This window comes from Cryptomeria japonica, chromosome 3 (assembly GCF_030272615.1).
Source record: "Cryptomeria japonica chromosome 3, Sugi_1.0, whole genome shotgun sequence".
Classification (NCBI taxonomy): domain Eukaryota; kingdom Viridiplantae; phylum Streptophyta; class Pinopsida; order Cupressales; family Cupressaceae; genus Cryptomeria; species Cryptomeria japonica.
In genome coordinates, this window is record NC_081407.1 from 279829271 (window position 1) to 279901359 (window position 72089).

General features: G+C 35.8%; 1 protein-coding gene across 5 annotated transcripts; it reads right to left on the reverse strand.

Annotated features, from left to right (window-relative positions):
* Window positions 1-18318: 18318 nt before the first annotated feature.
* LOC131029601 (uncharacterized) lies at window positions 18319-32156 on the reverse strand. Of its 5 annotated transcripts, none has more exons than XM_057960140.2 (11): window positions 31620-32156; window positions 27867-27911; window positions 26164-26278; window positions 25904-26014; window positions 25491-25663; window positions 24928-25263; window positions 24628-24750; window positions 22699-23458; window positions 20559-20795; window positions 20421-20453; window positions 18319-18523 (listed from the first exon to the last, which is right to left on the reverse strand). In XM_057960140.2, the coding sequence occupies exons 1-11, from the start codon at window positions 31803-31805 to the stop codon at window positions 18516-18518; spliced, it is 2127 nt and encodes a 708-aa protein (XP_057816123.2). In that variant the 5' UTR covers window positions 31806-32156; the 3' UTR covers window positions 18319-18515. The 5 variants fall into 5 exon arrangements, with proteins under 5 accessions (XP_057816123.2, XP_057816124.2, XP_057816122.2 ...); XM_057960141.2 differs by lacking the exon at window positions 18319-18523 and adding an exon at window positions 19701-20209; XM_057960139.2 differs by lacking the exon at window positions 18319-18523 and having other exon boundaries at window positions 20223-20453.
* Between the last annotated feature and the right edge of the window lie 39933 nt (window positions 32157-72089).

The following is a 72089-nucleotide window of genomic DNA, read 5'->3' on the forward strand; positions in this document are numbered from 1 at the left end:
TTATCAGTTTATGGTGTCTGGTGTCTTATAGTGTTTGTCCAGTATTGCCATGGTTAAGTTCAGTAATGGTTATAACCAGTTGGTATTGCTTTAGCTAGATAAGTTGTTGAGAGTTTTTATCTGTACTAATTCACCCCCCCCCCCTGTCAGTACCTATTAGGGTATATGTCGTTCATCATTATTCATCAATTGGTATCAGAGCGCCTCCAGGTCCTCGGTGATATAAGCCTAACAGCTTGAGGTAAAAGATCCTACTGTAATGATGAAAAGCGAAGGTCCTAAGTTCAATAGAGATAACTTCAAAACATGGAAGGACGGAATGAAGATTTACATCAAGAGTATGGGTGCTCAACACTGGAACTATATTGAGAATGCTTTTGTGACTCCCACTAGCACTCTGACTGATGATCAGAAGAGAGAAATCTAGGAAAATGGGCAAGTTATGGAAGCTCTTATCAGCAGCCTGTCAGATATTGAGTTTATTGATGTTCAAGACAAAGACACTCCTAAGGAGGTATGGGAAGCACTGGAAACCATTTATGGTGGTGATGAGCATGTAAAGCAAGCTAAGGAAGAAAGCCTTAGAGGAAAATTTGAAGACGTGAGGATGGTTGAGGGTGAGACCATTCAACAGTATGGTATTAGGATTAAGACAATAGTTGGTGATATCAAAAGCGCTGGTGGAACGATTGAAGATGCCACTGTTCTTAGTAAAATTCTTAGATCATTGCTACCAATCTATGCAATTAGAGTAGCAACTATCCAGGAGCTAAGGTCTGTTGATAAAACCAAGGTATCCTTAGACTCTATCATTGCAAAGTTAACTGCATATAAGTTGAATAGCTATGATGGTAGTGTTTAGAAGAATGAGTCGTCCTGTAAAGCATCTACTGTACCATCCAGAAAAGGAAAAGAAACTAGTACCAGCTATGAATCCAGACAATGCAAAGATATGGATGATGAAGAGATTCTAATGGAGTTCAAATCCCTTCTTGCTAAAAGACTTATGAAGGGAACTAGAAAATATAAAGGTAAACTTCTTTTGAAATGTTTTTCCTACAATAAGATAGGACATATAGTTGTTAATTGTCCTAACAATGGCAATAAGGACAAACCAAAGAGGTTTAGAAAATCTAAAGGAGGAAACAGAAGAAATTGCCTAGTTGTTGTGGATGAAGGTGTCATTGATGAAGAATCAGAGGATGAAGAAAATGAAGACATAGTGTTTGTAGTAGTAAAGGAAGAACTATCCAACAAGAAAGCTCGTCTCTCGCATTGACAGCTCCAATGAGTGGATAATTGATAGTGGTTGTTCTCATCATATGACTGGTGACCGAAGAAAGTTTCTATCTCTGGAAGAATATGATGGAGGTGTTGTCAGATTTGGCAATGATGCACCGTGCTTGGTAAAAGGTAAAGGATTCATCTCACTGAATGGAAAGAGTAGTGTAGATGATATCTACTGGGTAGAAGGTCTTAAGCATAACCTATTGAGTGTTGCTCAGTTGAATGACAAATGACTAATTCTAGAATTCAAAGGCGGAGTCTGCAGTATAAGTGGGAAGAATGGTGAACTTATTGCCACTGGCAAGCAGACCAGAGGAAACCTATTTCAGTTGAATGCCAAGATAAGTCGGTGTCTAATGGATAAGTTTGATGACAGTTGGATATGGCATAGGAGACTCTATCATATGAACTTTGACAACATTGTTAAAGCTAGTAAGATCAAGGCGGTAATAGGATTAGCATTGCTGAACAAACCTAATAATTCTTTGTGTAGAGAATGTCAACTTGGGAAGATGTCTTCCTCAACTTTTAAAGGTAAGTCTTTCTCAGCAAAAAATTTACTCGATCTTGTGCATACTAATTTGTGTGGTCCTATGAAAACTAGAAGTATTCAGGGAGATAGGTATTTTATGATTCTTACTGATGACTACTCAAGAATGATGTGGGTCACATTCTTGAAAGACAAGTCTAAAGAATTTGGAAAATTCAAAGCTTTCAGAGCATTAGTAGAGAAAGAAAGTGGTAAAAAGATAAAGTGCCTGAGAACTAATCAAGGAGGAGAATTCACTTCTGATGAATTTAATATGTATTGTGAAGACAATAGTATTAAGAGGCAGCTATCTGCCCCAAGGACACCTCAACAGAAGGGCATAGCAGAAAGAAATAACAGGAGTGTAGTTGAAGCGACTAGAACAATGTTGATTCAAGGAAAGGTTGCTCACACTTTTTGGAGAGAAGCGGTGAGCACTGCAGTCTATACTATGAACCGGGTACTCATCAAGAAAGGTAAAGATAAAACCCCTTATGAGTATTGGACAGGAAAAACTCTCACTGTGAGTTACTTTAAAGTGTTTGGTAGCAAGTGTTATATCAAGAGAGGTGAGCATTTGAGCAAATTTGATGCAAAATGTGATGAAGGAATATTTCAGGGATATTCCACTAAGAGCAAAGCTCTCAAGTGCTACAACAATAGAACACAAAAGATTGTTGAAAGTATCAATGTCAGGGTTGATGAATCCCCTGAGGAACCTGAGGAAACATGCAATGAAGAAGTGGAAGATGAACCGGGTATAGCCTTTTGGAAACCTGTTAAGAAAGAAACTTGTAAAGATCTCAATGTTCCTGCACCAATAGAAGCTGTAGAAGAAGAAGAAATTAGTGAAGAAGAAAAGCTAGCAGATCAGGCTAGAATCATTCCTAGATATGTGAAGCTACATCATGATCCAAAGCAAATCATAGGAAATAAAGATGCAGGTATACTCACTAGAAGAAAACTGAAGGAGAACTCTTGCATGATTTTTTAATTAGAACCCGAGGCTTCAAGAGAAGCTCTTACAGATGAAGACTGGATTAAAGCAATGGAAGAGGAGCTAGACCAGATAAAAAAGAATGCAACATGGTCTTTGGTGCCCAGACCAGAACATAAAAATGTCATAGGTACCAAATGGGTCTTCAGAAATAAGTTGAATGAAGAAGGCACAGTTATCAGAAATAAGGTCAGGCTTGTATGCAAGGAATACGCTGAGGAGGAAGGAGATGACTATGGAGAAACTTTTACTCATTTGGCTAGATTAGAAGGTGTTCGAATGCTACTTGCATTTGCAGCATTTAAGAGATTTAAGGTTTATCAGATGGATGTGAAGTCTGTTTTTCTAAATGGAATCCTAGAAGAAGAAGTGTATATAGAGCAACCAGAAGGGTTTGCCTTATCAGAAAATAGTGACATGGTGTGTAAATTACACAAAGCCCTGTATGGACTGAAACAAGCACCTAGGGCATGGTATGAAAGACTACACTCTCATCTTGTGAAGATTGGATTTCAAAGAACAAGTGAAGATAGCAACATCTACTTGAAATCAGAAGGTGATTAGATTCTGATTTGTGAAGTGTTTGTGGATAACATAATCTTTGGAGGAGATGATAGAATGAGTCATGTGTTTGCAGACGAAATGAAGAAAGAGTTTGAGATGTCTCTGATAGGAGAAATAAAGTTCTTCATTGGGTTACAGATTCAGCAAATGAAAGAGGGTATCTTTATTACCCAGTCCAAGTATGTCAAAGAGGTATTGAAGACTTTTGGCATGGAGGAAAGCAAACCGGTTGGTACACCAATGGTGACTGGCTGTAAATTGACTAAGGAAGATGATTCAGCACTGGTGAATGAAAAGGAGTATCGGTCAATGATCGGTAAGTTGCACTATGTGGTGCATAGCAGACCGGATATTGCTCATGCAGTGAACATAGTTGCTCGTTTTCAGAAATGTCCAAGAGAATCCCACTTGGTAGTTGTCAAAAGGATTCTTAGATATTTGAAAGGAACAATTGATTATGGATTATGGTATCCATATAATGGTGACTATACTCTCAAGGTCTATACTGATGTCGATTGGAGAAGCAATGTCGATGACCAGAAGAGCACAACCGGTGGAGCGTTCTTTCTCGGTGGAAGACTAGTATCATGGACAAGTAAGAAGCAGAGTTGTACTTCTCAATCTACAGCTGAAGCAGAGTTGTACTTCTCAATCTACAGCTGAAGCAGAATATGTAGCAGCATTTATGAACGGCACTCAAGCAATTTGGATGAAGCATGTATTGGAAGGTTTTAAGGTACCTATATCTGAACCGATGAACATATTTTGTGACAACACAAGTGCAATACATATTTCCAAGAATCTAGTATTGCATGCTAGAACTAAGCACATTGAGCTTAAATATCATTTCTTGAGAGAGAAAGTTCAGAATAAGGAGGTTGTATTACAACATGTTTCCAATAAGGAGCAGCTAGCAGATATATTCACTAAGCCCTTACCGAAGACTACATTTACCTATTTGAGAGGTGAATTAGGGGTTCTGCCCCTTCATGAAGTCAACTAAAAGATATGTGCTCTGCATCAGTCAAGTACTACAAATGACAAATCCTTCAAGATTGATGTGTTGAAGAATGCTACTTCTTAGGGGGAGCAGCATAGTAGATTTTGGAACCTTATGCCTCCACTTTGGCATTGTTGTCAAAGGGGGAGAAGATATGGAAGATATAGATATGATAGATGTATGCGGAGAAGATATCTGATGATAAAGACACATTGGTCTGTGATGTTTCTAATTGCAATTTTACACTGAGTATTGCCATCAATGCCAAAGGGGGAGATTGTTGGATATCATTGGCATATGATGAACCGGTATGTTGATATGATGATAATGTATGTTGTCATTGATGTCAATAAGTTCAAGTGAACTGATATGAAGAGGTATGAGGAGATTCAGTGAACCGGTGTCAGGGCTTCACTAAGTGTGATTACCGGTTGGTAGTCTCAGCTCTATGGTTATTGGCTTGTCAATCTAGCTTGTGTGATGAACTGATGATACTCTGTGATCAAGGTGCCACATCAGCTTTGAGTGCATAAAGAAGTGAGGCATGAGAAGATCAACTATGTTTGAAGTCTACCTCGGGAATAATTATTCTTCTTAGTGGCATAAGAAGAAAACGTGATGGGTTACTGATTCCCATGAGCAGTGATGAATGAACTATGCAGATTGACTTGTGATTTGTTTGAAATTGTAAATGCTCTATGCAATATGTTTGGATGGTCAAGATGAGACCGCCTGTGTTGTAAGCCTAATATGTTTAGGGTTTAGGGTTTAGGGTTTATGCCACCAACCTTCTGTTACCTATAAGGTCGATGATGTTTGTATTGAAAAGTTGTTGGCAAATGTTGTGTGTGTATCCGAGTGAAGAGATACTTGATACTTGCCAGACCAGTAAAGAGGGAAACTGCAGAGTGTGATTGCAAAGTAGAGGATACGAAAAGGATCTACCTTGGCATGTAGTGTTGTTATCAGATCATAGTTTTACCTGTTGTCTTTTAACCATTGCAACAATTAGAAAATCCCTTTACCGGGTAGCTTTAACAAGCTTATTATAAAACCTGTAACCAGGTGACTCAAGATCATTGAGTTTTTTAAATCCTCTAGGGAGGTAACCTTTAATAGGGTATATAGCCATCCCTTAACTAAGTGATCTCTAACATGATCTGTTCTTAACAAAACCTTATTGTAAAGTCTTTAACCGAACCAGGCTCCTAACAGGGCGAGCTTCAAAAGAGTTCAAAACAAGCTTGTGGATATTCATTCCCACCGTGGTTTTTCCCATTTGGGTTTCCACATGAAAAATTTGTGTGTCATGTGTTATGCATTTTTCATGTGATGTTTATGAAGTATTTGGTTGAAAGATCATGCATGCAGAGTTAATAGGTTATGGTATTACTAGTGTACCATATGCATATGTTTATGGGTGAAAGTTGATGTTGTACATTGATCGTATTTGAAGTATTCAGACTTATCAGTTTATGGTGTCTGGTGTCTTACTGTGTTTGACCGATATTGCCATGGTTAAGTTCAGTAATGGTGATAACTAGTTGGTATTGCTTTAGCTAGATAAGTTGTTGAGAGTTTTTATCTGTACTGATTCACCCCCCCCTCTCAGTACCTATTGGGGTATCTGTTGTTCATCATTATTCATCATTAACTAGGGTCTCTATAGATCAACTTTCCACATTGGACAATCAATTTGATATCTTTCAACAATGAATGTCCCAAGAATACCATAATAGTGAAGCTCTTCCATTAATTGAAGACCTTAAACACATGCTTCAAAGTGATAAGAATGGAATTGATATATTGTGTGGCATTGCACATATTGTTGATTCTAATGTCATGCCTATCAAGAGTTGTGTTAAAACCCTAGGTTACTCACAACCTTCAACACAAGTCAATCATTCAATTCCTTTTACTACTCCTATGACTAGTATTCCTACTTTCACATCCAACATCATAGCTACTTCAACTCAAAATGTCATCCCTACAACAATTGGTCATGGGGGCAATCCCTCTTCTTCATTTAATCCTCCATCGTTACTTATGTCTTCCATGAAAATTCCTATTATTCCTCAACCAATCAGTGTGATACAAGGGGGCAATTCCTTCAACAACTTTGTTCCTCCTTTAAGTGTCCATTTTCCTACCCAATCATCACCCATACCTACTTATCATAATGTCCCACCACCTTATTCTCAATCCATGTCTTCTTTCAATAACATTACACCACCTTCCCAATCACCTATGTCTAACATCAATTCTTCTACCGAAATGACAATTAACAATCTTGCTCAAACCGTGTCTTCCTTACAACAACAAATTGTTTCTATGAGTCAATCCAAGTTTACTGTGCCCACATTTGATGTTGTGAGCCCACTTTCTCTTGATATTGTTAAATTTGTGCCACCTAAACATGTTGAGAACCCTCAATTGGAACTCTATTATGGAAAAGTTGATCCTCTTACGCATGTCAAAACATTTCAAACCTTGTGTACTGATTTTGTTTATAATCAACGATTGCTTGCAAAATTGTTTATAAGAACACTAAGAGATAAGGCTTTACAACGGTATTGCTCTTTGCCTTCTTATTCCATTTCTTTTGAACAACTAGCAAATGCTTTCATCCAACAATTTCAAAACAACATTGGTCCTAAAATCACTTTGAGTGGTTTAATGCATTGTAAACAAGGTGTTAAAGAAAAAGTGATTGATTTCATTGGTAGATATAAGCATTTGTGTGCTCAAATTTCTTTCCATGTCCCTGATAATGATATTTAAAGAATTTTCATATCTAATTTACAAAAAGATATCAGGGAAAAGCTTCTTTTGTCTGGGTTTACTTCCTTTCCGCAGTTATGTGCAACACTCCATAATTGTCAACTGGTTGTGATTCAAATGGAGCAATCCACTCCTATGGCTCCGAGTGATAAGGGGGAGGGTATTCAACAACCATTTGCAAAGTTCAAACCAACAAAAAACTTCATCAAGTTTAATGATCCAATCAACAACCACCATGTGAATGCTACAACAGGTGTGCATTCTATTTCTAAATCTTTCCAAAGAGAAAGACAATTTACTCTTTTGAATGAATCTTTACATAGTACTATGTCTCAGTTGTTGCACAAAAATATTATCAAACTTCCTCCTATAAAACAAATTGATCCTTCTAAACTTGCATCCCCTTATTTTGATAACAATTTTTTTTGCCAATTTCATAGTCAACCTGGTCATGATACTAAGAAATGTTTTGCATTGAAGAATAAGATTCAAGACTTGATTGATAATAATACTATATATGTGGCAGGTGTGAATGATAAAGGGAATAAATCAGTAGCTCCTCCTAATCAAAATATTGAGAATTTCATTGATCCCTTGCCATCTCATACCTCTAACGTTATTGAGATTGTGCCCAATTCTCTCTCTTATGAAGAATTCACCTTTATGGCTCCAAACTTGGTTAATATGGTAGAAACACAGGATATGCCTACGAATCCTTGTATTACATTTGACCCTAGCGAGACCATTAGAGTACCCGATGGCTCTTTATACATAGTTGCAAAGGTTGAGGATATCCCTTGTCGTGGTGCCTTAATCGATCCCTCTTGCATGGTTAATGTCATAACTGAAGAGTATCTTTTCACTTTACGATTGCATAAACCAATATATGATGCCTCTAATGTGGGTGTGAAGTTATTTGATGGCTTCTCTTGTCCTACCATTGGCTCTATCACTCTTCATATTGAAGTTCATACTAAATCCATGGATGTTGACTTTGTTATCATACCTTCTTCTGAGCAATTATGTGTAAAGTTGGGCTATCCTTGGCTATCTTCCATGAAGGCTATTACTTCTCCAATTCACGTGTTTGAAATTTTCTCACAATTGAGAAATTATAACCGTGAACAATAGCTTATTTCGTGCATCCAAAAGAAGCCCTAGTATTCCTATTGATTTCTTTTGGCCTAAATAATTTCAATCTCTTCCATTAAGAAGCGATGCTCTTTTTCAATCTTATTAAAAATGGAAAAACGATATGATATTATCCTTAAGTTAACCTAGATCTCCAACACTTGAATTCCTATTATTCTTCAAAATTAGATTTTTTCCCTCTCGGGTAGAACTAATCTCCCTCCTAAGGAAGATCGTCCACCTATACCTATGGATGTGACTTTACCTTCTCTTAAGGAGAACACCAATATTCTTCCTAAGGTTAGACCTTTACCTCCTCCTCATGATGGACCTGGTCTCCTTCCTACATCTAATATTCCTCAATTCTATGGTGCAGTTCCACCTCCTTCCTCTTATCGAGAGAATAGGCCTTCTTCTCCTCTTGTTCAACCAAAAACACCTCAACCTAAACCATCCACTATCAACGAGAGAAAGATTCCTATGTTTTCAAGTGTTCCTCCTCCTTCTCAGCCTTCCACTAAGACTCGACGGAATCGTTGTGTGAGAGAACGCTGACGAAGACGTCATGTTCGAGCTCATGAAGATATCCCTCAAAATACAAAATCTCCTCATACTCTGACAGTTGACATGATTCCCTTTTCTCCTAAGCAAGATGTTCGACCAACATCTCCAAATAATAAGTTGCATAAAACATGTGATGGTTTTACTCCTATTCGTGTTCTTGATCCTCTTTCTCTAAACTTTGATGAAGAAATGGGTGAAAGTGTTATTCATAATGGCAATACAACTCCTAATGATTCTAATAGTGAGTATGAATATGTTGATGTGGATAAACATTTATCGGATGAGTTTTCACAAACCCTAATCATAGCTCCTAGAATCAAACAAAGTGACTTACAACATGAGCATAGTCCTTGTTTGGATCTTGTGATAGCTCCATCTGTTGTGCTTGATGTCACTCCTCTGGCATGTTGCTCGCCTTCCCGAAATAGTGATCAGCAAGATCGGGAAGCAGATGTCGTGTTAGATTAGTAATATTTGCACTGCAGATATTTCTCTCTCTCCATTCTTTCTCTTTTGTGACCTTTCTTCTGTGTATTCATGTTCTTCTATTATTCCATTAATGTCTACTTGGGGACGATGCAAAGCATTGAGATCTTTTATTGGTCTCTTTCATGTTGACTCGAAAGACATCCTCTCTTCCCTTTGGGGAATGAAAATTATTATATGCATATACATACATGATATACATGAGTTATCATACAAAATGCTGACCTCGAGGAAAGTGACACTACCTCGTGTTTTGTATTTCATCATCCTTGGATTTATTCTTCAATTGGGGGCTAAATCCTTGCAATAATGTGCTCCTTCCTTCTCTCTCTTGGGTGTATCCTACCTTAAAGCAATCGCTCTCGATAAGGCGCATGCGGTTGCTTTAATGTTGGGACCTACACTCTGTTCATACTTTCCTTCTTGTGATACTTAGAATTACTTAGTGAACTTTGTTTTGCTTTGTAATCTTTTATATCCTTGCTTTCATGACTCATAGTGAAGGGAACTTTTCTACTTATAGTCATGGTTCTCCCCTTCTCGATCTACCATTTTACTTTGTCAATCGAAGTCATAAGATCCTAAATCCACTAGGGGCTTGGCGCATCTTGCCTCCTTGATGTGGTAAAAGTCTTTCAATCTTGTTTCCTTGTACTTTACTGGCAGTATTAGCGTACGTTTATACTCCAACTAAAGTGGGGGCTAAATGTAATGTCATTAAATTGCGACCCTAGCAATTGTTGACTGCATTAGGGTCCTCACACACGCGAGTTCAAATCCTCTAGCCTGATCGGAGATCGAAGACTTATCAGAAAGTCCAAATGTAAAGGTGGATGAAAACCTTGGAAAAGATATCAAAGCATGTGGATATGGTGATGGTCAACATGTTGTTATAATGCCTATTCAGACTAAAGAACTGAAGCAGACTGATCTGGTAGAGAGACTTAACCCGAATGTTGTTGTTGTCAATGAAGAAGTGCAGGAACCTAAGAATCATAACAATCAGAAGACCCCGAATTATGTAAGATTGAATCATTCAAAAAGTCAAATTATTGGTGATAAAAATAAATGTGTGATGACTAGAAGAAGGTTAGCTACTGAAGAAGTATGTTTGATTTCTAAAGTTGAACCTAAAGATGTTGTTGAGGCTTGTAAAGATGAAAATTCGATGAAAGCTATGGAAGAAGAATTAAATCAGATTGAAAAGAATAACACGTGGGAGTTTGTGCCTAGACCTAAAGACAAAAATGTAATTGGCACTAAATGGGTATTCGGGAATAAATTGAATGAAGCCAATGAAGTTGTCGAGAATAAAGCTAGACTAATTTGTAAAGGATATTCACAGAAAGAAGGAATTGATTATGAGAAGACTTTTTCTCTGATGGCCAAACTTGAAATTTTTAAATTGTTGCTTGCATATGTTGCTTATAAAGATTTCAAAGTATATTAGATGGATGTCAAATCTGCCTTTTTGAATGGTAATCTTGAAAAAGAAGTATACATTGAGCAACCTGATGGATTTTCATTATCAGATGATGGAGACATGGTATGTAAACTGAAGAAAGCACTTGATGGATTGAAACAAGCCCTTAGAGCTTGGTATGCTAGATTGGATAAGTATTTGCTGAAATTGGGATTTAATAAAAGTGTTGTTGATAGTAATCTTTACTTTAAGATTGAGAATGATAACATCTTGATTGTTGAAGTCTTTGTTGATGATATTATCTTTCGTGGAGATGATGACTTCAATATGAAGTTTGTCGGTGATATGCAGAAAGAATTTGAGATGTTTATGATAGGAGAGATGAAATTTTTCTTATGTTTGCAGATTTCATAGACTGGGAAAAGTATTTTTATATCTCAAACTAAATATGTGAAGGAATTGTTAAAAAAGTTTGGGTTAGATGACTTCAAATCGATAGGGACTCCTATGGTGACTGGTTGCAAATCATCCAAGAATGATGAATCTTCAAAAGCTAATCAAAGATTGTACAGATCTATGGTTGGTGGATTGTTATATCTTACTTAGACTAGATCGGACATTATGCATGTTTTGTGCTTGGCTGCTAGATATCAAGCTGATCTGAAAGAGAGTCATGTCACTGTTGTTAAGAGGATATTCAGATACTTGAAGGGAACTGTGGATTATGGTTTGTGGTATCCGAGGAATGATGATTTCATGTTATGTGCTTCCACTGGTGTTGATTGGGTTGGTGATGTAGATGACCGAAAGAGCACTATCGATGGAGCATTCTTTTTGGGTAAGAAATTGGTTTCATGGGCTAGAAAGAAACAAGATTTAGTATTTGTATCTACTATTGAAGTTGAGTACATTGTTGCATCTAGTAATTGCACTCAGGTAGTTTGGATGAAGCAAATGTTGAAGAATATCAAAGTTATCTATGATGCGCCTATTGTCATATACTATGATAATTCAAGTGTTATTAAAATGTCAAAGAATTTGGTGCAACATTCAAAAACTAAACATGTGTCAATCAAATATCATTACTTGAGAAAGCAAGTCAATGAAAAGAAAGTGAAGCTGAAATATGTATCCACAAAGGAACAAATAGTTGATCTTTTCACTAAGTCTTTGCCTACAAATACATTTGTTTATTTGAGAGACAAGTTAGGGGTATCTATCCCTCCGGATAAGAACTAGATGCGTTGAGTTGCATCAATCTGGTGGACTTCACAGTCTTATTCCTTTGTCTGAATTGATGAGCTAGTGTTGCTCCTCTGGTGGAGTAATTTGTGTTTTAGGGGGAGAGATTCCTGAGATACTGATGCAGCCAAAACCGGTGAATCCTCAAAAGAGAACTGATTGGCTTATGTAACAAGAGTAACACAATGAAAGCAACAATAAAACATAGAAAGATTACAAAAATAGATCATATTATTCTCTTAGAACCTATGGCAACCAACCAATTATCATCATACAGTCATCATAGAACATCTGGTAGTCAACCGGTTACATGCAGGCTACAAGCCAAATACAATCCATCTGGAACTCTCGGAGTCAACCGAATCTTTAATTATGAATCCTTATTTTGATCTCTATTTCATGTCCTTCTACAAATAATTGCATAATACCCTATATATACCCTCTAAAACATATCTAGGTTGGCCACAAAAGATTACATTTGCCAATGCAAGAAAAATGAAACGTGTAACTAGGTCAGCCCTAAGAATGAAAGAGATTCCTCCAATCTAAATCCTTATTTTGATCTATATTTCATGTCCTTCTACAAATAATTACATAATACCCTATATATACCCTCTAAAACATATCTAGGTTGGCCACAAAAGATTACATTTGCCAATGCAAGAAAAATGAAACGTGTAACTAGGTCAGCTCTAAGAATGAAAGAGATTCCTCCAAAAAATAACAACCAAGAAGTGTGGATCAACAGGAAGGTCGGCCACACGCCAAAGAATATCGGACAAGACCCCAAATAGATCCACACGCCAAGAAACCGCTCCAGAAATAAAGGAAAACCAACCCGTAAGCTCAAGAACTATCCCGAAACCCAAAAAAAGTCAAACCAGGAGCGATAACTAGCCGAAAAAGAATCCAAGTGGACTGAAAAAGTGGAATTAAGCACATGAACCAGCCTGGAAACCGAAAATAGGATTTGCAATGAAAAGCAAGCAACTACCAGCACCTACCGGCAAAAAAACAAGAAACTGCACACTGAACTGAACAAGAACCAAATTGAAAGGAAATATTTTTGGTTGATGCGAGATTGCTCATAGACCGGGGATGCTCCTACATCAAATACATGTTTTTATTTTGAGGAGAGAGAGTTTAGTTTTCTGTTTTGAGAATCTTTGGTATTGTTGTCAAAGGGGGAGAGAGATCATGTGAAAAACTGCTTTATATGTCCTGATCTTAGGAGGAGTTTGCTAGAGATATCTTCTTTCTTTGCATTGATTGTTTTTCACATTCATATGTTGCCATCAATGCCAAAGGGGGAGATTGTTGGACATTGTTACTGCTAGGATATATTGTTGTCATTGATGTCAACATATTCCTATGAATTGCTCCAGTGATTGCAGATTGGGCAAATTTTATGATCCGGTTTTGCAATTTTGTTTTATTGTGTTGGTGCTTTGCAAAGTTCAGTATTTCCTCCGATATATTCCGGTGTGATCAGATCTTGAGCTGAGTTTTTGGGATATTGTTCGGAATTGTCTTGTGTATCTTCATTTCAGATGATTCGTGATTTGGTGCTCTACAAGTTATCTTTCTTCATGATAGTTGTTGATTGGGTATGTTCTTGAATTTCAAATGTTGATCGATGATGATTTAATAAGTGGTGTTGGTGCAGCTATTGCGGATGGTTCTAATGTGTTTGTTGGTGTTTCATGATTGTGTCCTATTTGTTTTGGTGGTCTGCATTGATCTTCGTGCGCATTCTTGGTGATTTTACTGATGCGGTGATATTCTTTGTGTTATGCAGTATTCTTAGTTGTGTAGCGTGTTGCGGTTGATCTTGGCGAGATTTCCGGTGGTGATGTGTGTTTGGAGATTTGATTTAGATCCATGCTATGTCATAGATGTCATTATATTGGTCCGATGGTTCACATATGTATCATGTGATGTAATTTTGTAATTGTGAGTTGAGGGTTTAGTCGACCTTGTTGTCAAGGTTAATGATTTGTATATATAAGTGTCATATTCATGTAATTTTGATATAAAAGTTGTGTCTGCATTATCAGAAGGTGGTGTATGTGCGAACAAGGTTTCATCTTTCGGTGTTGTGTATTGAGCAGAGTTTGGTGTTATAGAGCAGACATTTGTGCTTAACCGAAACTGTCATTAGGCATTTTGGAGATGTTATTCTTTCAGTTCATTCCTTTCGAATTGTAGTCTGAATCTTGTTGCAACTCAGTGAGATTTCCTTGAGGGTTTGTATCCTTCCAGGTCATTATCTTTTGAGTTGTGAGCTCTAGGTAGTGTGCCTGAATGCATGTGCATTCCCCATTGTAATATTTTCACATACTACTGCAGAGTACATCTTATTGTGGGTAGGATCCCACCGTGGTTTTTCCCTTAACCGCATTTTCCACATCAAAATCTTGGTATTGTGTGGTGTGATTTCAATTTGCTTATCTCCGTTATTGCTACAATTTATCAAATCTGTTTTTGTGGTTAAATTTGTCGATCCGATAATAACTGATTCACCCCCCGCCCCTCCTAGTTTTCCTTCATTGATATTGCCAACACACCTTACACTACTCACACACTTGCAATTTGAGTATACATGTGTTGCACATTTGGAGGGGTAATCAGTCATTTAATCCTATTGTCTCTCCTCAATATATATGCAAGGCACCCATTGTATAGTTTTTACTCTCAATTTGTATATGATAGATATCCTATTGCTCTCATTTCATTTCACTGGTATAAGGTTATTTTGTGCTTTCAAATCTTAGCTTCTCCAACAAATAACACAAAACCTATTTGATTTATGGATATAATATCTTTCAATTTTTAACCAAAAATCTATGCAAACTCAAAACTTCCCAAACCAAACCTCTCAAAAGGAGCCCATGGTGATCAACCCACAAAATCCTTTGTCCAATACTGCAAGATTTTTTCTGTAAAAGCATCAAAGGCCCACTTTAAGCCTACTAACCTCTTGGGACACCTATCACATGCACGCTTTACACTACTCACACACTTGCAATTAGAGTATACATGTGTTGCACATTTGGAGGGGTGGTCAGTCATTTTATCCTACTGCATGCCTCCTCTACCTTGCCTATATATGCAAGGCTCTCATTGTACATTTTTCACTCTCAATTTGTATATGATAGATATCCTATTGTGCTAATTTCATTTCTCTAGTATAAGGTTATTTTGTGCTTTCAAATCTTAACTTCTGCAACAAATAACAGAAAACCTATCTAATTTATGGATATAATATCTTTCAATTTTTAATCAAAAATCTTTGCAAACTCAAAACTTCCCAAACCTATCCTTGGAACCAAACCTTTCTCAAAAGGAGCCCATGGTGATCAACCCACAAAATCCTTTGCCACCACCAGAAGATTTTGTCCTAAAAAGCATCAAAGGCACACTTTAAGCCTACTCTATTATTTTCCTAGATATAGTGGTGGATTGATGCCTTCACCATTTCCTTGCTTTGATAAAATTAAGTAGGTTAGAGACAAACCTCAAAGAAATATCAAAATTTACCCTTCATATTTGATTAATTCAAGGAAGTTTGACTCAAAAACCTCTCATATTGCCACCTCAATTCCACCATTGCATAATAAAAATCTTCCCAATCTCATGCCTTTGCCTTCCCCACAAAATATAACCTCTCAATTCTATCCAAACAAGGGTCCCTCGATGTGTGTTTTGTGTCATACTAGTGAAGAGAGTGTCTCTCATCTCTTCTTTCATTGTTTCTTCTTTAGGGAGATCTGGCACTTCTAGTGGGGTGTTTGGAATCAAGCTTGTTGGCATGTATCCTCTTTGATTGAGTTTTTTGCTCACTAGGGCAAGGCCCTAGTTAAGACTTTTTTTCTTCAAGTTGTTTGGGCTCTTGGACCTACCTTTATTATCTGGCATATTTGGTTGTAGAGGAATCAAAGGATTTATTAAGATGTCAAGATGGTTGTCCAACATTTGTGGTGGAAAATTTTTCACTCTTGGTGAAACTATCTCGACAAAGTGTGATTTGGTTGAACATGTGTATCCAGGAGATGTTTTTTGCAATTACCTCAATCTTCCTCTTCAAGGAAATGTTCTGAAGGTTGTGGAACAAGTCATGTGGGAAGGAACACAAATGGGCCACTGAGAGGGGGGGTGAATCAGTGGTAATCAAAAACTTAAACTCTTCTAAATAAATCTAGGCTTTATTAACAAAAATCAAGAATTCATAAGAAGAGATATTTAACTCATTTGCATACACACACAAGGCAAACACATAACACAAGATATACGAGGAGAACCCACAGTGGGGAAAAACCTCAGTGAGAAAATGCTGGTAGAGTCTACTGCTCTAATCCAACCTCACAATGAAAATGTTTTGATTACAAGTTTATGGGCACCAAAACAAAGGAGCACCAACCCCTGAATTTTACTGGCACCTACCCCTAATTTGAGCACCCACCTAGATGATTACAATAAAAATTAAAATTACAATTACATGTTGAATACCTTGTTACAAATGAAGTTTTGTAACTCGTAGTGTTTTCAGTTCTTGAGATTGATTTGTCTCTTCTTTGCTCACATATTTTGTCCTCTGCTATATGATCTTTTGTTCTCTACTACCAATCTCTTATCTCTATCTTTTGTTCTCTAATACCAATCTCTAATCTTTGTCTTCTATTCTCTTTCTCCCTCTATTCACCAATCTCTCATTTCTTCTCTGTATATATATCCTTGCTCTACCCCACACTGAGTGTATTCCTTTCTAAGTTCTCCACACACTCTATTCACTGCTTTTTGTTTTGTGGTGTGTATCTATTCTTTCCTTTCTAAGTTCTCCACACACTCTATTCACTGCTTTTTGTTTTGTGTTGTTTTGTTTTGACTGCAAAACTACGATAACCTTTACCTTTATCGCTATGCCGTAAGCATCTTAGTAGAGGTAGGGCCCAAAAACAACAAAATAGTGATAACCTTTTTATTGCAATTACCAACTTCCTTTTTCGCGAAATCGCAATCCAAGCGACAATAAATGTTACACCCGTGAAACTACAAAGGCCTTAATGGTCACCTCCTTTTCATGACACGAAAAAGGTTGCCTTCCTTCACAAAGTGATAAACACACCAAACAAGACACCATATTGGCAAGACCCTCACATACTTATCGACTCTACATCTGAACATGTTGACATCAATGACAACTCAATGCCAACAATGCAAAATAAATGCCAACATCCTCTTCGAAAGATAAACAGGGAGGGACATTGGTGCCCTCCTCGAGGAATTCTGAAAATCAACACTGATGGTTCATCTCGTGAAAATCATGGTCATGTTGGTATTGGTGGAATTGGGCAAGACAACTTCGATATTGTTCAATTTATCTCTTCCATCTACAAGGGCATGCATTCTAACAATTTGATGGAGGCTCTTGCCATTTTATATGTTGTGGAGCATAGTTGCTATCTTGGGTGGAGAAAGATCATTTGTGAATCCAATTCTCAAGTGGTGGTGACTTTGTTGAACAGGCAAAGGTTAGATGATGTTTGCTGGCATCTAGCTTTGGTTATTAAACGGATTCTTCATTTGTGTTTCCTTGGAATTTATGACTTTCTGACTCTGTCATATCTTGAGAGAATGGAATGGAGTTGCAGATTGTTTGGCCAAATGGGCCTTTGATAAAATGTACAATTGGAATATTGTGGATAAGGGACAATTACCCCCAAAATTGTCTCAAAAGTTGGACCACCTAGTTGAGATTGACAAGGTTGTTTAATGCACGTGCTTTGTTTTTCTTGTGTTTGAATAAATTTTTACCCCTTTTAAGTGTAACAAACATAATTTTGACTCCATAGCATTTGAAGTAGATTTCATGAAAATGAACATAACAATCTCATTTTAGTCACAAAACTCTACTCTCAAAGATTTGTCCAATAATCATTTAGGTAACACGTGGATAAAAATTGCAATCAAACAACAAACCCTAACCAAAACATACAATAATCATTACATTTAAAGGAAGGGGAAATCACTTGTCCCATACAAGATCCAATCCCTACCAAAAGCCTAATGAATCGCCTATGATAAGGTCTTTATTAGCATCTATACCTCAATTAGATAGGATATCAACTACACTATTTGCATGTCTAAATCAACGCTAAAAGAATTGCACTTTGAAAGAAAGCTTCTCCAAGAACATCATATGGCTTTCAATTCAACAATTTGTCTTCTAAGAGTATCAAAGATTACTAATCTCCTATAATTAAATCAAAGCCATACAAATTAATAATCTAAAGACCTAGAACCAAGGTTGAAGCTTCACCACCATTATTAATTCCATCTTTTAATTTTGTAGAGGTTGCCTTGACAAGATTCCTACAAGAATCTTTTTATCACAACCAACCTAAAGTACTCTCAAATTGTCCCTCAAAGCACCATCAAAATCAAGTTTCATAAAAGCCAAGAGAAGTGAGAATTCATTTCACCTTATTCTTCCTAGAAGATGCCTTGGTCCTTAACACCCTATAAACAAAAATTATTTTATTAAAAAAATTATAAAATATTACAAATATATTCATTCAAAAGATGCCAAGAGAAATCAATTTTCCCACATATTTAATCTATTTATTCTCCATGCTAAAATCTCAAGAAATTTTTTAAATAGAAGAAAATTCAAAATTTGTTGAATTCTCAACTTTATATAAACCTATGAGTTGATTGAAAGTTAATTTTACAAAGAACCTCAAGAAACTATAACATAAATCATTTCCATAAAAAGGTTAGTAATGCTAAAGTTGATTACAGATATCCAAAAGACCCAATAATTGAAAACCCTAATTTTGCACCTCACTAAGGGTGGGGTCCCATGGAGGGGGCTTTCTAAAAAATAGCACTGGAGCTGCTGAGATTTTTTTGCCATATTTTAAAGCTATTGGTCTCATGAATTTTGTAATTGAGTCCAAATTAAAAATTTAAGCTCCAAAATTTAAAGAAGCTGGTTGGTCTCATGAGCATAATACCTTTGCATATAGAGACAAAAGCAAGTAATAAATAAATATTTTTTCTCCAAATTTTCTTAACAGAAATCTAAACTTAGATCATTGACAAGTGGCAGCTTACATTCCTAAGCTAGTGGGACAATTTCTAGCCCCACCCATTTTCACCTGGACTAAAAAGTAGGAGCTTCTATTTTTCAGAAAAAGATCCAAATAATCCAATAGCAAATTTTATTTTTTTTCATGGGACCTCCTGTTCAAAAAAAAAAGAAACTTAAGCCCCTCCATGAAACCTCTGCCTAAATTCTACATGAAGTCCCTTATTTATAACTAAGACTTCAAGTCGACACCATCATATATGATGTCAAATGAGCATCATATTTATTGAGGAATCTAAAATGGCCTCAAAAAAGGTTAATACAGATAGTAGTGTACTAAATCATGTTTTATTGGTGCACTGATATGTCATCACATGATTTGTTGCTCTTTGGATCTAAGGAATGCTCATCATTCAATTATCAATACTGGCAATCAACACTAACAACTTTAATGTCACATCTACTAATACTGTAATGATAAACCTATTGGACATTCAACCAACCAATATTATAACAGCAATTTAAAAATGCTCAAGTGACCCTTCTCCCTTAAAACGCAATTAAGTAGTTTTTATGCTGTTAAAAGGAGAGACACGTCAATTATGTACCAAATTTTATTCGAAGCTATGATTAAAGTGATCACTAGAAAGGACAGTTACACTGGCAAAAGGTCCATTCTGCATTTGTGGTGATGAAAATTAAGGACACATCTATTCTGGCTCCAAAACAGCAAATGGATTGACTAACACACGTGTAGTCGCGCATTTTACACCATCGATTTTGTAATAAACGACTGTGACTAACATGTCGCTATCACGCTGTACAAAAGGTCTGTTTTGAAGCCAGAATATCTTCAGCCAAAAATTAATGTGTTTTTTAGTGCGGCAACTACTTTACCTACAGAAATCTTTATGACACGTGCTTGTTATTAGAAGTGTTCACCATTGTTTTCTTCAATCTATGTGCCTGTTATTGTGCAATTTGTTATTGGTAGGCTATTGCCTGCCTAGACATCTGGAAATGTCAGACCAATAACTACTTGACGGACATCATCTTCTGTCTTACTCATAATATCAAAATATCCAGAAGACTACTTAGATAGAATATTCAATACCCTGAAAAAACCGATTGTCAAAAGAATAAATTTAATTGAACAAAAAAAGTTACGTAAATCACTTTGAATGCTTTCCCAAGTAATCAGACTTGGACTGTGGGCCGAAAAATTCAACTCTTTTACAGAACAGTTCGACTGTGATTTTAAATGCATCTTACCAGAAAAGATCTACCGTCAATTCCTTTGTTAAAACATAAAGGAATGAAGTATACCTGCCAAAAGCAAAGCCAGAAATATCCCAAAACCTGCAATTTTACATCTTAAATAAGACGTGATTTAAAACACCCATAAAAAGAACAAATACCAAAATTATAATCATAAGAGACCCAAAAAACCCAAGATATGCTTACCCTTAAATCGTATGTCTTCCATTGCACAGCGTACGCTTCTTTTTGCTAAATGCTGCAAATCCCTTGATCTCCCAAGCTTCCTATTTTCGTACAATTGTTGGTAATCCATGTAATTTTGCTCCCATCTAGGAACAATACATATTTCTAACCCCGCTTCTGAATTTACTTGATATCTACCCAAAGTTAATTGGGAATTTGTACTGGGCCTATACGTAAGTTGTTGAACTTCTTCGAGACCTGCACACATACACTCCATCAATACAGGTTGCTTTTAAAAATTGTTTAAACAATTGATGTTTACTGAAAGATCATTTTTGCATTGCATCTTAGAGTAATTAGAGTTAAGAGGAATATCAAATAGGAGGATCATCGTAGAGAAGCTCTCAAGGTAATCGAAATTATAACACAAAGTTTGAGATAAAGACATGCCGCCAAAAAACCAGCAAAAAGACAAGCCAAAGAAGGATTAACATTATCAAGATCAACAAGGAACGTATTACAAATCCTACAAGTGGAAGCAACTAGTGTCATGAGACACGGAAGAGGTACCAAAAGCCTTTGTGCAGTATATCCACAGAAATAAAGTGCTACATGAAGATGACTGAATGGCAAACAAGCAGATATGCAACGTTTGATCTCTATTACTATAAGTCTAGTTTGCTTGGCAAGAGCAGAATGGAGGGTTCAACACCTTTGCAAATCGTGAACTTAAAGAGATATTTACAATACATTTTCTTTTCTAAAAATAGCTGTAGATTGAAAAGTTCCAAAGATGCTAGTTGGATTTGGTGATTCAATTTTTCAAATATTTTGATGGTGAGCACAACAATCAAAGAACCACCATTCAAAATGAAAGGCTTTGATCTAACAATAAACAATAATTACTCAAATATAACATTAAAAAATATTATTCTAATGTGCAAGAGAACACCCATGGCAAACATACATTTAAGACATTACATTTTAAAGGAATATTTAATATATTTTTCAAAATCATACATCATAACTTAATAAGCAACCTTAAAAAGCATCAAAGCAACCAAGGCCTTGAAATTCATCAATTTTGAATAAGGATTCTGATTGTTTGATATCTTCTTACAAAAATTGGACACGGCAACATTTATGGGAAATTGTAATGTAGCACTCAGATTTTCACATTGGTCCCCACTCTTATGGTAGATCATCTCAAATGTATGTTTTATTGTAAGATGAAGATCGAGGATCATTCCTCCAAATTGGTGGCTACAAAAATTACAAAGTAAAGATAGTCTACAATTGCAAAACTGCTCCCTTATTGATAAAAAGATTGGCACAGCTGCTTCCTCAGTATAAGGCTGTTAAAGTATTCTTTTGTGCCAAACAGACGTACCTTACTAAATTCAGCTGCTAGTAGAGCATCATTGGTTTGTTTCACGTAATAATTAGTATCAGGCTTGAGAAACAATAACAAATTTCAAATTACAATTTACAAATGCCTCAAATAGAAGAGACGGCAAAGGATGGAAAGGTCTGAATTCCATGTGGAAGTGAACAACACAAACCATCACCAGCTTCAGTAGCAGAAATTCTATGCTTGGCTGTATCAGTTACAACTCCAGAAAAACAATTCCACAAATGGGATTTTGTGGGTCCGATCAAGTAAACCCATCACCGTCCAAAAATCAACCCTTTAGTGGCTTAGGTCTCTGCATGTTTACCTTTTGGTGTATAGGCTTTTTATACTTTGTAGGGGTACATAAAGATGACGTGTCTAGTTTACTGTTTGATCTCACTTCACTTGTTCTGCATAGATACTGATTTATTTGTTCAATTTCATCCCCAAAGATGTATGGATCATTTTCTAGAGTAATAAGGTTTTCATGTTTCTCTTGTGAGTCCTGACTGAAATTTACAGAGGAACCAGCAGCATTAGAACTTCTGGCTCTAGGACTACTTTTGTCCTGAACCACATTGTGCTTCTGTCTTTTACCCCTGACAGAATCCTTAAGTGGGGAATTCCTTTTTTTCCTGCTATGCGGAGTAGTATTTTCTTTCTTTGCAGTTTGAAATGAATTATTGTTAGATTGAACAAACTGCAATAAGCAGGCACGTCGATCACCAGGCATATTGTTCAATACTTTTTTAATAGAATTTGGCGTACCTTGTGAACACTTCATGTCCGAACTGATCACATTGTCAATACTGAATTTCCTTGAGTGCTTTGGTACTTCCACATCTCCCTGTGGCTTGATTTTAGTTGAAGACTTTGGCAATCCTTCATCTCCCATTACTTTGGTTTTCTTTGAATATTTTGGCATGTCCTCACTACCCTCTGCCACCATATTCCTTAAATGCTTAGGTGTTTGTTCATCTTGTTGCATTTCTTGAAAACCCAAAACTGGATCTGTGGTGGTTTTTTCCTTGCCTGATAAACATGAACAATTTGCAATAGATGTTCCCTCGGCTGATGGTGAACTTATAGGGACCAGCGGTATCTTTGCAGCTTCTTTCTCACCAGATACAACTACATTGATTGGTTTGCCTGGCAAGTCCATTGCACCAGAGAGAAGCTCATTGGCCTCACACATATTCTCCTGCTTCAGACTTTCTGTAGCTTTAAATATAAAGCCGGGAGTAACCATGCTGTTTTCCTCTTTCAGGCTGTTTTGTCTGTCATAAATTGTTCCAAGAGAATCATGACCCTTCTGAATATCTGACATTGTTCTAGGAGACTCCTTATCTGTCAAGGAATCGGAATCATCATTGGCATTAGAATCATCCAGTACAGATTTTGGAGATTCTACTGACAAATGCTTTGAGATTTTTGTTGCTGAACCTTGAAACCATTCAGCTCCTTGTCTAAAGTAGAATAAAATATATGCCTGTTGCTGGAGCACAGTGCCTATGTCAACAACCCTCACCTGAAAAAAAAATGAAATTTAAAACTCCACTGCTGCCAAGACAAAACCCAAAAACACTTAAACAAGGAAATGAAAATTCTGAATAAGCAAGCATTGTTGATGACCAATTCAAAATATGGCTTGTATTAGTGCACAAAAAGTGGATGTCAAGAGCACATTCTAATACTCTACTTACACATAGCATTTGGTAACCAAAGAAGATTTCAAAATTTTGTACATCAGCTAGGTAGACTATAACAGAAACCTTGAATAACTGCATTTCAAGTTCAGTAATAGACTAGAAAATAACACTAAATGACAACTATTATGTGGAACAGCTTTAATTTAAAAGCTTCATTGCCGAATCAGGTACAGGAACAGGGATGGTTACAAAACACCGGTACAGCAGAAAATATTTTGGGGGTTGGGGACATTGTTAGTACGTTCATACAGAAATAATATATATTTTAATATTTATATACACACACATATATACCTGTACCTGTACCTATACATATACACACACACACACACACATACATACATATATATATATATACATACATACATATATATATATATATATATAATATCTATGTATGTATGTATATGTATATGTAGCTAAAAAATAGAATTTAGTTTAGAATATCATACACCAATACATATACTAAACAAAACCATTACAAATTTTAAATTTTGAAACATAACATACTAATTTAAATTCAGCTTTCAATATCAAAAAGATCAAACCTGAATCTCATGATAGATAAGTTCTAAGTTCACTAATCAGCACTGTAGGTCTTAAGAATGACAAAAAGATCAAACTAGAATCACTAAACATTTTGGAAACATTTTGGCATCTAAAAACATGAACCCTGGATGTACCCACAGGAGATTCGTTTCAGAATCTGATTCCAGTACATTTCGTACCCAGAATCGCCCAAAAAATCCCACAATTCAGCAACTAGCTTAAAAGCTAAGAACGTCTACAATCTATAGCAAACACAACTGGGACATATACAATTACTGGTTGTAAGCATCTTTCACGGGCTACATGTGATAGTCACCTGATCAACAACAAGATTATCATAGATTCAAAGATCATATTTATAGAACATTAATGGCACTTCTAAACCCTATACATAATGCAGCTTAACATATTAAAAATATTTGAGTGGAAGAATTGAAACCTGCGAATCATCCAGCTTGTGCCAGACATCAGGTGAGGTTTGGGCAAAGCTGTAGTAATGACCAAAATTCATTGTCCATCCAGAGTGAACAAGTACACCATATAATTCATATTTCAAATCTCCCTACAATTCATGTACACAAGCTGTATTAGATGTCAAGATGGAAATGAGTTGTAAACCAGGGAAAAGCTAATTGGGTCTACATAACCTAATCTTTGTTAGCAAAGCACTTCAAATCTGTCTGTATTAGATGTCGAAATAGAAACAAGTTACAAATCAGGAGAAAGCAGCTAATTATACCTGCAGATCCTGCCCATTATTAACATATGGCTTCAAATCCAAGATTTGAGGGAATGACACATCTTTAAGTATTTTGGTCCCAACAGTTCCGGTATTGGTAAAGCGCTTCAGTTGGATTGAGAGGACCTTAGGTGCCCTGTCAATTGTCAGCTGTTTGTATACAGACTTTCCAAGCTTACATTTCTCACACTGATATTTGTCATCACACTCAATGGTTTCCACTGCAGTAAAGGAGTCTAATGCTTCAATTAGTGAATCTGAATTGTTGATTTCCAGACTTAGATCAATCAGTGGCTCGAAACTGTCAGAGCAGTGTGAGCATTCCACACATTTTATCTGAAACCAATGGAACCAATATAATTATAATTCTTCAAGTATCCTCTACTTGACAAAGAAAGATAAATGCAATAGATATAATTGACAAACAAAGGACACATGCAATTGTAGTGCATATGAAAATGGGAAAAGCAGAGTGGGATGTTACTCACTGCTTTACAATCATAGATATAAAATGATATTGCCTTGTAATCTAAATATAAAATGTTAATTTATTTGCTACAAACCTGGCTTCTTAAACGACCACCAAACAATTCCTTCACAAAGCTATCACCTTGCAAAAGCAAGCATGCTTGAGCAGCCTTTGGAGATAATGTACTTTTATGTAGAGCTTCTAGCAAACAGTGCATATATTCATGTGCATCTTCTTGTTGATATTTCTCAAATGAAGATGATAAGTCTAAATGAATAAAATCAAGGAAAAGACATCGGAAAGAGAAATCAGAAATTTTTAACAGGAGAAAAATGGGGAACAAAAAAATGAATATAATGACATGGTCTATACCAGCTATGAAGTTACGGCAAGAAACAAAAATAGCTTTGATAAAATAAGAAGCACAAACAGAACAAAACTCAAAATAGCACACAGAAAATGGATGTCAACCCTATAAACTTTTAAAACACAACATGAGAAGGATACTGCTTAGATTATCAACCAGGTGTGAAGGCTCAACAATTCGCCCAGATGATGACAATACTGTATTTACATGTTCCCTCATTGCACAGAATGCACAGAATCCTTCATGTTCACCTACATTAGAATTGGCATGTTAACAAAGCCATCCATTTTTAATAACAAATAGAGCTGAACAACAGTAAAAAAAACATGAATAATCAAAACCTAAACATAAGAACCAACAAGGCATCAAGCAAATCAGTTGATGCAAGTAAATAACTTACATGGAGTTGAATGGTGAGTATTCTTAAGGTGACTGACCAGAGGTGGAGTGTATGTTAGACACTGCACAACTGCATTGAGAAAACAAGTGTTCCCCAGGTTCCTGAGCCCTGCACCCTATACAAATTGTACAGTATCCAAAAAGTTAGACAGGATCGACACACATCATCCCAAACTCAAGAACATAATAGGTCCTGAGCACTACCACTGTACAATTTGTATATAACACACCAGAATTCATGTTCAAGATGATAGTCCAAATATTGACATCAGAATACTTTCTTATAAAATACAAAAAAGCAAATGCAAATAATAATATGACTGAACAGATATCTTAAATACATCTATCTAAAAATGCAAAGGGACATCAGTCTCCAGCTATTTTAATCACTTGAGAAATATTTTACGATACTTTAGAAATATTTTATTTACTACATACTTGAGAAATATTTTACGTTACTTTAGAATTATTTTATTTACTACATATATAAACATGGACACATAAATTTATTTTTTCTTAAGAACTATTTTATTCAAGTACATTGTTTAGTTTATTTAATTATTTTATTTGAAGTCCTATTTTACTTTTGTATGTAACTTTTAATTTTATTTTTCAAAGAGTGATCGTTTCTTATTATGGTAATTCTTTTGTTTTACTTTTACTTGTAATTATATAATAAATAGTCTAAATATTGTATACTTATATTATGTTTTATTTACTTAAGAGTTATTTTATGTTACTTAAGAATTGATTTCATTTAAAATTTGTCTTTTTTTTTAAATGTGTCTGACTGTTTTGGTTTTTATGTGCACAGTCACAACATGGTGTGCCTTGCTGCCACTGTAGTACACCTCTCAGCATAGCAAAATCCCATATGTTCACTACAAACACTAAGACAACCATTTATTAAATATTTAAAACACAACTATTCCCATAAAACAATTGGCAAGTGATCAAAAAGAAATATACAATGACAGTACGTCACATTTCAGACTCCCAGAACAAAACCCTAACTGCCTACTTAAGATATTCCTTGCAAAAAATTTAAAAAAATTAAGCCCTGGATACTTGACATCAATCCCTTTGAACCTTAGAGATTACTTCAAGAGTGACAGCCATCAAATTGAAATACAAAACCTACCAAACTCAGCCCTGTGATCTGAACTTGCAATATAACCACTATCTTTTCAAGTAATATAAGACCCTAGAAGCCTCGTAGACAACTTAAAAACTTTAAAATACAAATAATCATGCTCAGACAGTTAAAAATCCACTTCAAAAGAGGAATTTAAAAACCAGGGGTATTTGAGCTAAAAGATTAACTTCATCATCCTTGCAACAAAAGTCTATTTCAACACAATATCCATGAAAAGAATTAGGAACACTAAATATCGTTACCAATAGGAAATAAAAGCCTAAACTAACAAAGAGCTACCAAACTCATCTTTGGAAACAACTAAAACTCTATGGACACAAAATGAAATATCCGCCTAAGAAACATTTCAATATGAATTCTATAAAACTTAGTGCATAAATTTGAACTTACTACATAATCATTACCTTTCCAAAATAATTTAAACAATGTAAACCTCTTTCATTAAAAATTTAAAACTAAAACCTTGAATATTGAAATGTGTATTTTTCTTTAAATAAAAATATCAAAATAAATATCCATCAAAATCATGAACAGAGATTCAAACTTACCACATTCAAATCATCCTCATCATTTGTACTTAAAACCCTAAAAGCCTGTTAATCAAAAAATTCAAAACTTTGATTACCAAAACAAATTTTCCTTCAACCAAAAATACAAATATCTAAGACAATAAACTAACAAATTTAAAATGAACTCAAAACACTAGAAACTCTTTATTCTCAAAGTTTAACCACAAGCACAAAAAGCCATTTCAAGAAGAGATAATTTAGCACATGAAATCATAACTTCAGCAAAACAGAAACAATTTAAAATAATCCATCTCGACCCCCCACTCTGCCAGCTCCACCCATGTGTCTGAGAGTCCAAAAAATTCCATGAGCCCAGATGCCGGCCCCAAATCCCGGGCAAACTCTTTGTCCCCTACTCTCAAGTTTGATAAGATGATGGTGGTGGAGGAAGTGAGCAGCATCAAGGAGGAAGCGGATGGCAAACTAACAGACTTGGAAAAGAAAGTGGATGGCATGTTTGAAAACCTGCAAGAAATTACCAACAGAACGAAGGCCATTGAGAGCAAGCTGCATGACGTCCCCAAGTTTGCTCTGAATGTCATGCACAGCTCTGCGACCACTCTTTGTTTCTTGCAAGAAAGCACACTCAAAGGCAAAGGAAAGGAGGATGAGGACTACAGGGACCTCTTTAAATTCCTCACCAAGGAATGGGCAAGGAAGCTCCTCCCCAAAAGGAGCCATGGCAAAAAAAAATAGTTGTGTTTCTATGGTTTGGGTTTCTGGTTTTTTGAATGGCCCTAATGGTCTGCCGACTTATAGTTATGGTTTCTGGTTACGCTTGGACTTGACTATATTTTGCCTTGCGTGGCATATTTTAATTATGACTTTTATATACTCAGTTAATATGCGTAGCATGTTTAAAGTTTTTGATAGAGGAAAGTTTAGGAGGCTGTGATTTTGCTACTTCTTTGTTGACAGTTGGCTAGCCACTGTTTTCTTATCTGTACCTGGGACAACCCCCTTGTTTTGGCTTCTTTTAATATCAAAAACAATTTAAAATAACAAACTAGATTATCATATCACCCATTGTTCACAAAATTTAATATTCCAAGCACAAATTTGAGCCAATATAACTTAATGCACAAACATTGTTCCTCTAAGGACTTGAAACCCTAAAATCTTTTACCTATTGAAACTAACAACGTAATCAAAGAAAACGATATTTTCTTTATCAGTGTCCAAACACCTAGCAGCATTGTATTCAAAAACAAATTAAGTTTCAACAATTGAAAATCCACCAAGCTCAAAAAATGGATATCAGCATTTCTCCGAGTTTTGGGACAACAAAATGGGGACAAGAGGTCATGTTTTGGGAACAGCAATTTTCAGATTTTTGGGAAGGTGGGTGCATGGTAGGGGCATAACTATGAAAATACTGTATTGACTTTTTAAAATACAAACAAATTTAGGTATCTAAAAATAATGTAAACAAACCAAAAGATACTGATATACCAAAGAGTAAGTACAACAACAATTCACTGATTCCATAATCAGTCTGATAAACCAAGTCATAGACTCAGACATACTATGTGTTAATTAATTAAATCTGTAAATTCAATAACATGAAGGACATGTAGTGTGCTCGGGGGTGACGATAAGAGCTTATCGTCTATGGTTGGGAAGGCAACAGATCTGATGTTTGCCTGTGGTTAACAAGCACTACCATAAAATCAACACTATGAACCATGGTTTATATTGAGAGATGCCAAAAACAGAAAATATCTATCATGCATAGTACATGGGCACATTGCAACAAGCTCAAAAATAATATTCATCATCAATTTGATGTCTCAGTAACTGCTCCTCTTACTCTTCTTCCCCTTTCCTCCTCTTTTAGCAAATGTAAAACAGCAATGTACATCAGTTTTAAAAACTCCTTTTCGAGGATTTTATTCATTTGAAATTCTTTTTTCATGTGTATTATGTGAGGAGCACTCTAAACTCTCAGGGACAGCTAGGGGATGTTGGGACATTCTGGGGATGCCAGGAAATCCTCAAAAAGACCAAAGATACGGGTAAAGGGGATATGTCTATCTTTTTAGGGACATCTGAGACATCCCAAACTTTCAAAAAAAGAAAACAAGTGGAGACATCTCTTTGAAGAAACCATGTTCTCCAATATATTAGAAACATCAATCAAATACCAAGGACACATCTGCATGGAAAACTGAATTGAATGTAAACTGTAAAATTTCATTAACCACAAATATAAAACTCAAAGCACAAAAATCAAATTCCCCCTGTACATTCCACAAAAAACTAGCTACCAAACTCAGGAGTTGGATACCAAATTCACAACCCAATACCCCTAAAACATAAAACCAAAACATCCTTATGAAAATATTATCTTCAAAAACAATTTTAAACATTAGAAGCCATCCCTTTTTCAAAATGTAAAGCCAAAAAACGCAATCAAATTCCTAAAAATAATGCAAGAACCAAAATATAACATAATTTTAAATAAAATTAGCATGTAAGTGTGAGGATTGTTGGAGTTGGCTTTACGAGACTCAAATATATGGTTTACTCCCAATGGCATTTGCTAGAGGAGGATTCAATAACCCCTCTTGTTTTTCCAAAGATGCAATGATAGGCTCTGATTCTACTATCCAAAAATAAGAAATAGATGCAGCAATGGCATCATTTGAGAAAAGGAAGATAGATCAACCTAGGAAAGCTCATAACCCATGCATGTCTTTCTTGTCAACCAAGTTAGACCCCCCAATCATCGATCCAAGGCGAGAGGAGTTGAGACAACAGGATCAATTGACCAGGAAGAGCCCTACTATCTAAAGGGCTACTTTGTAGCAAGGGCTAAAGTTCTCTCAAGTGGGAGGCAATTTTAGCCGAAGTTGCTCAAATACTTGAATAGGCAGCTAGAGTAGCGGGAAAAAAGAATTTCTCCTTTCAATGGCTCAAGCTATATGTTCACCCAAGGACTGCAGTGCGAAGACATAGAAGGAGCAAAGCAAACCTCCACATGCAAACCTATTGCTTAAGATAATTATTTTAGAAGGTAGTTACCTTCTCCATATGTCTTCCTCTCACCATATGTCACTTCTTGTAATTTTGGGACATGCTCCCTCCTTTCAATCAAGCAAACATCATCTTCACTATCCTTCATATTTATAAATCTAAAAACCTCTTGCAAACTTTAAAACTCTAAGAACATAAAACATTTTTTTCATTCAAACATACTACTCATAAAATTTACTGAACCTTAATTTGCAAAATTTAATACCCTTAACACGCAGCTAAATTTCCCTTAAATCGCACTTGATAGCAAAAATAAAGGAAGTTAATGCAAAACTCGGGACGTGAAGCTTCGACTTGAAAAACTTTAAAAACTTTAAAATCCTGGCAATTTTCAAAACACCAAAGATTTAAAACCAACTTTTCCTTCAAATACAACCAAAAAGCACAAAACTTATAAAAATATATTATACGAAGGTCAAAAGCTATAAAACTGAAACCCTAGTCACGTTAAACAAATTTGACCTTGAATTCATTTTCTACAAAGTTAAAAAGTATAATAATAAACACAACATAAAAAAATTAATAAACTCTCAGAACCCTAAGTTTATTTTAAAGGCTACAAACCCTAAGCACATAAAACCAGTTTCATTTCCGTCATGATTTTTTTCTCTAAAATCCAATTAAGATCCCAAATTTTTAACTTACAAAAAATAAAACCTAAAAAAATACTAAACTGAGAATTGAATCAAAACGTACCGTGCGAATATCACCATCGTCGTCTTGTTGAGCATCCTTAGAATTTACTTCGTCCTGCTCCGGCCACCAAGGATAATAAGCCAACAACCCCACCGGAGAAGCCTTTGGGCTGTGCAGAGACGCCGGCAAAACCTCGCAGAGCGGCTCTTCTTCCTCTAATGCCACAGTCAACGCATCTCGTTCCATTGAATTCGTCAAAGTGCCCTACAAAGGAAAAAGAGAAAAAAAATTGCCTGCAGACGGGAAGGCAAATTTATGGAACAGGCAAAGCCTGTTGGAAGAACAAATGAAATGGGTTTTTGAATTGAAAAAATTTGATTTAAATGGAGGGAGTTGAAACCAAAGCTTTGTACTTTTCGTTTCCCTTTTTTGAATGAAGCCCGCCAAATTTTCAGTTTGGGATATTGCAGTTTTGTAATGGAGGAAAAAAGAAAAACGGATTTTTTTTTAATGGCGTTATACTGTTCTGGTACTTTTATACGCGGATTTCAAAAGTCTATTACACGGCTATTCAACTCAGAATGTGATAAAAGTGGAACGGTCTAAGAGATATTTGTATCCATTTGCTCCTAAATATAGAATGGAGTCAAGTGGTGTAATTTAAAGGTAAAGTTAAAAATAGTTTCATATGTTACCTTATTTACTAAGTTATATAGAGTTTTAATTATTATAGTTTTCATGCTCCTCGTATCTTAATATGTCAAGTACATAAAGACTTTTTCTAAATAAGACTTATCGATAAAAAGGGCAATGATCATATTATATCTCTAGGGTGCATAAGAGATGTATAATCGACTTTAGTTAGCATAACCTTCAATCAAGTTGTATGATCATTTATGTATTCTTATATAAGTAGTTAGGTCGTTCTAGGTGACGTCCATGGCATAAGTATGGTATATATAGGAGATAGAGATCAACTTGTTATCATCATGTATTAGTGTTCTTATTGAAGGTTATTGGAGCTATCATCCTCAAAGTGGCTTGCTTTTGGAAGTTGTCCCCTTAAAATGGCTTGTTTGTGGGGGTTGCCTCGAAATGACTTGTTATTATCAAATATCAAGTGTCTGTAACATGTTTCCTATTATATTCTTCTCTTGTACAAGTTATTTTATTGCAACTCAATAGAATACAACTTATTAAAAAGAAAAACTATAATTTTGATTTTGTGTATTTAAAAAATATATTCTAACTTTTAATTAGTTTTAGGATCATGGTCATGCCATTGCATGTTACCTCTTGTTACCAATATTGATTGCATTGATTATAAACTAATATTTAATTACAATAAATATTATTGTTGATTATGATGAACATGATGAGTAGTCATCTAACTTTATGGCAACCTTGGGTAGGGTTTTCAATTACAAAAGATAATTAATTTGAGATGCACTTGCCCAAAAAGAGTAGGCAAAACTAGCAACTAGTCCAAACACTTTCCCAATTAGTGGAATGAAACAAAAGGATCAACTATACAATAGGGATTATAAATAAAGTATGAAGATTATCATTGATCTCTCAAACATAGAAATCCAATCAAAGATAGTCTTTCTCAAAACAATCCATAACCAAAATATTTGTGACCTATTGGCTAGCCAAAACAGGCGTGCAAAGATGAATGGAAGTAATATAAAACATGGATTTCAAACTTCAATTATTGTTGAATGAGTTCTTTGTGTTGGGAAACAAGGTGAATAAAACTTGTGATATTAACTTTCTTATGTGATTACAAATCTAAAAGATACCAAATCTGAAACTAAATATGAAGTGAACATGTGATTGTACCATTCAACATAAATACAAAATCAACCATACCAAAAGAGACAACAAATTTATGTGGAAAAACTCTTTTAGGAAAAAAACTCCACCAAAGAATGAGGGTTAGTATATTATTAATCTTCAAAAGAGAGAATACAACAATAATACACTTCACTTCACTTCTCCAAATGATCTTGCAACTACTTGAAAACCTCAAAGAAATTATATGATCAAACATTTACGTTGGCTCCAATTTATAGCCAAACAAGAGAGGAAACAATGGGGCAAAGCCACTTGCTAAACACCCACGCCTTGGAGAATGTAAAGCCAAGACACATAACAAAATAATAGAAATATTAAAGTGACTCCTCTTTGGGCACCGAATCCAAAGCCACTCAGACTTTAGACATTTTAAGTGCTTCGTAACTCCCAATGATTGTTCAAATCCCTAATGGACACATTTTCTCTTCCCAAACTTGGTCTCCTTATGCATGACCCTCCATGTCTCAATACAAACATGGGAAAGAGTTTATTATATACATTCTAATTTATATTTATCACCTCTTCATGTTCGCCTCTTGAAAATGCAATTACAAATAGCCATAAAGTAAAAAAATAAAAAATAAAAATTCTCTGATGTCCTAGGGAACACTTTCCAAGGAACATGGAGACATATGAATGACTTAGGATTGAAAGGTTAATGTCACCTTGTCCTAGCATTCTCGCACTTGACATTGTGCATTGCAATTACATCCAAGAGATACATAAAATAAAATCAAGTACAATGATCAAGATTTATGGCCTTCCTACACCAAGAAAACTTTTCAGTAGTAACTGGCTTCGTAAGAGAATCTACAGCATTATCCAAATTGTTAAATTTCTCTATCAAGACCTTACCATTCTCAACCATCTTTTCAACAAAGTGACACTTAACATCAACGTGCTTAGCACGAACTTGATACATGGGATTCTTGGCGAAACATACAACACTCTTACTATCAGAGCTAATCCTCACAATCATGCAATAAAAACCAATGCCAATACAAAGTCTATGTAACCATACAACCTCCTTAGAGGCATGAGTAGCAGCCATATAATCCGCTTTAGTGGTGGACAAAGCAACTATGGTCTGCCTCTTACTCGTCCAACTCACTGCTCCTCTAAAGAAAGTATAAACGTAGCCAGTAGTGGATCTTCGACTGTTCAAGTCTCCTACCCAATTTGCATCAACAAATCCTCGTATGTTCAATGAATTAACCACAACATTAGAGTCATGATAAACCAAACAGTAATTAAAAGTACCTCACAAATATCTAAACACGCGATTAACAAAAATCCAATGCCCTTTACTTGGATTAGACATAAACTTGCTCAAAACTCCCACTGCTTGGGTTATATTTGGTCTAGTGCAATCCATTGCATATATCAAACTCCCAACGGTGCTAGCATAAGGAACCTTAAAAACATCCTTATATTTGTCATCAAAACTTGGACACATGTCTAAATTCAACTTGGTACCAACAAAAGATGGAATACTGACCGACTTACAATCATGCATATTAAACATTTGGAAAATAGTTTCAAAATGCTTACTCTGACTTAACCAAAACTTTATGTGAACCCTATCTCTACTTATCTCCATTCCAAGAATATAGTTTGCGACCCCTAAGTCATTCATATCAAATTGCCAAAAATTTGAGCCTTGAATTCTCTAATCATCACCTTGTAGTTACTAATAAACAACATATCATCGACATAAAAGACAATGATTAGAATCTAATCATCAACGACCTTAATATAAGCATGAAAATCCTCCTCAATCCTCATATAACTTAACTTCAATACAAAAGTATCAAACTTATGGTACCACATCCTAGGTGATTGATTCAAAGCATACAAAGATCTCTTTAACCTACAAACCAATTGTTCTTTCCCTTTCATAATAAAACTATTAGGTTATCACATAATAAATCTCCTCCTCAAGATCCCCATTCAAGAAAGTAATTTCCACATCCTTTTTCTCTATCTCAAAATTACTAGCAGCAACAATAGATAATAGGAATCTATTAGAAGTCAATTTTACAACAAGAGAGAAAAATTCACCAAAATCAATTCCCTCTCTCTAAGAGTAGCCCTTGGATATTGGTAAGGTCTTGTGTCGCTCTAACTAATCATTTTATCCAAAATCATTTTTAAATACCCACTTGCATCTAATGTGCTCCCTTCCTTTAGGCAAACTTACAAGATCCCAGGTATCACAACTATCCAAGGTCATCATCTCCCCTGCATGGCTTGCGTCCAAGACTCACTTTCCTTTGAAGAGAGAACCTCCCTAAAGGATCTAGGTTCATCATTAGTACTCGATAAAGCAAATATATAATAAAAATCTGGTTGGCTAACCTATCAACTTAATTTCGTTGCATTGTGGATCTCCTCAAGGTAGGAGTAACAGGCTCTACGTGTTCATCTTCCTTTGTGTGCTCATATTACACCCCACTTGAACTCTTTGAACCCTCTTCTTATTCTTCGTCCTTAGATCCATAAAATTAATCTTTGATATATACATCAACATGCTTCTCAAATTTTGTTTCAAAGTGCATGGTCTTTGTCCTCTCCTTTGGTTATTCTTCCCTCAAGTAAGCTCTGAACTCCCTAAAAATAACATCTCTAGACAAGATCATTTTATGGGTTAGAGGATTCCAATTCTTATAACCTTTTATATTCTCATCATAACCAACAAAGATGCATTTTTGTGCTTCTAGATCTACTTTAGACTGCTTCTCCTAGGGGATAAGATGTTATTATCTAAGTTGGTGTGGGTGATATCTTAGGCATAAGTATGGTATATATAGTGATCCAAACCCTTTAGAATTATACCGTGTTCTTAGGACAAATGGAGATATGAATGGTGGAAGGGTGTGAAGTTCTTGGTAACAGTCACACCTCCTTGAGGGATTTCTATTCACGTGATGATTTTTGCCATGATATTTGTATATACTTTTGGAGAGAGTCACCTCTCCTCCCTTTCATTGAACCTTTGCAAAGACATGTTATATATGTGATTCAATGAGTAATGTTTTTTTGTGTTTTTGTTATATGAGTGTCTTGTTGATTTGTGTTCTGGCCAGATTTCTTAAGGGCCTCCTAACTTAGGGGTGGGCTTGTGAGTAAGCCATAAGATTGGGAGGTGAGCTCTCCTTTGGCCTTGTCAATATTTGTGTTTTGTAGCACTTGTGTGGAGTTCTTGACATGATACATTATCATTGAGATGACACACTTCTTGTAGTAGATGAGATTATGTAAATAACTATTTGTAAACCTTTTGGTTAAATGCATATTCGTTCAATAAAAATGCTATACTCTCTAATTTTGCAAAGAAATTGATTTCATAAAAAATCTCTATTTACCTATTTTTTTCTTGATTAATTGAAAAGTGGAGATGTAGGATATCAATATATTTATTTATATGTAAGACCCATCCTCTTTTTTGAGTTGTATACAAAAAAAAAAAAAAAAAAACTTTTTCTTTGTCTTTTAAAATAGAAAAAGTATTTAAAGTGAATTTTAAATGTGGTTATATACATACATATGCATATGCATATATGTGTTCTTTTTCAAGTTGTATAAAAAGAAAATAAATATTTCTCTTTCTTTGTCTTTTAAAATAGAAGGGAAAGTATCTAAAGAAAATGTACTTAATCAAAGGAATTGTTTTATATATTCTTATTTTTTTGTTGTATTTTAACTGTGATTATATGCATACATATACATGTGTGTATATGCGTTCTTTTTCAAGTTGTATAAAAAGAAGAAGAAAAAATTCTCTTTCTTTGTCTCTTAAAATAGAAGTGAACATATTTAAAGAAAATTTTCTTAATCAATGCAATAGTTTTATATACACATAATTTTTATTGTATTTTAAACGTGGTTACATGGTTATATGTATATGTGTGTGTGTGTGTGTATGTGTGTATGTATATGTATAGGCGTGTTTATGCATGCATGTATGTGTGTGTATGTATGTATGTCTGTGTGTGTATATATGTATATACATATATACACACACATACATACATATGTATACATACATATATATAAACACGCCTATACATATACATGCACACACATATGTATGTATGTATGTATGTATGTATGTATACATGTACATATATGTGTGTGTATATATATACATATATACACATATATGTATAAATATATATTTTGTATATACATATATGTATATGTTTACACACACATACGTATGTACATATATATATAAAGAGAAAAATCATCATGCATTGTTGTATACAATTTTTTTGGTTAACAAAAAAGGTGAAAAAAATGAGTACGCATTGGCAATAGGGTTGAATCTTGTTGCAGGTTGAAGATTAAAAATTTAATTTTGCCGCATGAGGGGAAGAAGTGTTTTGGCTTGTAATTTCTTCTAGGTGTTGTGACTCATTTTATCAATTTTGTATATGATTTTGGAGAGTTATTTAAAGCCTATAAGGCTGACGACCAATATACTTGCAGATTTACTATGTAATTTGCTCATTTCTTGAACATTTGGATAAGATTAAAGACAAGTGGTTTGTTGATTTTTGACATTTTGTATGTGTTTTGGGTTAGGAGGATTTACCCATATCAATTTTTTAAGTCAAATCAATAATGATTTGCATGTGTGGTTCTAAGTTTGGCTTTTATGAACCCTTCATCACTCATTATCTAAGTTGGTGCTCTGTTCTTGTTTTAGGCGATTGATGTCTCTTGTAGGTTGGTGCCTATAAATTCATTGTAAAGGGATTCATGTCTTTGGTGGGTTGGTACCTATAAACATTTAAAAGTTTCCTAGTTTTTAATGAGACTAAAGCATTTGTTCCCACCATAGTTTTTCCTTCCTAGGGTTTTCACACATCAGGTGTTCTCATGTGTGGTTATGTGTTTATGTGCATTACTTGATTAGTTGCTTGATTATTTTGAGAAGATCAGTAAGCACTACTTTAATGTTAAAAGAAGATCCAAAATTATTCTATTGTTGAATTAGATTTGAAATTGAGTTTTAGCATGTATTGATTCACCCTCCTCATAGTATATATGTTTGCTTGATAGGGATATCTCATTAAAGGTGGAGTATATGCAGATAATTGTTGACTATTTTTAGTTATTAGTTAATTTAATAAAGTTATTTATTTATTTTGATCAGTGAATTAATTAATTTAATTTTGATTTGTTAATTATTTTTCCCTTTTGAAGATTTGTTAACTATTTTAATCAAAACTATTTTGATCAATGAGTTAACTAATTTGGCTTATCATGCTTTTATTTTTATTCTTAGTAAGTTATTTACATATAATGGATCATTTCATTATTCTAAATACTCGTGGAAAATGTTTTATTTAAAATTACTCAATCAATTTGATTATGATATAATTAATATATTAATTTGTGAGTGAATATTATTAGGTTTCAAGATGGGGGTAGTGGTATGGAAATGGGTGGACTTTAGATTTAAGTGTCTACACCACGATTTATATGATCCTTAAATGGCTTGATACCGCTATTCTCCTCCTCCCCTAAGGTGGATTTTTTAAAGTTGCATGGTGGTCGTGATGTGCAAATTCCTATGAGATTAGCGACTATTCATTATTTGTAAAACCAATAACATACGAGATTTCATTTCTTAGGCTAACGATGCTTTCAAATTAGTTATTTTTGCCTCAAATACTTATTTAAGTTGATTTTTTGGTCTTGGATTTGTGGAGTTATTTGATTGCTACTTGATTTTTATTTTATTTTATGATTTTTATTTGTCAATTTAATTTTGAGATTGTATCAATTGAAAAAATAGTTTGAAGCTTCTTTGTTGTTGTAGTGTTGTAAATTGTAACCCTTTATAATTTCACACTCCTCTTTGAGCCCTTTCTCTAGTGTGCCTTCCATAGTCATTTCAAGTTTATTTGGGGTTTATCCTATTTTAAATTTTGAGGCACTTTATTCCCCACTTAAATGTCATCAAACCAAATTTAAATTCTAAATCCAATATTAGGGTCCTATTATCTCACTTCCCTATAAAATTTGGCCTATTTCGTTGGGACATTGTAGCTTATCTACAATGTCCAATGCTATTAGGTTGAAATTTTGGGATAGTAATGTGTTGCCCTTAACATTTTTGGACCTGATCTTGAAATTGGGGGCACAACCATTGTAATTTAACCAAAATGCAAAAATACCTCGCAAACCTTGTATAAGTCATCATTCATAATTCTCTTTATCTTATCTTTTACATCCACAAGTTTCATCCAAGCACTCAATTCCTCATTCAATAGCAAATCTGACTACAAGGACCATGAAGCTACAACAAGTTGTCTTCGAGTATGTTTTCATGATGGATTTTATTATAATTTATCATGTTATTGCATCCAAACTTGGAAGAATTGTGTAAAGAGAATTGCATCATCAATTAATGGATAATCATTTCATTTCAACACTTCAATTCAATATTTCCTTTAGATTTAACCTTTGCCCTACCAAGGGTAAGCTCTTTTTTCATCACTGTTATAGTGGAGGTTAACACCTATTGGGGGTTTGACTTGGGCAAGCCTCTATAATACAATCCAACACTATTTGCCTCTCCTTTATGCATTTGTAGGCTAAAAAATAGGTTCTAGGCTCAGTTTGAAGATACAAGAGCATAGTACAAACAAAGATAGAGGCAACTAGACAAAATTCAATAGAATGGGTAGGGACTAAGTCACCTAATGCCAGTATCTAGGTGTTTTGACTTGAGATCTACCACGAAGTTACTTTGGAAGATCTTCACACCAATTTTGACCCCTATTTACACCTAGAGACCTACGAGGACTATGGCTCCTAGCTCTAGTGTCCAACCATTTTGAGCCTTGATTACATATGAAAGTTCCTCTTTGTACCTCATTTCCACTTCTATACATGTCAATTGACTTTAAGTTGTGCATTTGTCTATTTATGTTGGTTATTGTCAATATTGCATCATTCAACCTAGCTCTTGCACCATTTCTCGTTCTCTCTCCTCCAATCATATTAAATCATAAGAGAGAGTAATTAATCAAAGTGCCCAACTTTCCTAAGGGATATAATTTGGGCCTAATTGGTTGTTCTCTAATGTAATTATTGGGATTGGGTTTGATTCCTAGTTTTCATGTTTAGATTAGTAAACCCCAATTTCACTACATTACAATTGGTTTTTGTGAAGTAACGTGATCTCTAAAACTAATATAACCACGAGAGATCCCTATCAGGTTTCATGGGGGTATAGATGGCCAAGAGAATTATTATTACGAGCATGTAGGCTAAAAAAAGGGACCGGTACAGAATAGTCATAATCTATTCATCCCTTTGTGTGTGTGGTCTCTTATATCTCTCTTGAAGGTTAACCCATTAAACAAACAAGGGAAAGATACTAGGAGTTTATAGAGGTCTCCTCGAGGAGAGCCCTATGAAATCTCTCTTTTCCATTATCTATAATATTTGGGGTCATGATTCTACATTTTTTCAATTCAAGACCTTTGGGATGCTAATTGTATGGTTCTGTGGCTATTTGAATATTGAATTCAATTTTCTATAATTTTACAATTCCTTAAATACTGGCTCTATTGTTTTATAACTACGTGATTATTTAGTTACTAGATTTGTGGCTTTGTAACTCCATGGATATATGGATCCATGATCCTATGGTTACATATCTATATTGCAATGTTTTGCATCCTCGTTGACCCATTGTGTGAACTTTGTGGTGTATAAAATCTATGATATGTAATATGGATGTGCTTGTTTATTATATTTGTATGATATGAATGAGACTCTAATCCAATTATAAATATTTTTAAAAATAGACTATAGTGTGGTGTCACTTAGAATAATTCTTATTGCTATGTAGTTTTAAATAATCTAAATAAATCATAAAGGGAACTTGTTATTTTCCCTTATGTTATTGCACACACTGTATACCATTTGGTTGACCCATGTTTATGTCCCAATGAAGTTGTATGGGGTCTAATCAATGTGAAGTAGTTGATCCTTTGTTATTGTCATGTTTTTTTATATGAATTCCGTCATTGGTTGAATTTCATCTCTACTCTTGATGTCTATTAGTGTGAACAAGGCGCTTTACCTAACTAATTTATTTCTTAGCTACTAACCCACTTAAGTCAATTTCATGCACTATATTAAGTTTACTTAGTGACAATTCCATTATCTCATATTGGTTGTATTTTAAGCTACTTGGGTGGTAAATCCTAAATATACTCACCTCTTTCTCTCATATGATCATCTCATTCTTATTCTAAGCTTTGCATTTTGTTGAATTGAATATAACTTATTCTTGCTCATTTTTGTTGGCTTGATAATGATTTTTGTATTTGATGACTCCATGTGTTGTCATTGATGGCACACATATGTTCTAATTGTCATAGTCATCTTAGTTAAGGTAAACCGATACTATTGAGTCATATGTATTGTTAACCGGTATCACATGTATAGTAGAAGTTCAACCAGTATGAAGATGTCTAAACCGGTGTATGTAGATAATCGGTATATGTAGTTAAGACAATCGGTTTCAATCAGTTCCAGAGTTACCAGTTCTGAGATGCAACAACTAAAGTCAATGAGAGGCGTGGGGACAATCATCCAATATGAATTCAAGTGAATTAGTTCGTGAGTTTGAAGCGGTCAACACTTAACCGGTATAAGTGTTCTAATCGGTTTCCCAGTTCATGTGATGAGTTATCACCGGTTGTGTTGTGTTACCACCAACTGACGCTATGGCAGTGATTTGTGTTGTGTTAAGGAAGATTGTCCAAATTCACCGAACCTAGGAAATTGTGTCAAGGTTCAAGAGTCGACATGAGATATTTGTAGAAGAAAATACAAGTTATGTTATGAGTTGGAGTTGATGCGATTTGTTGAAGGATTTGTAGAGTATGTCAATGATACAATAATGTATGTACAGAAAAGGATCTAAACAAGTAGAAGGTATTATTCTTAGATCATTTCCACGGTTGTTCTCTAACAACTACAATAGTAAAATCCTTTAACTGGGTAAGCTCTAACAAGCTTCATTGTACAAATCCTCTAACAATGTGATTCATTAATTTGGATCTAAACTCTCCACTGAGGTTACCTTTAACCAGGTATAGCTCCTAATAGGGCTTGAGATCTGTAACAGGATATGCTCCTAACAAACCATTTGTAGACCTTGTTGGCTTGATGATGATTGTAGTGTATTCATCATTTGTTGTCATTGATGAAACACTCTCTCACACACATATGATTATATTGACTAACTACCGGTGTAACTTCAATTGTTTACTCTGTCAACTGGTATGTTAGAGGTTATACCAAGAGATTTATCTCTAACCGGTACTTTGTGTCAACCGGTATGTGCGTAAGAGACAAGCTGTGATCATACTAAGCCGACATCAAGATGGAGATCTAGCGGAGATTTAAAGGACAACATTTCATATGTTTTATTCAAACCGGTATTTGGTAATTTTGTGATGAGTTACCACATTTCGTGATGAGTTACCAACACCAACTGCTTGGCGACAATTTTTGTGATGAGTTATGATCACTTGTCTAGATACATTGCACCTAGGAAATTGTGTTATGATTTCTTAAGGCCAACATGAAATCAAGGTCTATATATTGACATCGCAATGAATTATTTGATATAGTGAAAAGTGTTATGTAATGTATGAAAGGAAAAAGAGTTAAGTTGAAGAGTATGAAGGAGAGCAGTGTTGAATATGTTTAGAAGGATCTGATTAAGCAAGTATTGTGTTATTTAGAACAAATCAAACCATTCTTGTTGTTATCTAACCATTACAGTAGAATCAAATCCCCTAACCGGGTAAGCTCTAACAAGCTTCAATGTATAAATCCTTTAACAAGGTGATCCATTAGTTTGGGTTCTGAAATCCTCCACCAAGGTTACTCCTAACAGGGTACTACCTTTAACATGGTATAAGCTTCTAATCAAGCTTTGGAATCTCTAACAAGATTCACTCCTAGCGGAGCACTTTGTAGACCTTAACCGGTCAGTTATCTATTACTGTAGATAGTTAACTTGTGAGTTCCATCTCACCGTGGTTTTTACCTAATTGGTTTTTCTACGTACAAACACTTGTGTTATGGTGGATGCTTTACTTTTTGTGGATGTTGTTATATCATTTTGGATTGCATGCATTGTGTTTAAAAGCTTTGTCAAGTTCATCTACCAGTTAGTGTTTGAAGTAGTTTTATTTTTGGTGTCACTAATTCACCCCCCCTCTCAGTGTTTTTCAAGTCCATCTTTTGGTATTAGAGCTAAACTTCTTTGAAGCCTAATCGCTTAGAAGGGAGCCTTGAAATCACCATGGGGGACATGAGCTACTTTGAGATGGCTAGAGAGATAGAAGCTAGCAGAAATGAACTTGAAATCCTTAGGGTCAAACTGAAAGCTTCACAAGTTAAGAGAAGAGAGCTAACTGAACAACTATTAGAGATATCCGATAATAGTTCTTCAGATGAAGCCAATATTGAAGCTTTAGCAGATGAAGTTGAAAAGTTAAATGGTGAGAAACTGAATATGAGGGGAGAGCTAGAAGGTCTCACTATCAGCATGAGTCAGGAATTGGAAGCCAAAAGAGTTGTTGAAGATCTTATCAAGGAAAGAGACCAAGAGATCACAAATATCAAATGGGAAAGTGTCACTATGCATGAGCATTTGATTGCTGAAAGAGAAGAAAAGGATAACCTACAGCTAGATCTTGAACTAGCATCATCTCTAAGAGAGAACCTGTCAAAGCATAATGAAGATCTCATCAAATAGCTTACTGAAGCCAATGAGAAATTGGAGAAGTTCAACAGAAGTTCTACCATGTTGGAAGAACAAATTCAATCACAAAGAATGAAGGGTGATATCTCTGGACTTGGTTTTCATACAACTGAAAAAGGTGAATCCTCCAGTACAAAGAGCAACAATCATAAGAATAAATCTGCTCCTAAGATCAACAAGCATACTCGTAAGAAGGTCTTTAAACATGTTTGCTTTGTTTGCCACAAACCTGGTCACACTACAAATGTTTGTAGAGACAAACCTAATAGAAATGCAAGTTACAATACTAATGCTAGGTATGTGTCCAAGAAATTTGAAGGTCGTTGCTTCACATGTATAACGTATGGACATAGATCTGTCGAGTGCAAATATGGAGCAAACAATCCTGTACCACACATGCATCCAAAACCAAATGGTGACCGTATGAGAAATTTTGACAACCAGGTAAACTTGAGCTGGCAAAGACCCTAGGACAACTGGTTTAGTCCATTTGAGATGGAAAAGGTAACAAATGTTATTTGCACCATCTGTAATTGTAGACACCTAAAATTGTCATGTCTAATTAAATAAATATTTTATTTATTTAATTATCTAAGCTTAATTCTTCTATTAATTAAATAAATCTTTATTTATTTAATTAATTCATTTATCCTCTTCTAGCCTTATTTCTCATTTAAATAAATACATTTATTTATTTAAATTATCCTTTTCCTAAATTAAATAAATATTTTATTTATTTAATTGATCCCACTTTTTCTATAAATTAAATAAATCTTTATTTATTTAATTAATTCATTAGCTTTTTCTACCCATGACACATGTCATTCATCTCTTAATTCCCACACTACCTACCTCATTTCATTATTTTATTATTTCTTCTACCTACCCTCTAATCATAGCCGACCTCCTTTTACACCTCTCAATCTTATCCCTCCATTTCACATAGTGTCTTCTATATAAGAGGATACTTCCTTCATTATCAAACCCTAATCAATCATTATAATGACCTAATGATCTTTTATGCAATTGACTACACTACGATCCTACTTGCAACCACATTTCGTTCTTTGTTGAGCTCTTGTGCACATAAAATCTGAGAGCAAATATATCAAGCAAGATCAATGGAGATAGGAAGAATGGAGATCAAAACCCTATTGGACATGTGATGGTATAATCTTTGTGATTTCATTTGATTTGCATTGTCTTAAGGTAATTTTCATATGTTATGGTGGATCTTTGTTGTTGTTAGGCTAGGGTTTGGTGGTTGAATTCATTTAGCCTTTCAATTTTGTTATTATTGTTATCCATTTTCACCATATATATTTTGGCACACCCCGTGGGACATGGATTTTTCTTAGATCTGTGTTTTTTGCAGATTTTTCTAACCCTATATTGCTATTTTGTAAAACAAATCGGAGAATAACCTTGTGCAGTTAGGGTTTTGGATACAAAATCAAGATCTGGGAGAGATTCGATCATATCTCATAAACAGCTTGGAAATTTTGCACCAAATTTTTTTTTCAGGTTGAAGAAAGTATCAGGAGCTCTCAATCCAAAATTCAGAATTTTTGGAGCACATTTTCATTTTCTATGAATTTTTTATGATTTTTCATAAAAAATTAATTTTGAGAGCAAATGAGAGAATTTTTTGGATTTTCTTACATTTTTTGAAATCTCTCATAATTATACATAGAATCTATTCTTTGTGATTTTAATTTTGATGCAAAATATTTCCCTAAAAATTGGATCTTTAAAAATTAGGGTTTTTCTTTATTTTGATCAGGATTCACAAACGGCTTCGAATTTTGACATAAAATTTTTTATGCAAGTCATAAAAAGTATCAAAAAGATTCACTAAAAATTTCAGATTTTTTGGATCGATTTTGCATTTTATATGAATTTTTTATGATTTTTCATAAAAAATTAATTTTGAGAGCAAATTAGCGAATTTTTTGGATTTTCTTACATTTTTGGAAATCTCTCAAAATTATACATAGGATCTGTTCTTTGTGATTTTAAATTTTATGCAAAATTATTCTTAAAAAATCAAACCTTTGAAAATTAGGGTTTTGCATTATTTTACTCATGTCTCAAAAACTGCTTGGATTTGTTGTAGGAATTTTTTTGTGAAGGTTTGGAAGACCATTAGGACTGTCCAGTAAAAATTTTAGATTTTTTGGATCGATTTTGCATTTTATATGAATTTTTTATGATTTTTCATAAAAAAACAATTTTTGGAGCAAATTAGCAAATTTTTTGGATTTTCTTACATTTTTGGAAATCTCTTGAAATTTTACAGGTGTTCTTTTTTTTATGATGAATCAGATCTTTGAATTGGTCAACAAAACGCATTGTTGAAGGGCCCTATTTCACAAAGTCTTTTGGATCTAAAATTTACCTAACTTGTGTGCTTGCAGGAAGGGGTGATCATTTAAAACAATTTAAACTACTAACAACTCTTTGTTGCAGGTCCTTGGCAAGGGTTTTTTGGATTTTTATTGTGTGCCTTGTTTTCATAGACTAGCAAACACTTCAATTGGTGCACTAAAATTGAATCATTGTCTTTTGTGTCTTGAGCAATAGGCTCTTTTTGTTTAATCTTTAGAGGGCCTGTCTTCCCATGTGGTCATTAGGACTACTAGTGAGAAGAGAACGACCCAAGTGGTAGCGAGGAAAACCCACCTCTTCCGAACCACTATAAACAAATGTATTCATGGTGAAAACTATGGATAACATGTGTTGATTAGTTCATACCGACACTATGTCTCCCCATAAACCCGTTTGATCAAATTTATTTGATCATTTGTAGGGCGTAACCCCTACCGGCTGGGAGCCTTCTGTATTTACAGAGTTGAAAGTGCCGCATGTATGGCCACATGAGTGGATGCCCTTACTAGCACCTTTTTGTTTTAAAAGCCCAAATCCTTCTAGTTGTTGGGGCAGGAGGTCGGACCTCTGGTAGCGGCCCACACACATACGGTTCTTAGTAGAGATACAAAGTTCACCACGGGGAGTTTTTGTGGGGATTGATGCTTGGCTGACCCGAGAAGTGAGTGCCAAGGGTGGAGCCAGTGAGGTCAAGCATCTAAGTATCCGCTCTGAATAGCGTAGCCTCGGGGGTAAAACCTCATGTGAGATCAACAACCATTGTCTTGGCTAGCCATAAGAATTGTGCTTGACTTATTTTAAACATTCAAAACATTCAAAAACCAAACAACAAAACATTGTGTCTTTTGTGTTTTCAAGTGTATGCAAAACATTTTTACATCAAACAACACACTTTTCTTGGAGAGTCTAAACACTTGCAAACATTAAGTCCTCATCAACATTGTGTCCTCTTGTCACGAAAAACAATCAAACATTCAGATTTGGTCACAACTTCACAAATTGGAAAAATTTTACAGTCCAGCAAACAAGAGCAATCAGTTTCAGAATTCTTGAGCTTCCTAGGTCATTTCTCTAGGTTTCATTTAGCATTCAACTTGTCTTTGGGTCTCACAAAGTCCATCATTGCTTTACATCTTGCTTTACATTCGCACTTGTCTAAACTTGAGTCAAAAGGTCACTTGCTTGTCCTCATCATACTTTGTCAACACACTACATACAACAACACTTTGCTAAGTGGTCCCTCATCAAGGTTTCTTACCTTTGGGTCTCATTTGGTCTTACTTAGAGTCAAGGTCAACTTACCTCATCAAGAGAAACTATCCTCTCTTTGGAAGTCACACCTACTCTACTACATACATACTTGGTCTTACACTTTGGACATTGCAAGTACACCTCAAATTCATTTACACTCCATCCAACTCTTGGTCTTTCATACTTTTTCCATTTTCATCTAGTCTCACACATCTTGGTCAATACCTAGTTCATGGTTGAAACTCGTCTTCAAAAATCTAGGAGAGAAACTAAAGAGGCTCAAAAGTCTGCAAACATGAGTTCTTATGAGTATGACAACGATATATTTTTCAATACTGATCACACTACATTGCCTGACATGGATGTCTATAGAAACATTCCAAATGTTGAGAACACGGACACTACAAACAACAATGTTACACACAATGACAATATGGACAATTTTTCAATACATTCAGCAGATGTGGAAGAATCCATTATGAATCCCCATTTCAATCGATTGGTTGAGGAAATAATGAGGAGGGATAGACAATACTTCTTACAAATGATGGCACAAAGTGGAGCCAAGATACCTCATGATTTTGACATGTCCCAAATAATGGAAAATCGAACTTTGCAACAAACTCACTCCAACATGGATCAAAGGAGGCCTAATAGTGGAGGAAATAGAGGACCATATATGGTACCTGAATCACCATCATCTTTGCTTCAAAAACCAGAGGTCCCACATACACATGGTCAAGTATATGATACTCACCTTCGCAGACCATTATGGAAGTCTTATGCAGATAGATATGCTCAATCACATACTCAAGCTACGGATCAACCAAAACAATTGGATATTCAAAGGCATGCTCAAAATTTGGACACAAGGAAGCCCCGTGTCAAATTTGGGGGCAACACAATAGAACATGACATGCCTGTAGAGTATGGTATACATGCACAAAATAGATATGGTGTTCCTCAACATGAATCTATACCAAGTGGTCTATATATGCAGCATCACTATAGACCTCCTCCATATGAACATGTGTATGATCAATATCATCCATATATGCAACATGCTCCTCCTCCAATTGGTGCCTCAAGCATGGGGTATGGCCCAAGAAGTCGATCTCCACCTAAGAGCAATTTGGAGCAACAAATCAGGGACTTACAAAAGAAAATGGAGGACATAAATACACCAAAGCCAACATACACAATGAGAGACATATGTCCTTATCCATTTGACAAAAGCATTCCAATGCCTCCATTTCCTACACACTCTGTGACGCCTAAGTTTGATAAGTATAGAGGAAAAGGGGATCCTAAGGCACACATAAGACAGTTTTTCACAACTTGCATTGAAGTAGCTTCAGAAGAGACATATTTGATGAGATTATTCCCACAAAGCTTAGGTGATCAAGCTATGGAATGGTTCTCCCAACTCCCACCTGGTATTAAGTCATGGGGTGACTTAGCAGAGGCATTTATTCAACATTTCTCCTACAATATAGAGACAGACATATCAGTCACTACTTTATGCAACACCAAGCAAAAAGAGGGAGAGTCTTTTGCATCATTTCTAAGAAGATGGAGGAATCTAGCTAGCAGATGGTCTTGTGAAATTCCACAAAAACAAATGGTAGAGATGTTCACACAAAATGTTAACAAAGACATTGGCTATGATCTAAGGAAAGCTTGTTTGTCCACCTTCAGGGACGTTATTGAAAAAGGCTTAGCAATAGAAAAGGTCCTAATTGAGCAAGAAGTCATTAAGATATTTAAGGAGAACAAAGATGACTTTAAAGGAAAAGACAAGCCAAGATTTTGGAATAAAAACAAGAACACAGTCAATGATGGTGTTGTTGATGCTAATACGGTACGACCAAAAAAAATTGTTTTTTCTGGATCAAGCTCTACAAATAATCAAGTGAATACTCAAACAACTTCTAAATCATGAAGGAAGTACACTCCATTGGGAGAACCACTTGAGTCAGTCTTCAAAAAGTTAGTGGCAAACAAGGTAATCACAGTTCTAGATTTTCCTCCATATGAACCAAAGGTTAAACCAAATTGGTGGAACGATGATTAGTATTGTGAATTTCATAAGAGCAAGGGTCATAAGACAGGAAATTGTCATCGACTGAAGAACATCATACAAGATTTCATTGATAGAGGTGACATTGAGATTGAGGGACACTCATCCAATCAAGAACACGATATATTTAAGGAATCGTTCCCAAAACATGACAAGGGAAAAGCTAAAGCCACAAATGATCAAACCAATTACACTAGAGCACCTTACAACTATGATTCAACCATCAATCACATCTCGATGGACAATTATGTCTCTACTATTATCATCAAGGACAAAAACCCTGAGAATTCTACTCAAAGACCCAATATTGTCCTAAAAGGTGTTGGATCTTCTTCCGAACCTACTTCTGAATGTCATGTTACAACCCGTCAAGGTAAAATTACTTTGCCAGGTGCTTCGACTAAAAACACCGCTTCTTCATCATCCAAACTTGAGTATGACCTTGTAGAATAGTTAGGGAAGACACCCGCGCTCATCTCCATCCTTGAGCTCTTAGGCATATCCCCCGCACATAAAGCTATTCTTGACAAAATCTCAAGAGACACCGCCGTTCCTACTAATTTGAACGTGGACCAGTTTCAAGCCATGGTGGGATACCTTTCCATTCCACATTCCCTTGCCTTCATAGAAGTCGACGACGCCTCCGTGAGCCAGCCACATAATGCACCTTTACACATTGAAGCCTTCATACACAAACATCGAATCAAACGAGTCTTGATAGATGGAGGAGCTGGTCTAAACATTTGTACATTGAACACTATTAAACAATTGGGATATTCTGATAAAGTTGTGAATTCTACAAACAAAATTACTATCAAGGCATATGATGATGAAGAGCGTTCATCCAAAGGCACAGTCACCTTGCCTCTCAGAGTTGGGCCAATTACTAAGGATGTGGTTTGTCAAGTCCTAGACCTTGATCTCACATACAACATACTCTTGGGTCGTCCATGGATTCATGAGATGAGCATAGTGCCATCTACATATCATCAATGTATCAAGTTTCCACATAATGGAGTTGAAGTGATTGTCAAAGTTGACCCAAATCCATTCATATATTGCAATAATCTGCGACCTAAATCAGAAATAACAATTCCAGTTAATAGAGAATCTATTCCTTCATCAGCATATGTGGATCCAGAATCATTGAAAGCTTCTACATCCAAACAATCAGAGATAAAAGAAAAATTCAAGATTAAAGACATGGGATGTGGTGAGTATATCTTTCATGTTGATCAACTCCCATTGTCTCCTAAGGTATTCAGTCAACATGAACAATCCATAAACAATTTGCAACGAATTGGGTGTGGACCACCTAGTGTTGTGGCTACTAAGTCTGAATGCAAATCTCCTCTAGCGATGCAAGCATCTCTTGATATCCATAGTCCTAAGAGTGGTTCCAGCAAAGAATCTAATGAGCGTATCGCCAACCCACTTGAGAGCTCACATAGCCTTACCATATCATCCACTCGTTCCATTTCCACTCCTCTCCTAGACTTGGATCAACAACAATTACAAAAGCCCTTACTCATTGGGGATCACAAATCAAGCTTTGAAAAGAAAAATCTAAAAGTCAATAATAAAGAAAAGTCCTTTAGTCCAAATCAAAATCAAAAGCTATTGGACTCTGCAAAAATCAAGGTCAAGGACAAAAATCCTATCAAGAAAAAAGAACAAGAGTTGATCTCCCCTAATATCAAAATAACTGGGGGCAAAAATTCTACAATTGCAAGTCAAAAAGATTACTTGTTGATCCTAAGTCTCCGTCATGCTATCCTACTTTCACTTCTTTTCGCAATCATAAGCCTTCATCACTCATCCACTTGTTCCACACATCCTTTCCCTTCTGGTGATACATCACGGACCTTTAATGGAGCTTCCTTGAAGGACTTTGTTATCAGGGATGCCCAAACTTCTTCAGGTGACACGCATATGGGCTTGTGTAGTCCACACACTAGTAATTCTATCTCAGTTCCTTTATCAAGGAAGACAGTCACTCGAGCTACACATAATTCAGTCAAGGAAAATTACAGTTACAATCACAAGGTCAAGCCTTGCACATTTGAGGTAGGTGATTTGGTTCTCAGAGAAAACCCCAAAAATCAGCAAGACAGAGAGAAGAAGGGAAAGTTCGAACCAAACTGGCTTGGTCCCTACATCATCACAGCGGCATATGGATCTGGGGCATATTAGCTCTCAACTACAGAAGGTGAACCTTTGGAGGATCCTATCAACAACATGCACCTTCGCAGGTTCTACACATAGCTCTTTGGAATATCCTAATTCAAAAATACAAAAAAATCAAAAAATTCAAAAATACAAAAAAATCAAAAAATTTCAAAATACAAAAAAATTATAAAACAAAAAAAAATCATTACTTGGTGAAAACCTGGCAAACAGGCGCCTTGTGACACAAAAAACATTGAAAAATCGAAAAAAGTAAAGAGAAATAATTTCGTCCAACGGTGAAAACCACTTTGGTGGCGCCCTGGGCAAGTACCATGGTGAAAACTGGGTCACCAGCGCCATGTGTAGAGACATTGCTCCTTCCTCCTTCAGGATTCACTTTCATCCTTTCACTTTGCACACACTCACAACCTATTCGTTCATAATAAACTTACCCATTCCCATCATGGCTTGTTATTGATCTACCCAAGATTGGTTAGCCATTCATAATAAACCTCCCTTTCCATCCATAATAAATCAGATCCTATCTATGGCTACGACAAATCCTATGTCTAGTGATGGGTGTGGAACTGAGAACATCACATGTTTCAAGGAGTACAGTTTCTTCCAGCTTCCTTCAGTCTATCCGCGCACAATCCACAATAAAAGCAACATTGGCATCACAGATCCGCAATAAAGTTTCATCTTCTCCGCAATAAAGTACCAGTTTCATGGATTCAGTCAGTTTTAGATGAGACACAGCAGCAACAATGGGCTTCAACAAAATCAAATCTTTCAACAGACTCAGACAACACATGGTTCAGTGCTATCTATCCTTTTTGTGAAAGTAAACATTGTGACCACAATCAAATAAGACTTATACAAGTGACAAGAGACACTAAACTTGAGGACTAAAGTGGATGTTGGTGTCGAGTCTTGGTTTTCTTTTGATTTTATCTTTTGGTGACATGTCTTTTAGCTTTTCTAGGATGTCTCTGACTAGAGATTCTATCTCCAGGATGTCCTTGACTAGAAAGGTGAGGATGGGGTATCGTCACCTATTTTTGTTTGCTATCTCTGGATTGTCTCTTAGTAATGCTATGACTTGTCCAAGGATATGAGGACACTATGAGTCTAGTATGAACTGGGGCATTCCTTGTTTGTGACTGTCTTATCTCCATGCAAACAGGTACAATGACTTTCTGGGTCAAACATATGCCTCGATTGTCATAACCTATTTTGCCATAATAAAGCTCAATGATGATAACGCACAAGAAGCTCTTTCACGTTCATATCTTCTATCTTTCATCCCCCTTTCTTGATTGACTTCCATCGTCCTTCTTGAGTCCGTGTAGCCTGCTATCACATGACTAAGTATAATGACACACCAAAAACATTTGCATTTCATGTAGTTTGGACCTGCATTACCACATATAAGCATTTCATACATACATATAGATATCACAACTGCATCACATCCTGCACACAACACCTGTTAGCACAATTTACATTTGTATTATTATATTCATCTGCATCACATACATTCACATTTGCATCATGCATACACATATTAAACATAAAAGAACAAAAAAATATATTGCATTGCATCATATACATATTTGCATCCATATCATAAGCATCACATAGAAACATACATCATATAGGTACACATGCATATAGCTTCCGCAAAGATGAATCATCTCATATATATATATAAAGTGTCATGATACAATGATGTCAAAATCATATGGCTACAATCATCCGCAGGTGTCTACATCGTCATACAAAATGGTACAATACTGATACATAGGGAGCCCTCTACGGCTATGATGAATTCCCTTCCTCAGAGTCGGTTGGCCTCGATGGAGTTTGAGCCCTAGAAGGACCCACCCCAAGATCATCTCTCTTGGCCCCTGTGTCCCCTGCAGCCACCCCTCGTGTCGCCCTATCCGAACAGAGGAACCCACTGATAACTCCTGTCAACACTGTTGGTAGTGCTAATCTTGTCCATGTCATGGTATCCCATGCCACATGTCCCACCCTCATCTCCAGTCCCGAATCCTAGAACACTCATCTCAGTGCATCCTTGTCTTCGTCTCGATCATAGGGTTCTAACTCCCCATCGATCGGTATCCGCAGAATCCTGTATACATCCTCCAAGGTGACTGTCATCTCCCCCATCGACAAATGAAAAGTACATGTCTCGGAGTGCCACCTTTCCGCCAGTGCAGTCAGCAATCCCATGTTCGCTCAAAACTCAGGCACGTACAGAATATGTCTCAATCCCATAGCCTCAATCGCAGCTCGGTCCTCGGCTGTCGCTCAGGTCGCAACCTCTGAGTCAATGGGAATCTCTCCCGTGACTCCAGCATCGACAAATACTCCTACAGTCAAGCAACTCAATCATGTCAGTCATAGTGGCATTCACTGTTTATCACAAAATGCTACTTTTTATCTAAATGCATATGGCTATCTATCCTAGTGACACTCACTATTCATCACAAAGTGTTGCTTCTATCCTAGTAGTACTCCCTGTTCATCACAAAGTACTACGTGTTTGACACTCCCTGTTCATCACAAAGTGCTGCTCACATTTGCACTCCCTGTTCATCACAAAGTGCTGCTCACATTTGCACTCCCTGTTCATCACAAAGTGCTGCTCATATTTTGGTACTCCCTGTTCATCACAAAGTACTCTATCTTGGTACTCACTGTTCATCACAAAGTGCCTTGATCTATCCTAGTCTTCCCTAGAGGACCTGCTTGAGTGTATCCTCTCAACAGCTTATCTAATCGACAGCGTATGTTCATCACAAAACTGCCGATTTGACCTGGAAGATGAAAATTTGCATTTTTTTGGACATAAACACGCTTTCCTGACACAAACGTGCTTAAAGACTGCACAGACATGCCTGAAAGACACAGACGTGCCTATGCTCTGCAAAGACGCGCCTGGGCAACACAGACGTGCCTTCTTGGCACAGACGCCCCTGCACTGCACAGACGTGCCCGCATTCGACATAGATGCGGTTCCAGACACAGATGCGCCTGGAACAAACCCAGACGCGCCTGGCACCAACGCAGACGCGCCTAACCATTTTTTGACATTTTTGAACCCTATTTCTGAGCATATTTATTGCTCTACCTATCATGCATTAATGACAAAATTAAATGCGTCAAAGTACGAGGAGGTTTGGTGGTACTTACTGGCTCTCCTGCCTCTACTGGCCTCTAGAATCGGCAAACGCGATCGAATCTATGAACGAAGGCCATCGCTGCTGACTGTTGCTGCTCTATTTTCGCTCTACACTCTACTCTTGTGGATGTGTGGATGACAATGAGGATGTCTTTTGCTCATGGTCTATCTTATAGACTACCCTAGTCCTCGCCCTTGTTTCCCGAGTCAGTCTGCTTTATCCCGTGACTTTGTCACTTTATCTGGTCAATCCATTCTATCTTGTCTTTCTTATCGAGAGATTGTCTGCAATCTTTCCAGACATTTTCATCCAATCTCTCGAGGGGGCATATCATTCCCATCTTGGCGCAACTCTGTATCAGTTCATCTTATCTTCTTTGAAACAACGCGACAAGCCGCATTGTCTCAAAGAGGGGCAAAATGTAGACACCTAAAATTGTTATGTCTAATTAAATAAATTTTTTATCTATTTAATTATCTAAGCTTAATTCTTCTATTAATTAAATAAATCTTTATTTATTTAATTGATTCATTTATCCTCTTCTAGCCTTATTTCTCATTTAAATAAATACAGTTATTTATTTAAATTATCCTTTTCCTAAATTAAATAAATATTTTATTTATTTAATTGATCCCACTTCTTCTATAAATTAAATAAGTCTTTATTTATTTAATTAATTCATTAGCTTTTTCTACCCATGACACATGTCATTCATCTCTTAATTCCTACACTACCTACCTCATTTCATTATTTTATTATTTCTTCTACCTACCCTCTAATCATAGCCGACCTCCTTTTACACCTCTCAATCTTATCCCTCCATTTCATATAGTGTCTTCTATATAAGAGGATACTTCCTTCATTATCAAACCCTAATCAATCATTCTAATGACCTAATGATCTTTTATGCAATTGACTACACTACGATCCTACTTGCAACCACATTCTGTTCTTTGTTGAGCTCTCGTGCACATAAAATCTGAGAGCAAATATATCAAGCAAGATCAATGGAGATAGGAAGAATGGAGATCAAAACCCCATTGGACATGTGATGGTATAAGCTTTGTGATTTCATTTGATTTGCATTGTCTTAGGTAATCTTCATATGTTATGGTGGATCTTTGTTGTTGTTAGGCTAGGGTTTGGTGGTTGAATTCATTTAGCCTTTCAATTTTGTTATTATTGTTATCCATTTTCACCATATACAGTAATAACTTTGGTCATGTGGCTATGAACTACAGAAGAAGAACATGAAGAGGAAATGCAGGACCTTGGAGATTATCTGGTATGGTCTGTTATCACTATAACAAACTGGGGCACTTAGCAAAATTTTGTAGATTGAGAAATAGCAAACCGGTCAACTCTTATAAGGACAAGAAAAGAAAGCAAAAAGTCAATGTTGAAGAAACCAGAGAGGAAATGAATCGAATTTGGAAGAAGAAAAGTAATGACTCACCTAGAGAAGAAACTATTCCTCCACTCAGTGAAGAGAACCCTACACCGGTGACTTAAGCCTTTTTAATATGGCTAAGGGGAGCTTAATGGTTAAAATACCTCTGGACCCCTTGAGAAAAATGAGCGGGAAAATAATTTTGGAAACATGAAATTTTGATGACTTTTTTTCAATATGTTATCAACCGGTTTTCCCCTTGAGCGGTGAAATTAGGGTTTGTAACTCTAAACGGGCGAGCATTTAATGCAGTAGGTAAAAAGGATAAAAGTGAGTTTTACTTTGTCATTTTTACCCGAACACATTCAAGAAAGAAATTTGAAGCGCTTCTAGAGCTGAGAAAGATTGTTTTAAATTGCCAAATTATTTCATGATTTGTGAAATTTAGCTGAATTGAAGGTAGTTGCAGGTCGAACTAGTGTACACTTGGGCATTTCAACCGGTAAACAGGGCAACATGCGTGAAACAAGGTATTTCTTTGAACATACTACTTAAAATCTTGTTCATCTGGAATGAAATCAACTTCAAAGTCTGTAGAGAGGTTAATGATTACTTCTGAGCCTATGGAAGCTATAGAGGTAGAACAAATTGTGTCTTATAATGCATTGTCACAAGTTCCGAGTGGAGTTGTGATCAAAGGTGATTTGTCTAGTTACATTGACTACAAGATAGAAGATTTAGGATCTCTATACATTTATACATAGTTGAAATCACTTTGTGATAAGAACGAAAAGATTGAAACAAAGTATGCTAGGGTTTTCGAAAAGGGTTTCCACAATCCCACTTACTTTCTTGAAGATTTCGAGGATGAGCATATCAGAATAATTTTGAGTCGAGTTCATGGAGAGAATATGTATTTAGAGAGAACTCACACAATAACTAAGGAAGCCATTCAGGCTGTAACTGGTTATTTCTCAACTGGTGAAGTACCCGTTCTCAAAAGAATTTCAAAAGATACGGTATTCTCTTTAACCGGTTCTACTTCTAATAAGCGTGCCTTTTCTATCAACAATATCAGAGACCCTGCAGTGAAACTAGCAGCAATGGTAATAGGCTACCAAGTATTTTACTCTAGTAGACTTAATAGTGTTCCATCTGCAGCAATTCATACTGCTCATAGAATGATTGTTGATAATGCAAATTATGATCTCTGTGAAGCCATCAGAAGGCAATTATTTCAGAATTTGCAATCAGTTAAAAAGGATAACAGTCAGAAATTCAAGTATGGTCAACTATTGGTGTGATTATTCTTCTATTTTCAAAACTTTCTACCAGGAATTGGAGACATTGAGTGGTCAAAGGACTCACCGGTCTCGACACAAATTAAGAACAACATCAAGGTTGTAAAGAATACTTTCCCTGCTGCCATGAACAAATATTTTAATGAGTTCCAAAAGAAAATGAGTATGAGAATGCGACTACTAGAAGAAGTGGTAAAGAACTTTGAAAAGGATATAATCTTCACCATTACCACTGATTTTTGCCTAATGCAAGCAATTGAGCCAAGAGAGGAATAAATGGATGACATGAGCTATGAGGTAAACTAATACTCTATTAGTATCACCTAAAGACAAAAAGAAGGCAAAATTGGACATTGTGGCAGTCCAAGATGAACCTGCACAAACCAGTACTGCACCTGTTAAAAGTGCAAAAGGAAAGAATAAAAAATCTGATGAAGCATCTCCAACAAAAAAGAGTACTAGGGTTACTCGGAGTGTCCTAACCAAAAAGGAACCAGAGCCCAAAGTATATACTAAGAACGAGATAAAGAAGAGAGGTAGAAAATTAATTTTGCAACCAGAGTCTGAGGGAACAGATTCTGATGAAGAACCAAAGAAGGCAAAAGCAACTGGTAGAAAATCCAAGAAGGTTAAGGAAGTGCCAAAGGCAACTGTGCCTATTGATATAGCATCCTTTAAACCAGAAACCCATTTTGAAAGAATAATGAAGACACTAAGGAGGAATAGGTTTGACAATGTAAAAGAGAATTTTGATTCCTTCACTGAGAATGAGAAAGACCAAGTGATTCAATAGGTAATCACTCATTTGTGTCATTACAGTAGATATCCACATGAACTAGGATATCTCAAATTCTTTGTACACTATTCTTTTGAATAAATGGGAGGAAGTTATTAAAATGGAAAAAGAAATCATCGATGAGGTATTTGTACAATATTTCTCTGAATTTTCTAAAGATGATATTAGTGCCTTAGTTGCTCGATATGCTCGATATAAATCTCAATTTACATTCAAAGTAAGAAGACTGAAGTTACTCAGTGGAAAGAAGACAATTGTTGAAACCGAGACTCATCAAATAGCCTATGAAATCAGAAGGATGGAAGAACTCATCCAATCCTCTACGAATGAGGATAATGTTGTTGATGATGTTAATAGTTCGGAAATGGATGAAGAGGAGATTATTCAACCTGATGAGGTCTATCCTCTCAAAAAAAAAGGATCTCCATTATTCATGTTTTTGATGATGTTCAGGACACAGTTGACCTATCTAGAGATAACACTGCACCAGATATGGAGTCTCCTGCAAATGTTGATGTACAGGTTACCTTAGTTGAACAACTGACAACTCAACTAAAATTGGACAATCCACCAGCAATAGAACAACTGGAGGAACCCCAATCTCCACCGGTCATTCAAGCTATTTAGAAGGAGCCTACTAAAAATGTTGTCACACAGTCCTCTAAAAAGGAAACATGGAAGAATACAGAGAAAGCAATCATTAAGGTTGTATCCCCTGAACCGACAAAGCAGAAACAACTTGAAGAAGATGATGATAATTCTCTAAGTATCTCAGGACCTATCGATATGAACAATTTGAGTGCATCAGAAATGATGAAGATTGCAAATGTCATGCAATCTAGAGCACATAAGAAGAGATTGAAAGAGCAAAAGGTTGAGATGAAACAATTCACTCTGTAGTAGATATTTTATCTGGTTTGCTACTAGAAACATCTACAACACATCTATCTACACCCATTAGCAAACTTGGTCAGTTAGTTGTAGATGCATCTGATCAAATAAAGTCATTAGAAGATGCTACTCAACTATATGCTGAAAAGAGTCGCAAGAAGAAAAATGGAGAAAAATTGGCAAAGGATATTGATAGTGGCAAAATGGCTCTATCTCACAATAAAAATCTATTGAGTAAAGCTATTGAAACAGGAGGAAAGTATCTTTCTTCTACCTCCAATGTTCCTTTCTTTTATTCTAACATTTAAAAAAGTCAAATTGAAACAGAGCAAGAAATTGGAAGGATATGCAAGGCATATGTCCCACTCCAGGACTCCATACATGCCTTTAGCAAATTTGTAGATGATTTGCATAACAGACTGGATATCTATGATAGTGAGAAGGAAAAGATACTCCAATCTCTTAAAGAACTCAAAAGTCAGCTCACCTCACAGGTAGACATACTTCAAAGAGCCCACTCCAATGCATAAGCTATTCTTGCAACGCCTGAAACCTGCACACTGGACTCAATGGAGGAATTTCACTCACAACTGCTATCTACATTTGAGTATACTGAGAACATATTGGAATCATGGGAAAATGCTTTGTCACAGATGAAGAAGAGATACAATGTTATTTTTATGCGATTAGCTAATGCATGAACTTCTAAGTTATTGTTGTATATGTTGAACACTTTGATACAAATTTTCTATCTATCTATCTACACACACACACACACACACACACACACACACACACACACACACACACACACACACACACACACACACACACACACACACACACACACACACACACACACACACACACACATATTTTATTTTTTTTCTTTTTTTTTCTTTTTCTTTTTCAATTTGGCATTTTTGTCAAAGGGGGAGTATAAATATGTATGTGTGTTTTTTAAGATTTTGCATAATTTATGCATTAAGGGGGAGCATGAGTATATCTGTAAATTTGTTGTGTATGCACACTTAGCGGTATTACTGTAAAATTTTCTAAGTGTTGTCATCAATGCCAGAGGGGGAGATTGTTGGCTTGATGATGATTGTAATGTATTCATCATTTGTTGTCATTGATGAAACACTCTCACACACACATATGATTATATTGACCACCGGTGTAACTTCAATTGTTTACTCTGTCAACCGATATGTTTACCTCAATATCCTCATCAGAAGAAATAATAATCTTCCTTTTCACCTTGTTTATCCCCTTACGGGCCTTCTTGGTCCTTTGGGTTTGCTTACCCATACCCTTTCTCTTCTTTCTTTTTATGAATTTATCATCAAAAGACTCATCCTCAGAGTCTGAAAAGTCAAAATCTAGTGAAAAGTGTTATGTGTGAAAGGAAAAAGAGTTAAGTTGAAGAGTATGAAGGAGAGAAATGTTGAATATGTTCAGAAGGATCTGATTAAGGAAGTATTATGCTACTCAGAACAAATCAAACCATTCTTGTTGTTTTCTAACCAATACAACATAATCAAATCCCCTAATCGGGTAAGCTCTAACAAGATTCAATGTATAAATCCTTTAACAGGGTGATCCATTAGTTTGGAATATGAAATCCTCCACCGAGGTTACTCCTAATAGGGTACTACCTTTAATAGGGTATAAGCTTCTAATCAAGCTTTGGAATCTCTAACAAGATTCGCTCCTAGCAGAGCACTTTGTAGACCTTAACTGGTCAGTTATCCATTACTGCCGATAGTTAACCTGTAAGTTCCATCTCACCGTAGTTTTTACCTACTTGAGTTTTCCACGTACAAACACTTGTGTTATGGTGGATGCTTTAGTTTTTGTGGATGTTGTTATATCATTTTGGATTGCATGCATATTGTGTTTAAAAACTTTGTTAAGTTCATCTACCGATTAGTGTTTGAAGTAGTTTTATTTTTAGTGTCACTAATTAACCCCACCCCCCCCCCCCCCCCCCCCTCTCAGTGCTTTTCAAGTCCATCAGACCTTAACCGGTCAGTTATCTATTTCTATAGATAGTTAACTTATGAGTTCCATCTCACCATGGTTTTTCCTAGTTGGGTTTTCCATGTATAAATACTTGTGTTATGGTGAATATTTTGCTTGTAGTGAACATGCTTTTATAACACTTTGGATTACATGAAAAGTCATTGGCAAATTGGTTAAATGTTTTTACTGGTCTACAATTAAAGTGTTACTTTTTTTGCTTGCACTGATTCACCCCCCCCCCCCCCCCCCCCACTCAGTGCTTTATAAGTTTATCAATTGGTATCAAATTCTAACTTCCTTAAGGCTTAACCACTTGGAAGGGATCTCTAATCCTAAGGCAAAAATGGGTGATGGGATAACCTATAGAGAGATGGCTAGATAACTTGTTGAAACTAAGGATGAGCTAGAAACCCTAAGAGGGAAATACAAGGATTCACAAGCAAAAAGGAAAGAATTGACTGAGCAATTATTGGAGATCTCTAACAGTAGCTCTTCAGATGAGGTGAACATTGATGCACTGGTTGAAGAAGTGGAGAAACTTAACCTAAGGAGAGAACTTGAATCCCTTACAATCCATATGAGTCAAGAACTTGAAGCTAGGAGGGCAGCTGAAGACTATATCAAAGAGAAAGATCATGAGATCTTGAAGATCAAGTAGGAGATTGCAAATTTGTATGAACACTGGCATGAGGAGAAGGAAGAAAAATAAGCATTATAGTCAGACCTTGAAATGGCAATGTCTCTTAGAGAGACTCTTATGAAGCAAAATGAAGATCTTACAAAGGAACTTGTTGAGGCCAATGAGAAGCTTAATAAATCCAACAAAAGTTCCTCTATGTTGGATGAATAGATCCAATCTCAAAGGATGAAAGGTGATACATCTGGGTTAGGATACAATACATCTAAGAAGGGTGAACCTTCTGGTACCAAGAGCAACATGCATGAAGGTAAAACTGCTCCTAAGGCTTAGAAGTCTACCAACAAGAAAGCTTACAAACCTGTTTGCTTTAACTATCATAAACCAGGACATACTGCTAATGTTTGTAGAAGCAGATCTAATGCTAATATTGGTTATAGACCTAATACTAGGTATGTGCCTAGAAGATTTGAAGGTTAATCTTATACATGCAACATGTATTGGCATAGATTAGTTGAATGCAGATATGGAGCAAACAATCTTTCACCTCACATGAATCCAAAAACTATTGGTGATTGGAGAAGGAATATCACTGACCGAAGAAACACAAATTGGCAAAGACCCTATGTTAACCAATCTAGTCCTTATTAGATGGAAAAGAGAGTCAATGTGACTTGTTCAATTTTGCAACAACTTTGGACATGTGGCTATGAACTGGAGAAGAAGAACATGAAGGGGCAATGAAGAACCTTGGAGAGCATCTAGAATGGCCTGCTATCATTTTCATAAATTGGGACACATTGCTAAGTTTTGTAGAACAAAGAAGAACCAACTGGTAAATCACTATGCAGACTGGAAAGGAAAGCAAAAGGTTGATGTTGAAGAAACCAGAGCCGAGATGAATAGGATCTGGAAGAATAAAAGTGATGACAAAGCATCAGAGGATGCTAATACTTCACCTAGTGTGGAGAATCCTACATCGACAAACTGAGCTTCTCAACAAGCTTCGGGGGAGCATATGGGTAAATCCATTTTCGGACCCCTTGAAGAAAGTATAGCGAGTAAATTTTGCATTTTGAGTTGAAATACAAGAATTTTGATATTGCTATCAATCGATTTTCTAAGGACAACCGGTTGATATACCTACCGTTAAAGGCAAATATGTTAAGTGGCAATTAGGGTTTTTCAACCTATCGGTAGAGAAATAAATGGAGTGGGTAAAGTTAATAAAAAGTAGTTTCGCTAAGTTATTTTTACCTTATTTGCATTCAAAGAGAATTTTGTGAGCACTTGCAAAGCGAAACAGAGCATTCCCAACAGATTGTGAATGGATTTTGAACTACGGACTGAGAAGTTAGATTGGATTTGAGGCAAAGAAAAGTGAATTGAGTGTGCAAGCGAGAGAGCAATCGGAAACCCTAGCAACACGAAGGAAACAAGGTAATTTGGTCAATCTCATCTTTTGAATCAAAGTTATTTAGAATGGCATCATCATCTACACCATCAAAAAGTCTTTTTATCATTGCCGAAGCCATTAAGTCAATGGGGTCAGACAAGATAGAATTGTACAATGCATTATCACAGGTACCCCAAGGAGTTTTGATTAAAGGTGATCTGTCCAGTTATATAAATTGCAAAATTAAGGATCTAGGCTCATTGGAAATCTATTCCCAATTGAAATCTTTGTGCGACAAGAATGGGAAGATTAAACTCAAATACATTAGGGTTTATGAAAAAGGTTTTCACAATGCAGTTTATTTTCTAGAGGATTTTGAGGAAGAGCACGTCAGGATCATCCCCAGCCGCATACATGGAGGAAACATGTATCTTGATAGGTCACATACTATAACCAAGGAGACTATTCATGCAGTGACCGGTTTCTGCCAAACTGGTGAAGTACCCAAGTTGAGGAAAATCTCGAAGGAGACTGTTATTGAACTGACAAAGACCACTGGTGATGATCATGCTATATCTGTCAATAACATTGAAGATGGAGTCAAATTTGCTACAATGGTTATCGGTTACAAGATATTTCATTCCAACCAAATGAACAGTGTGCCATCTGCTGTCGTACATGCTACCTACTAGATGATGAAGGAAAATGCACATTATGATCTGTGTGAGGCAATGCAGAGTCAATTAATGTTGAATCTAGAATCAATCAAGAAGGACAACAATCAGAAGTTCAAGTATGGGCAACTTTTGATCGGTTTGTTTTTCTATTTTCAGAACTTTATTCCTGGTATTGGAGATATACAATGGTCAAAAGATACACCTGTTTCAGCCCAGATTAAGAATAGTATAAAGGTTGTTAAGAACACATTTCCAATTTCTATGAATAGGTACTTTAATGAATTTTAGAAGAAAATGAGTATGAGATAGAGGTTATCAGATGAAGTGGTCAAACATTTTGAGAATGGCATTTGTTTCACAGTGACCACCGATTTCTACCTAATGGAGGCTGTTGAACTGAGAGAAGAAGAGATGGAGCAAATGAGCTATGAAGTAAGTTATGACTTACTAATCGGTTATGCCAACAACCTCTTGGTGTCACCTAAGGATACCAAGAAGAAGAGACTGGGTACTTATCAAGAAAGAATTGCACAGCCCATAAATGAGAAGGAGAAAAAGAAGGAATAAGATCAAGTAGCTTCTGTGTCAACTGGTACAAGAATAACAAGGAGTGTTCAATCCAAGAAGGAACCAGAACCTAAGGTGTATGCAAAGAAGCAAACTACCACTAGGAAAAGAGGCATACATCTCATCTTACAAGAAGAACCTAAGGAAACTGAATCTGAGGAAGAAACAAAGAAGCTAAAGGTAACTGGTAAGAAATTTAAACCCGTAGGGGAAATCCCCAAATAAAATACTCCTATTGATATTGCATCTTTCAAACCAATGAGTCATTTTGAGAGGACTCTGAAAACATTAAAAAGAAAGCAATTTGATATTGTAAAGGATTATTTTGATTCTTTTGATGAGGTTCAGAAACAAGAAGTGGTACAAGAGGTAATCGATTACCTATGTCAATATAACTGGTTACCACATGAAATTCAAAAGGACATTTCTGATTCTTTATATTTAATTCTTGAAAATAATTGGAAGCAGATCATTGATCAAGAACAAAAGATTATCGATAAAAAATTTGTTCAATATTTTCCTGAGTTGTCTCATGTAGAATTTTGAGAAATGCTTTCTAAACACAAAGGATAATTTCATTCAAGAACAAGGAGACTGAGACTATTGGAAGGAAAAATTCAAATAGTAGAAGATGATACTCATCAAGTTGCCAAAGATATTCAGAAAATGAATGAACAATTGAAGGATTATCACAATAAACCTCATCAGACTGAAACCAGAGCTCCACCAGAGTTGGACACTGAAGAAATAATTAGACCCGATGAAGTATATAATGACAAGAATAAGGATGACACAAATTCTCCACCTGTCATATTCTTTGTTGATGAAACTGAAGATATTAAGGATACTGTTAATACAACCGATACCAATAATGAACCGGTTAAAGAAAAAGAACAGGAACCGAATATGGTTGATGAACAAAAAGCAGAGGAAGCACCGACTACTGAACAAAGTGTGGACATGCAACCACCATCAGTAAAGGAACATAATGTTGAAAGTCAAATGCCACCAATCACTACAACAATACAAAAGGATCAAATAGAGACAAGGAAAGAGAAAATAGAGAAGGAAGAAGAGATAAAGGAAGAAGAGAAGAAAATAAAGGAGAAGAAGAAAACCTTGATCAATGATGATGATGATGATGAGGACTCCGTGAGTTTTAAAGGTCCTATAGATATGGATAATTTGAGTGCCTTTGAATTAATGGAGTTTGCTATTGCTATGCAACCCAGAGCACAAAAGAAGAGGTTGAAAGAACATAAACGAGAAGCAGAGACCATTCAAACTGTTGTTGACATTTTTTCAAGTCTCCTACTGAACACTGTTATAGATAATCTATCCACCCCTATTACTAAGCTTAGAAAGTTAGTTGTTGATGCTAGTGAACAACTAATATAACTTGAAGAGGTAACTCATGCCTTAGCAGAAAAAGATTACAAAAAGAGAAGGGGAGAATAATTGATTTTAGAAATTGATAAAGGTAAGGTCACTTTATCAGTGAACAAAGATCTTTTGAAAACCTGAATAGAAACTGGCGGTAAAATTTTGGCTACTATATCTAAAGTATCATTATTCTATTCTAACTTGAAGAAAAAGAGAGAAGATACAGAGAAGGAACTAGACAGGATAAGTGATGCATACATACCAATACATGATTCTGCTTTGAATTTTGGTAAATCTATTGATGCCTTACCACACATATTAGAAGTTTATGATTTTGAACAGGTGAAGCAGATAAGATCCTTGAAAGAGCTTAAGAACTAGTTAATTCTGAAAGTTAAAATCTTACAAAGAGCATACAAGGATTTTAAAGCAGTTTTGGCTACCCCAGAGATGAGAACTATTGATGCTATGGAAGAATTTGTTGCACAGATTTTGACACATGTTGAAATCACTGAGACACTATTAGAAACATGGGACAATGACCTTAAGCAGTTAAAGTTTCATTTCAGTGATATTTTCTTAAGAATTGCATTGTAAAGACCTTAAAACTATTATCTCTATATACATGTAGTTTTTGATGACCAATTTTGATGTAATGTATGTATTTTACTTTTCTATTTGGCACTGTTGTCAAAGGGGGAGTAGAATTAGTTTATGTATGTGAAAATTTTGTATGTATTGTTAAGGGGGTGTAATGAATTACTAAGGGGGAGTCTTTAGAGTCTCTACATTTTTGTAAGCACACTTACTTGTCAAAATTTTCCTAAGTGTTGCCATCAATGCCAAAGGGGGAGAATGTTGGCTTGATGATGATTTTTGTATTTGATGACTTCATGTGTTGTCATTGATGGCACACATATGTTCCAATTGTCATAGTCATCTTAGTTAAGGTAAACCGCTACTATTGAGTCATATGTATTGTTAACTGGTATCACATGTATAGTAGAAGTTCAACCGGTATGAAGATGTCTAAACTGGTGTACATAGATAACCGGTATATGTAGTTAAGACAATCGGTTTTGATTAGTTCCAGAGTTACCAGTTCTGAGATGCACCAGCTAAAGTCAAGGAGAGGCATGGGGACAATCATCCAGTATGAATTCAAGTGAATCAGTCTGTGAGTTTGAAGTGGTCAACACTTAACCAGTATCAATGTTCTAACTGGTTTTCCAGTTTGTGTGATGAGTTATCACCAGTTGTGATGTGTTACCACCAATCGACGCTATGGCAATTATTTTTATTGTGTTAAGGAAGATTGTCCAGATTCACTAAACCTAGGAAATTGTGTCAAGGTTCAGGAGCCAACATGGAATCTAATGTCTATAAAAAGACATTGTGATGAGATATTTGTAGAAGAAGATACAAGTTATGTTATGAGTTGGAGTTGATGCAATTTGTTGAAGGAGTTGCAGAGTATGTCGATGATACAATAATGTATGTGCAGAAAAGGATCTAAACAAGCATAAGGTACTATTCTTAGATCATTCCCACTATTGTTCTCTAACAACTACAACAGTAAAATCCCTTAACCGGGTAAGCTCTAACAAGCTTCATTGTACAAATTCTCTAACAAGGTGATTCATTAATTTGGATCTAAACCCTCCACTAAGGTTACCTTTAACCAAGTATAGCTCCTAACAGGGCTTGAGATCTCTAATAGGATTTGCTCCTAACAGAGCATTTGTAGACCTTAACCGGTCATTTATCTATTTCTTCAGATAGTTAACTTGCAAGTTCCATCTCACTGTGGTTTTTCCTAGTTGGGTTTTCCATGTATAAATACTTGTGTTATGGTGAATTTTTTTCTTGTAGTGAATGCTTTTATAACACTTTGGATTACATGAAAAGTCATTGGTAAATTGGTTAAATGTTTTTACCGATCTACAATTAAAGTGTTACTATTTTTGCTTGCATTGATTCACCCCCCCCTCTCAGTGCTTTATAAGTTTATCATTTTTTAATTTTTAGCTATTCTTTTCTTCATGTTTTCTTCATTCATTTATATTCAAGATGGGTAATTTTTTTTCCAAATATTACAATGGTATCAAAGATGTTGTGAGTTAGAAATATTTTAGGAAATATGAGAGTTTAAAGTTATTGTTTTTTAAAGTACATGAGTATGCTCTTCTCTTGCATCCTTTGATTATCTAGAGAATTAAAAAAATGTACATAAAATACTTGTTTCTAGGGGGTTCATAATATGACTTGCCAATTATAGGTTTTTTGAAGATTTTTGGAGAAATTTTGAGCTTACCAATGAGTCTAAAGCACTTGAGAAAGTTAGATTTGCCTTTTGTTTCTTCTAAATTAGACATCAAAGACCAAATCTACAAGAGTTTGAAGTAGGGGGTTTATTGCTAGATCCAATGAGTAACCACCTTTTCAAAACATCATGGGGTAAAAAATGACACTTCATTATGCTTAGAAGGCCAAAAACCTTCAAATTGATTATTATTAAATTTGATAATCATCAATTTTGGATAATTTTGTAAAAAACAATTTTTAATTTTTTTGCTCATGCAATTTTTTTTAGGATTCAAGAGTATCTAGTCGATACTCATTTATTGGTCTCCTTGATTTCAATCTCACTCTTGTTGTAATGTGGGATTCATCTACAATTATTCATCAACTTCATATGCTTTTTGGAGTTTGGAAATAGTTGGTTAGGATTTGTTTTCCATTTGGCTTCCTTCTTCCTTTCTATTAGAGGAGATCTTTTGTACATGGGTACCTCACCAAGCATCGTAGTCAAGTGTTACCACGATAGTGTGTCCCACTTTTGCGATTGTAGCATCGTAAATTGTATCCACAAGCAATTTACTCCTTACTTAGATCTCACCTTGACATTCTATCTTTTGATGCCTGATGTTCGCTTTGATTATGCTCGCACCTTCCACAAACCTGCATTTTCACTTCCCCTTTTATCTACTATCCAAATCTAAGTCATAATTCTCGAGACCAGGGCACTAGGGCACCTTGGTCCTCCTAATTAGGACCCAAATTTGGTCCTCACAATGATCACATCAAGTGGGTAGGAATTTAGGTCTTGTGTTAGCCTACTCTAGAAATTAAAATGATTTTCAAATAGTTAAGTATAAAAGGAGGCCCACCCCTCTCATTTTGAACCTAAGAACCTCAATCAATATTTCAATTACATTCTAGTAAATTCAAGTCAAGTGAGAAAGCAACCAAGCATAGGAGAGTGGTGCAGGAGCACCTAGGACTTAGGCAAATTAGCTTTCACAATTATGGATTGTATTGACCCTAGCCAATTCAGTAGTGAATAAGGACTCTAGGAGGGTCCAAGAGTTAGTATTTTGTGTCAATGTAGGCCTAGGTTGAGTTCATTTTCCTTAGGTTTGCATTTTTGTGTAAATAGTGAGTTTGAGTAGCCAATTGACCTTTTTGATGGTCAAAAGTGTCAAAACTTGGTACAAGAATTAGTGAGGGCTAAATAGGTCTTAGAAAAGTTTTAAAAGTCATTTGTGATGACTTGGAATAGGTATTGTAGGTTGGAAAGACCAAAAGTGCAAAAGTTGCAAAGTTGTCATGACAACTTTTGTCCTAAATTGGTTAGCGTTGGAGTTAGGGATTTTTTAACGCCCTAGGAGGACTCCACCCATGGGAAAACTATATATACCCTCTCTTTCATGTTTACCAAGGTTGGAGAAGTGTGTGATGTAAGTTCAACAACTAAAACTACTCATTTTCAGTCTTGTTGGTAGCATTTTGGCTTGATTTTACTCATTTTGCAATTGAATATGGATTGAATCCATTGAACCAGAAATGGATTGAGTTACTCCTATGTGTTATTGAGTTGTTGGTTCATTTTAGAGTCTTTTAAATACTGTTCTTTGGTGTTTTCTTGTTCAAGTTTGCAAACAACCAGTTTTGGCTTGTAAATAGCAATTTTCTTGTAAATATGGTTGCCCCATGAGTTCCACACGTGCTACCATAATAGATTGTTGGGAAAAGATGGGAAACAATCTATATAGTATACATATGTAGGTTAAATTATTGGAGAGAAGTTTAAGTATGACTACCATCTTATTCTAGGCGAGTTCAGGAGCAACTGACTAGAGGAGAAAAGGTGAAAATTAAGTGCTTAGTGTGGGGGTGTGTGCCAAAACACCATTTAAGAGTTTGGAGGAGTTCATGGGTTTGGAGAAGACTTGTCCATGTAGGGATAAGCTTTGACAAAGCCTTTTGATACCAAAACCCCAATTTGTTCATTCACTGCCAGTTAAAGGCCTTGTAAACCCTTCAAAACCCTCATTTTGGGGTTCATGCATTGAACGGTGAAACCAGGGGTCAAAACCACAAAAATCCTTTAGGGATAGGTGTATCTTTGGATAAAATCCAAACTTATTTGGGGGTCCTTTGAGTCTTTTTCACCCAAGCCCTAGAAAACCGGATTTGGAGGCCTAATTAGGGCTAATTCCTTGTAGCCCTTTTCTAGGCAAGATTTTGAAATCGGTAAGAAACCTTATGGTTGCTAGCCACTAATGGACTCAAAATGCATACAAAACATGTTAGTAGAAACATCCTCACCTCTGCAACATCTTATAATGATAGGAGGTCATTTTGACAACTTGAAGCCAAGAAGCCATAATTGAGCACCCGAGAAGCATTGTGAATTAGTAGGGTTCCTAGCCAAGACACTTGGATAAAACACCTTAGAAAGAACAAGAATCAATCCCTTGAAGAGATTGAGAAGTACTTGAAGGTATAGAGAGCAACTAGGCCTAGTGAGTTGGTGCAATTTGTGCAAGATGAAAGGAAGAAAATGGGCAAAGCACCCATCTCTTCTTGGAAAGGGATGTTAGTCAAAATCAAAGAAGTCTATCTCCCTGATGACTATGAAGTGCAAATTCATAGGAAGAGGAAAAAATTAAGACAAAAGGATCTTGATGTCAGTAGCTATACGAAGGATTTTCACAAACTTAGCCTTAGATCTCATGCGGTGGAAGAAGAGAGTCTCAAGGTTGCTAGGTACCTAAATGGTCTACGATGGAACATCCAAGAAGAAATCAGTTTAATGAGCCCAAAAATAGTCCATCAAACCTATCAACTTTCCCTTAAGGTGGAGGAAAAATTGAAAAGAAGACATGACTGAAGCAACAATAGGGGCAGGGGTAGAGGAAAAGACAATAGAGGCCATAGAGGAGGCTTTGGAGGAAGAAGTTCTGAACAAAGAACACAAGGGGAGTCTAAACTCACTAAGCAGTAAAGGAGGATCCAATAGAGGAAGGGGATCCAATAGTGGTTTCAGAGGAATATCTAGTGGCCAAGGTTGAGGTTCCTCATAATTTGCAACAATGAAGTGCTACCATTGTAACCAACTTGGTCGTCCAACATATAGGTGTCCAGAGAAGGGATCATCATCACATGGTGGTGAAAGAAGAGTGAGTTATCTTTAAGAAGAGTCCTCAAGCAGCAAGACTTCAGAAGTTACCTTAGAGTCAAAGGTAGGTGACAACTTGATGATAAGGAGAACATTGATTAAAGAACCAATTAGAGAAGAGCCAAGCCAAAGAAGGTCCTTATTTAGGATCAAATGCAAGATTATGGACAAAGTGTGCAAAGTAACCATTGATTCAGGGTCTACAGACAACATTGTGTCAGAAGAGGCAGTGAGAAAGCTCAAATTGCAAAGGA

Excerpts from the sequence above, each read along its gene's own strand:
- LOC131029601 (XM_057960136.2), bottom strand. The coding sequence starts at position 31,805 with ATGGAACGAGATGCGTTGACTGTGGCATTAGAGGAAGAAGAGCCGCTC. Across the intron at positions 26,279-27,866 it reads ATGAGGATGATTTGAATGTG|GGTGCAGGGCTCAGGAACCT; the intron begins GTAAGTTTGAAT and ends CAATTTGTATAG. Across the intron at positions 23,459-24,627 it reads ACAAGCTGGATGATTCGCAG|GTGAGGGTTGTTGACATAGG; the intron begins GTTTCAATTCTT and ends TTTTTTTTTCAG.